At 62.5% G+C, this 64,451-nt stretch overlaps 2 protein-coding genes and 1 long non-coding RNA gene across 10 annotated transcripts in view; 2 read left to right on the top strand and 1 right to left on the bottom strand.

Annotated features, from left to right (window-relative positions):
• Window positions 1-11,706: 11,706 nt before the first annotated feature.
• On the top strand, window positions 11,707-38,941 carry ITGB2 (integrin subunit beta 2). 6 transcript variants are annotated; one of them, XM_038581651.1, is made up of 18 exons: window positions 11,707-11,860; window positions 15,276-15,357; window positions 18,158-18,253; window positions 21,361-21,421; window positions 21,660-21,748; window positions 24,233-24,413; window positions 25,480-25,650; window positions 26,460-26,701; window positions 27,814-27,969; window positions 28,235-28,330; window positions 30,085-30,174; window positions 31,454-31,594; window positions 32,979-33,166; window positions 33,271-33,515; window positions 35,557-35,776; window positions 35,958-36,163; window positions 38,168-38,334; window positions 38,479-38,941. In XM_038581651.1, exons 3-18 carry the CDS (start codon window positions 18,248-18,250, stop codon window positions 38,539-38,541), a joined length of 2,322 nt encoding a protein of 773 aa, XP_038437579.1. In that variant the 5' UTR covers window positions 11,707-11,860; window positions 15,276-15,357; window positions 18,158-18,247; the 3' UTR covers window positions 38,542-38,941. The 6 variants fall into 6 exon arrangements, with proteins under 6 accessions (XP_038437579.1, XP_038437581.1, XP_038437578.1 ...); XM_038581653.1 differs by lacking the exon at window positions 18,158-18,253 and having other exon boundaries at window positions 11,709-11,860; XM_038581650.1 differs by lacking the exon at window positions 11,707-11,860 and having other exon boundaries at window positions 15,193-15,357.
• A 5,095-nt stretch (window positions 38,942-44,036) lies between these two features.
• LOC119867090 lies at window positions 44,037-44,903 on the bottom strand. Its single transcript, XR_005382029.1, has 2 exons — window positions 44,371-44,903; window positions 44,037-44,247 (listed from the first exon to the last, which is right to left on the bottom strand). It is a non-coding gene; the product is annotated as an uncharacterized LOC119867090 (long non-coding RNA).
• A 1,437-nt stretch (window positions 44,904-46,340) lies between these two features.
• The window catches only part of LOC100856547 (PTTG1 interacting protein), a 19,799-nt gene continuing 1,688 nt past the window's right edge, over window positions 46,341-64,451 (top strand). The window contains exons 1-6 of one of the 3 annotated variants that reach the window (XM_038581647.1): window positions 46,341-46,487; window positions 53,871-53,923; window positions 57,296-57,404; window positions 61,655-61,829; window positions 62,442-62,488; window positions 64,442-64,451. The exon at window positions 64,442-64,451 is cut by the window's right edge and continues 1,688 nt beyond it. In XM_038581647.1, the coding sequence (XP_038437575.1) occupies window positions 46,373-46,487; window positions 53,871-53,923; window positions 57,296-57,404; window positions 61,655-61,829; window positions 62,442-62,488; window positions 64,442-64,451 (509 nt within the window). In that variant the 5' untranslated portion in view covers window positions 46,341-46,372. Of the gene's footprint in view, window positions 46,488-52,413; window positions 52,460-52,486; window positions 52,521-53,870; window positions 53,924-57,295; window positions 57,405-61,654; window positions 61,830-62,441; window positions 62,489-64,441 lie in introns of those variants that run through there. The other 2 variants (XM_038581648.1, XM_038581649.1) reach the window with 2 other exon arrangements.

The raw sequence follows: 64,451 nt of genomic DNA, 5'->3' as shown, positions 1-64,451 counted from the left end.
CGGGGTGATGGCATCTGTGATTTACCCGAGGCCACGTAGCAGGCTGATGTATGATGTATGTCCGCTTACACGTTCCAGGCCTTGCTGAGCGCATGACATTCTAGAAAAGGCGAGGCCACACATGTGCCAGGTAGACAGCAGGTGTGCGCCGGGCGTCTTCCCCAGGCCGGGCAGGAGCCGGCTGGTCCCGGGCCAGAACGTGCCAGCAGGGAGCGAGGCCGCTTGTAGGTAAAGAAGGCGCCCCAGAGACCTCAGGCCGGAGCGGACAGGGGGGACGTGCCAGCGGACATCCGGGCTGAAGGCACAGACAAATGTCCCCGGGAGACCCCCCAGCAGCCCGTCTGAGGCTTGACACCCCCGCCCCCTGCTCCGTAAGGGCTGCCGGGGGCCAACGTGGGTCTGGGCCAGCATCTGCCAGACCAGGTGGTCAAAGGAGAGAGCGGCTTGCTGGGGCTACAACCTCCTCCTGCCCGGCGGGAGCCCCACCAGGTGGCCTCCAGGCCTGCTGGACCGCGCCAGCTTCAGGGCCTGCTCTTTGCCTCTTCCGGGCAGCGCAGGTTTGCTCAGTAAAGGGGAAAACAGTGGCAGCCCCGGGGGGCTCAGCGGTTTAGCACCGCCTGCAGCCCAGGGCGTGACCCTGGAGACCCGGGACCGAGTCCCCCGTCGGGCTCCCTGCATGGAGCCTGCTTCTCCCTCTCCCTCTGCCTGTGTCTCTGCCTCTCTCTCTCTCTCTGTGTGTGTCTCTCGTGAATAAATAAATAAAATCCTAAAAAAATAAAAATAATCTGAATGACAAAAATATTTACAAAGGAAAAATCATCCATAACAACCTGTGTTCAGGGCCCCTGGGAGGCTTGGCGGTTATGCATCTGCCTTCGGCCCAGGGCGTGATCCTGGAGACCTGGGATCGAGTCCCACAGTGGGCCCCCTGTGTTGAGCCTGCTTCTCCCTCTGCCTGTGGCTCTGCCCCCGCTCTTTATGAATGAATAAATAAATAAAATCTTAAAAAAAAAGAGGGGGGGGGGGAAACAGCATCCAACAAAAGGGACCAGCTAGGAGGTTTGAAAGTCCTGGGGTCTCTTCTGTCCCTGGTCCCCCTGACTGACCTCCTCCCATCCATGCTTCCATACCCTACCCTGTTATCCTGACATTTCCATCTGCAGCTGGATCTCTCCATCTCCACCTGAAAATGTAGTGAAAACCGCAAAACTGAATTCTTGGTCCTGATCCCAACCTGTTCCACTGCCTTACCCAGGCGGCTGCCCAAGCGGAAACCCGAGGTGTCGTCTTTGCTGGCTCCCCCTCTCCCTGCCAACCCGGCAGCCCCCTAATCTCTGCCCCCCAAACTCCCCCCCCACCCCAGGGGCTCCTGCTCTGGCCCCCTCTCTGGGCTCCGCGCCCTCTAGCTGCACCCGGGGACCCCTGGAGTCCCTCTCTGCTTACCCGCCCCTCAGCTGCCCAGGCCCTGCCCTCCGCGGGAGGTCCCGCCCCAGCTGCTCAGCGCCTCCCAGTGCTCCACCTCCGAGTCTCCACTGATCCCCTCCCTGCAGGACCCGGATTCTTTGCTTTCTCTCTGGCTCATTCCTTCGTCGCCCGAGGGCGCTCACGGCCCGCCGTGGTCACACCCTGGGCCTCTGGGCTGGGAGCAGGGGCCTCCTGCCCTCTGTGCACCTGTGTGCGCCGAGGCCTGGGGTCCCTCGCAGATGGGGAGGGATGGCCTCCAGGTGGTGCCCACTGCCCCACTGCCCCTCCCTGTCCCCCGGGCCCTCCACGAGGGGCTTTGTCATGAAGCACCCAGGGCCACTGACTTTTCCACACTGCGTGTGCCAGCACCTACCCACAGATTCCCGTCGGAGGGCAGTGCCCTGCAGCTCCGGTGCCACCCACAGGTCCTAGGATTTGGACTCCCCGCCCTGTGTGCCCCCAGCCAGTGCCCTAACCCTGCCCTTGCCAAGTGCCAGGTGTCAGGACCTCCTTCCCGGGGTGGCCACGGGTTGGGGGGTGGCCACCAGCTTCCCAGGTGCAGTGCCCAGGCCCGTGCCCCTCAGCCCTGGGAATGTGTCCTCCGCCCATCTAGGCCCCTCTTCCTGCACAAGTCCTGGCCTGAGTCCAGGTTCAGGGTGCCCCGGGGCCTCACTCCAGGAAGGAGGGCCGGTGCGCGAGCCCCCAGGTAGATGGCGAGGCTTGGGGTTGACCCAGACCTGTCTCCCCATCTCTCCACAGGGGGTTGGCACCTTGGGGTTCTGGAGGCTGCAGGCGCAGTAGACTCCAGAGGCCCCAGAAAGGTAGGCCTCAAATGCAGGGTCGGGGTGTGGGGGCAGAGGGGGCGGCATCCTGAAGCGGGACCCCAGCCCATCCTGCCGGGCCCAGGTGCTGGAGGGCGAGGGAGGGGAGGCCGTCCTCCACCTCCAGCGACTCTGGGAAGGCCCTGCCTCGTGGGGGGGTGTGCGCTGAGACCTGCCCCACTGGCTACAAGCTGGGAGACTGAGGCAGGGGTGGAGGCCGGTGCTCCTTAGCCTGTTTTATCAGTGGGGGGCGCCGCGGCCATGCCCAGAGCCTTCCCCGCGACCCAGAGGGCACAGCAGGTGAGCGGCTGGCGGGGATGGGGTCGCCTGTGCTGCGTACACACGTGGGCACCCAGGCTCCTGGGCGCAGTGCCTCCCTGCGGTCCCTCCAGACACGGCCCCGGCGGGTGGGCTGGGCTGAAAGTGCAGAGCTGGCTTCTGCCGCCTACACCCCAAGACCCGGGGCTTTGCTCCAGGGACTTGCGGGGTTACGGCGGGTCTGAGTCCCTGCGGGGCCACCTGTCGTCTGAACATCTCCGCGGGCAGACCCCGCGCGCACACCCCAGACCTTGCGGCGGGTCCCCAATCTGTGTGCTTGGGCGCGGGGCAACCGCAGGTGGCGTGTCCACAGTGTCCGTGCCAGGAACGCGGCAGGAAGCTTGGGGGCTGCCGATCAGTGGCTGCAGAGTTCCCAAATTTGGAAACCTTTGGGGTGAACATAATGTGCCCGACCCACTGCGGGATGCCGGGGCGACTTGAGGAAGCGATGGGGGGGAGCGGGGGAAGTGCTGCAGCAGGTGCCTGGTGGGGCCGCAGGCTGCCCCCCAGGGCGGCCCCACAGCCCAGGCCCCAGACTTCCAGGTTTGCTTCTTGCCTCTCCCTCCAGCCCCCAGCCAGGCAGAGAGCCGCTTCTGACGTTTGATACGCGGTCAGATTAACTTTTAGGTAACATCCTTTCTTTAAAAAATATTTTATTTATTTATTCATGAGACACAGAGAGAGAGAGAGAGGCAGAGACCCAGGCAGAGGGAGAAGCAGGCTCCCTGCAGGGGGCCCGAAGCCCACTGGACCCTGGGCCCCCAGGATCACAGCCCGCCCTAAGGCAGACGCTCCACCCCTGAGCCACCCAGGGGCCCCGGTTAGCATCCTTTTCTGGTTACAAATAATACGTGGCTGTCGTAAACCATTTGGAAAATAGAGAAAACTACTTTAAACCGTTACAATCCCTCGGTTCCCCTTGCGCAGAGGTGCCTGGCAATGGACGGTCAGTTCCTCCCAGCGCCTTCCCCCGACCCCCCCAAACTGGGTCTTGCAGCTTTTTTAACTAGGAATTTTCATGTTGCTCAGGTGTAAGAAGGGTGAGGTCTCCCTGGCGCCCACCCAGCACCGCAGTCCAGGGGCTCAGCCCAGCCCCCCACCTACCCGTGTAACCTCTTCCGACCCCCCCGCAATTCCTCATGTGGATGGGGTCACCCCCAGATCAGGGCACACGTTCCATCCCTCGCTCCACCTTAGCCTCATCCCAGCTTAACCAGCTCCAGGGTGCTTTGCCTGCAGAATGGGATCTTCCCCCCTCTCCCACCCCTGTGCTGTCACACTCACCAGCCCTGGTGGGCTGGGCCCTGGGCACTTCGCCCAGACCCCTGCCCCACCTCCGTCTTTGCAGGCTGTGTTGAGAGCTTCAGGGTTTTCAGCTCAGCGTCCTGAGAGGAGGACCTTTCACCCCCACCTTTCAGGAACTGGGCTACAGCCCTGTAGCCACCTGGGCAGCGGGCTGGCGGGACTGCAGTCCAGGCTTCCCAGAGCCCAGGCTGTGGGCCGCCACTGCTGCCCTGCCCTGCTCCTCTGCTGCCCCGTGCTGGAGAGGTACCGCTATTCCTTGAGAGAGAACGAGGAGGAGACAGAGAAGACCACCTCCTGGCCTGCAAGGCCTTCCCAGGTGAAGGAGGGTGAGATCTTTCTGGATAGGTCCCTCTGCGCCGAGAGGCCAGCTCTCAACTGCGGCCCAGAACCGAGGCCAGGTGGGGGAGTGGGGGCAGGAAGCAGGTGGACAGGGTTGGAGCAGCTCACGGGAGACTGTGAGCTGGCTGGCAAGGGTGATGTGGACTCAGGTGGGCAGACACAGGGACGCCCACCTCTGGGGCCTGGGGGAAACTGGGGAGCCCAGTGAGATGCCTCAGTCTCCTCTGCAGAGGAAAGAGAGTCTTGAAACTGGTGTGAGAGGCCAAGAGAGAAGTTTTTCAAGAGAGAGCAAAGGCCCCTAGGGTCACCTTCAGCCTCAAGTGATCCTGGTTCTGTCCTGGGCTCCGGATGTCCCCCGCTCCACCCCAGCACCGCGTGCCGCCTTGGTGCAGGCTCCGTGGGGCCTGGGCTCCGGCCCCTCCTGAGGATCAGACCCCCCCCCCCCCCCCCCCGGGTGTGTGAAGCCCTCGCTCCAGCCCCACAGCGCCACGGGGACGGGGACGGGATCCAGGGGGCCGCTGGGACCAGTGGGTCCGCATTCCTCGCAGGCACCCTGCCGAGCGCTCGGCCGGGATTTCCAGGTGCGCCGCCCTTCCTCCTCCCCCACGCGGTCCTGCCCCCAGATCTGCTGCTCCGGAGCGGGCTCGCCGCGGGGTGGGGAGCGCAAAGCTCATTTGCCTACGGCTGCTCTGTGGCTGCCGGTGCCCCAGGGGCAGAGCCCAGCAGTTTCCGCAGCAGCAGCCCCGTGACCCGTGACCTGCAAAGCCTGCCCTGGGCGCACTCTCCGTGCCAGGCGCTGTTCTGGTCCCCGTTGGCCCAGAGCCTCACACCCTCCGGTGTAGGCCGGTGCTCAGCGTCCTCACTGGCAGAGGGGGAGGGGCGGGGCAGAAGCCAGGAGGGAGCAGCCGGGTCCTTGTCCTTCCCCTCCACGGAGCCAGAGCCGGAGCCGACAAGACACGTTCGTGTATTGAGTGCCCCCGCCCAGGGCCACAAGAAAGGATGGGCCCTTACCAAGCACGGGCACAGCAGGGAGAGCCCTAGGAGCGGCGTTTGGGTGGACCCTGCATGACGGGGAATGCCCAGGCAGGGCGGGGGCGGAGGGCTTCGGATGGCCCTGCGGACCAGACGACACAGATGGGCTCGGGCATGGGGCAGGCAGGCAGACTTGGCGGAAGCGAGGGCTCCCAGCTGGTGGAGGAAAATGAACGTGGGCTTTCTGTGGAGCTTCCCAGGGATGGCTCCTGGTGGGAAGAGGCGTCAGAAAGCTCCTTACACGTGCCTCCCAAATGTCAACCTGCCCTGAAACCCACCTTCTTCTGGGGATGGGCTGGGGCCGGTGCGCCACCCGCGCCGCCGAAGGCCTCAGATGCCGTGCGTGCCTCCCCTGCGTCCTCCTTCCCTCGTGCTCTCAGCGTTCGGGGAAGCTGGGCCCTCACCGGCACCGCGCTTCCGGGGCGGGAGAGAAGAAAGTGTTGGGCTGAGAACTTCATTCCTGTCCATTCCATGCAAAGAAACAAATGCAGAAAAAGTACATTGTTCCCCCAGGTCCAAAAGTTAAACGGTGGAAGCAGAAAACTGAACGAGAAGAGAGTTCTTTTTATTTTCTTAGAGAGGGAGGAGCGGGGAGGATCAGCGGGAGAGGGAGAGAGACTCTCAAGCAGACCCTACAGTGAGCACGGAGCCTGACGTGGGGCTCGATCTCACGACCCTGAGATCACGACCTGAGCTGAAGTCAAGAGTCGGATGCTTAACCAATTGAGCTACCAGGTGCCCAAAAAGAAATTTCTCTACAAATCTAGGAATAGATACTCCCTTAAAACAAAAAAAAATCTGCAGTAGTTTTGTTGAAAGCTCCACGATCTCTGGGACCTTGTCTCCATCACCTTTTTTTATGGTTTGCAACTTTACATTTATTGAGCACCTGCTGTGTGTGCCAAGCCCTCTGCGGGACCCTTTCATAGGTCTTCATTTGTCCCCACAATGGAAGGACGGCGGGGGGAATCCAGGGCCCAGGGAAGGAAAGGGATCGAGTGTGTAGAGGCTACTACCACCACCAGTGGGCCGATCTGGGGGACCCCAAGCACAAGCTCCTCTCTTAGCTCAGCAGTCATGCCCCCAAACCAGGCCTCTGGAGCAATCATGGAAACTGAGTCCTTTAATCTAGGGTTGGAAGGTACAAAGTTGTGTCAACAAAGGCAGCGCAGACTTTCAGTGGACACGCATCCCTAACGATGTCCACAAGTGGCTCTATTTGGCATTGGTAGAAATGACAAATTGAACAGGAAATGGCAGTTTGTTAAGGAGAGGAAGGGACCTGGAACCTGGGACCTGGGACCTGGGTTAGGGTTGGGTGACTTCCTGACCTACTGGCGCCCCACAGGTCAACCTGGTTTTCTTTTTTTTTTTTTTTTTTCTTTTTCTTTTTTTTCAACCTGGTTTTCATACTGAAAGGAGAAATTAGATTCCAGGGGGCAGGGAAGGCATGATGACCTTCCATTTGTGGTAATGAGGATGTTAGCTTCTCACACCCCCGCCCATCCCTCACATCTCTGTAGAACTATAAACAGTTTCATTTTTAAATTATGTTTTTTTGGTTGTTTTTTTTTTTAAGTAGGCTCCATGTCCACCGTGAAGCCCAACATGGGGCTTGAACTTATGACCGTGAGATCAAGACCTGAGCTGAGATCAGGAGTCAGATGCTCAACCAACTAAGCCACCCAGGTGCCCTGAACAGCTTCATTTCTAATCTGGGCTCAGGGCTGTTGTTATTCTGATCATGTAAATGTGCACGACTGAGCCAAGTGGACATTCTATAATTATCGTTTCTTCCTTGTACAACTTCTGGTTTTCCCCCAGAGTTGATCATTGCTTCACTTTTTCTGGCTCAATCTCCTCTGAATCCAGAGCCAAGTCTTCTGCCCTCTAACAGGGTCTCAGTGTGATCCTGCGCATGGTCAAGCCCGTTGGCTAATCTTTGTGTTCTGATGAGGGCTGGGCGGTCTCTGCTCAGGCTGTCAGTCAGCCCCCGCCCCAGCCTCCTCAGGGTGTCCTTCCTTTAGAGGAGCTGGAGGGAGGAAGCCAGAAAGAGGAAGACTGCTTGACATGTAGGTGGGGATGAGGATACCCAGGCCAGCATCCAGGAGAGTAGGTGGCTAGAAATGGCCCCAACCTCTCCAATATCTTCCCCACTTTCTATGCTCACCTGGCAGCCCTGACACCCATGTGGCCTGGCTGACAGTAGGGCTGTCCATTGCCCTGGCACGGGTGACTTTCTGCCCGTTTGTATGGATCTGTGGGGGATCCGGCGAGACAACTGTTTGGAGCACCTACCAGGGCAGCCACTGTTTTCTGCTCTGTTCCGCCACCTGCCCACCCCCCAGTAGTGCTTGCCTCCTGCCTCTGCAGCTGCCTCTGCCAGCTCCTGCGCTCCCTTCCTCCCCCACAAAGGGAGCCACAGCTGAATCAACATCACAGAAGGAAGTTACTGGTAGGAAAAAAAAATCAAAAAGAAAATAAAAGCAAAGATGGGGGAAGGGTCAGGAAAAGACAAGAGTTGGGGCAGAAGGAAGTTGGCAAAGGAATGCAAGATAGGAGGGTGTGAGCCGGGAATGTGCTGTCACAGCCTTGCTGTTGACCTAAGTGCCATCACATCACGGCATCCTTTCAAGGGCCAAGCTTGTTTTCTGCCTTTTTTTAAAAAAAAGATATATGTACCTATTTGAGAGAGAGCGCACGCATGCAGTGTGTGGACTCAAGTAGGGAGAGGGGCGGGGGGAGAGAGACCCCCAAGCCCACTCCTGGCTGAGCACAGAGCCTGACTTGGGGGTGGATCCCATGACCCTGAGATCACGACCTGAGTGGAAACCAAGCGTCAGACACTCCACTGACTGAGCCGCCCCCGGCGCCCCCGTTCTCTGCCTTTTGAGTGCTGGGTGGTTGTTTCTTCGGTGCCTCCTCTGATGAGTGGGCCCCCAGGTGTCATGCCCTGCTCATCATACCCACACAGCGCCGTGGGCTGCGTGCCCGACTCTCCAACCTTTCCCCAGCATCGGCCAAGATACCGAAACCCTGCCTGGGATTCTCTATGAAAGGAGCCTCATTTTCTCCAACATTAAAATATTTTATCATGGGGCAGCCCGGGGGGCTCAGCGGTTTAGCATCTGCCTTCGGCCCAGGGCCTGATCCTGGAGCCCCGGGCTCGAGTCCCACGTCGGGCTCCCTGCGTGGAGCCTGCTTCTCCCTCTGCCTGTGTCTCTGCCTCTCTCTCTCTCTCTCTCTCTCTCTCTCTCCCCCTCTCTGTCTCTCATGAATAAATAAATAAAATTTAAAAAAAATTATCATCTTCAAAATCTCACAACGGAGTCCTCCGTAATCCTCTCGGCACCGTGTACTGTGGGGATGCGGCTGGGAGGGAAGGGAGGCTGGGCGTGCCCAGGCCAGCATGGGGCAGCCAGGGCATGGAAACAGCCTGCCTCCCGCATCTCTTCCTCCTTTCTGCAGCCTTGGCTGGCCCCAGCCCCCCACCCCCGTGCCCTGAATACTTTGGGGGAGCCCTTCTCATTCCGCCTTGCATCGCCGTGGCATGCCGGTCCCCGAGCTGGCCCTGGCGTTGCAGAGGGCACTAACTGCCGGGCCAGGTGCCAAGGCCTCACTGACCGCCCGAGGACGTGCAGCTGATCTCCTGGACGCTTAGGCAAAAGCGGCCACAAATGGAAGCTATTGGCCACCTTAGAGGGAAAGGTTGTCCCCAGAATTCTGTTCTGTCATCTTTTCTCAAAGCCCAAGCGTCCTCCCTCATGGTCACTGCCCCCGGAGGCGCCGCTGTTCGGGCCGTCCTATCCCCTGCGTCACACCCTCACCTCCGAATGGACAGCCCCTCGGTGCGCACCCCAGGACCCCCGTAGGCCACCTGCTGCCCGAGTCGGCGGCACCGAGCCCTGGCTCCACGGCCTCGGAGGTGGGGTGCGCCGTGGGCTCTCTAGCCGTCTCCCTGTTCGCAGACAGTCTATTTACGTGGTTCTCCGGCGTCACACGGCGCTGGCGGTCGGGGTGTCCTGCGAGGAAGAACGGACGTGCCCTGTGCCCGGTGCCCAGGTAAACGCGTGGGGCCCGTAGCGCCCCTTACCTCACGGCCCCTCCAAACCTGCGCCCTTGCGAAGTGCTATCTCACTTGGTTGGGGTGTCTGCCTTCCTGGTGGCCCCCGTCTCTGCACCGCTGGCTTTCGTGCGGCCCCCGGGCTTCCTCCACTTGGCATAAGGCTTGGGACTCACTCATGGTGCTGACGTTCTAGTACACGCGTGTGACGCCGCGGACTCCGCTCCGGGCGCTGCTGTACTCGGCTTCCTGGAGATGTGATTCGCAGCACTTCAATCCACCCCTTCAACATTTTCTAATTTGCCTGGAGGCCTCCATTTGACCCACGGATTATTCAGAAGTGTGTCTCCCCGGAGCTTTCTCTAGGCCTCTCTGCTGCTTATGTCCTGGTTTTAATTCCACGAGGCTACAGGATGTGTCGGGTGGGACTTCAGTTCTCTCCGACGGCTGCGGGTCTATTTTGTCACCTGAAGACATTTGCCTCGCAACCAGCGGGTTTAGACCATTTACAACTAATGTAATTATTTGAAATGGTTGGATTTAGGTCTGTTGTTTAAAGTTTTGTTTGTTCTCTGTTTTCCATTTTCATTTCCCTCCCCTGTTGTTTTTTGCTTTGATCTTTCAGCTCGCATAAGTGTTTTTAGCGCTGCATTTTAATTTATCAGCTGGGGGCGCCTGGGTGGCTCAGCGGTGGAGCATCTGCCTTTGGCCCAGGTCGTGACCCTGCAGTCCTGGGATCAAGTCCCACATGGGGGTCCCCACAGGGAGTCTGCTTCTCCCTCTGCCTGGGTCTCTGCCTCTCTCTCTGTGTCTCTCATGAATAAATAAATAAATAAATAAATAAATAGATAGATAAATAAATAAATAAATAAATAAATAAATAAATAAATAAAATCTTAATTTATCAGCTGGCTTCCTGACCGAGGGTTTTGCCAGCACCCCTTGTCTCCACCCATCAGGGCATCCCTTCCCAGCCCAACGTCCAGAAAGTGGAGGCTTCTCTTGGCCACGTGCACCATGCTCATCTGGGGTGCTGGCTACCTTGAACTAAGCCTGGGGTCTTGGGGGGGACAGGACATTCCCCCCATATCAACCTTTCATCAGGTTTTGACTTCTCACCCTGATCTTTCAGAAAATTGCTGTATTTCACTCTGTGTGATATGTCTAGTTGGGATCAGTGATAGAGATGGAGTGGGGTGTGCTTGCTTGGCCTCAGCTGGGGCTCGAAGCTGCTGGTGGCTCCTTTTTCCTGCCAAATGGTCTCCATTTTGTTTCATTTCTTACAAGTTCATTAAGGTAGAATTTACATGCCAATACTCACGGATTTTAAGTACAGCATTGAATGATTTTAGCAAATTTACAGAGTTGTGAAATCCTCACCACAGCCCAGCTTTAGCACATTTCCATGACCTCACACAGTCCTCTTGCTCATTTGTAGTCACTCCCTGTTGTTCCTTTTTTAAAATAAAATAGCTCAAGACTACAGGAAAGTGTGAAGACCAGCATCACCAACACCCACATACCCGCCATCCTTGTCCATCCGATCTTAACATTTTGCCTTTTACTTTGCCCAGAATGTTTCGCCCTTAAAAATTTTAAGTTAAAGACCTCTGTGCTCCCCTCCGAGGAGTCCTCTGTCCTCTGTGCCTTCAGAGGTGACCACTGTCCTGAGCTGGGGACTCATGAGCGCGTGGCTGTCTCCTGCATCGCGTGGGCCGCGTGTTATCACACCACACGTCCTTCCTCAAGCCCTGCGCTCAAGAACCTCAGCGTCGACATTGGAAGGTGACTTGCAGATACACACAGCTCCGCAGAAAACACTTAAATTGGTGGTTTTCATTCCAACGTGTGAATGTCCCACAGCGCGTCTCCCGAGTCTGCATTCGGTTTGCTGCCGGTTTCTCAGGACTCCGGGTATTTCCTTAACGTCACCCTTTGGTTAACGGCTCCTTTTCTCATACTGTGTCCATGGATTTGGCCTCCTTAGGACATTTGTACTTTAGAACATGTCGAGATTTCCCTGGTGGCTTAATAGATGATCCGTTTGTGGGTTGGAGAGAAGGGGTCACATTCCTCAGATTCTCTACAGGCCTCACTGGCGTTTCTGTTCGCGTCTGAGAGAAGCACCGTGAAGACCGCGGTCGTGGCCGGGGCCACCTGCTAATGGGGCTGTCATCAGTTTTTGTTCTACGTATTTTTGTAGCCGTTTTGTGCAGCACAGAAAGACCTGCGACAGCTCAGCTTTCCTTGTGGATTATGAATTCTATGACCTCCATCGTTCCTTAAGCATTTAACGCGTTTTTTGCCTTGACTGATACTTTTTTTTTTTTTTTTTTTTTTTTTTTTTTTTTTTTTTTAGGGAGGAAGAGGAGGACGAGGGGCTGAGGAAGAGAGAGAATCTTCCGCAGGCTCCCTGAGATCATGACCTGAGCTGAAATCAGGAGTCGAAGGCGTCACTGACTAAACCGCCCCGTGCTCCTTGAATCAGACCTTTCGATATCATCATTTCTACATAATTGTGAGTATTTTCCAGCACATACTACGTTTGTCTTCTAGTCCTCTATTTTAACAGTTTATCTAATAGGTAGCATTTTTTCTTTTTTTGCCCTTTTTTCTTTTTAATTGTGGTAAACAAACAAACAAACAAAAAACCCACACAACATCAATTTAACTCTGACCTCCCTTCCCATTTTTAAGTGCCCGGTTCAGACGTCACTTCCACATTGTGTGCAGACAATTTCCAAAACTTTCTCATCATGTAAAACTGAAAGTATCCTCCTTAAGCAACTTTACACTTCTCTTTGCAGTGAAAAACAACAAAAAAACAAAACAAGACAAAACAACAACAAAAAAAAACTTTTATACTACGGAAAATCGTACACAGCCACGAAAGTGGAGAGAACAGTTCCGTGCGTCCATACGTCCCCAATATTCGCTTCACCAATCTTCAGCTCCCGGCCACTCTTGTTTTATTTATGCTCTCACCCACTGTTGTCCCAAAATGAGCAAAATGTTTTAAAACTTTGAAAGAGAAAAGAAGAGAGTTTTTACTGGAGCCCCATGAGGCCAACTGCCCGGGCTCCGCAGAGCTCACAGGGAAGACTGTGCTTGGGGAGGGGGTGATCGGCGCAGTTATGTACAGTTTCTCATAGAATCACCGACCACGGCGACCAAGGACATTCCAGAAAGCTACAGACTTTATCTTACGTTCTTGGTGTGGGCGAGGCTGTGTGACTTTAATCTTATGGGAGTCAGGGAGGGCTTTTTGGTTTTCTTACCTTTATACTTGGAATGCTCCTTTCTGGTTGTTTTTTTTAACAAAGCAGACGTACAGTGTGTGCTCCGGGCAGAAGCAGGAGTCCATGCTTTGAGCTCTTGCTGAGTCATTTTGACCTCGGGTAGATGTTAAGATAGAGCTCCCCTGGGAGCCCGCACCCCGTGCATGAGAAGGTGAACATCTCCTTTATTTCACCATTTTTCCTCCATCATCCGACCCCACCATTCCCCATCGTTTGGCAGCACACCCGGCGCATCGTATCACGTCATCTGTAGACATTTCAACACGTCACTCTCAAAGGCGACAACGCTTTCCTATAATCACAAAATCTTTAGCACACCTAAAAAAAGTAACAGTAATTTTTTTTTAAAAAAAGATTTATTTGTTTGAGAGGGAGCAAGAGAGCACAGGGGGTGGAGGGGCAGAGGGAGAGGGAATCCCAAGCAGGCTCTGTGCTGAGCGTGGAACCCAACGAGGGGCTCGACCCTAAGACCCCAACATCACAACTTGAGCTGAAACCAAGAGTCACATGCTTATCCGACTGAGCCTCCCAGGCGCCCCAGCAGTAATTTCTTAATATAGCAGATCCATGCATCGTGATCGGTTGATTTTTCTCCCAAATCCTTTAATCTACGGGTTCCTGGGCCATGTTTTCTCCCTCCCTCTTCTATCTCTTGCAGTTTGGGGTCTTGGCGCTTGCATCCCTGTGGTGTCATTAACACGTCCCTCTGTCCCCTGTTCTTCCTACAACCTGTTAGTTAGATCTAAAGTCTTGGTCTGAGTTGGGTTCAGCAGTAGCAATTGCTGTACTTAATTTATCAGTGTCTAAATTTATACTGTTTCACCCAGACAGCTCCATAAAAGGCATGTGCACAGTACGCGGTATCTGTCTCTGTGGTGTCGGGGCCGGTGACAGTCACTGCTTTATCTCACGAGCCGCCAGTGGGGGTGACTTGGGGACAGTCTCAGTCTACCTTTCTTTGTTATTCTCTGGAATCATTCCATAATGAACAGATTCCCATGAAGAGAGCATTTAATGGGATCTTGTCCTGTCTCTTTATTTTTAAAACTCAATGTGAGAATTGTTTATATGAAGAGGGAGATGGCAACCCACTCCTAGGTGCTGTGATTCCTGAACTTCTGGAATATTCTAGAATATTTGAAATCATTCCTGGGGCACCTGGGTGGTTCAGTCGGTTAAGTGTCTGACTCTTGTGTTCGGCTCAGGTCATGGTCTTGGGGTCATGAGATCGAGCCCTGCGTCAGGCTCAGCACTCAGTGGGGGAGTCTGCTTGGGGTTCTCCCTCCCTCTCCCCTGCCCGTCCCCCAACTCGTGCACCCCCCCCTCTCTTCTCATAAATAAATAAAATCTTTAGAAATATGATCATTCCTGGTATCTTATTGTGTGTTTTTAATTTACAATCCTTTCTTATTCATTCTATTTCTTCTTCCTTTTTTATTTTTATTTTTTACTTCTTCCTTTTTTTAAACAAGATTTGTCAAATTTTCTTTTTTTTAGATGCATATATCCTATTTAAATTCTTAAGAAGACTCTCTGTTCTTACATATAATATCAAATACCTCCTCTTAAAACGTCCATCGACGAGCGTCAGGAACAGCAGTGTGCTCCCCTGGTCTCCTGTTATTTTTGTTTCAGATTCTTCATATTTTTACCTCTATTTTTAAAACCTACAGTTACATAGGCTAGGTCATTTCTGCTTACATCCTTGCTCACCTCTGTGTCACACACCCTCGTGTCCCCGTTGGATGTGTGCGTCTGCCCGTGTGTCTGCCTGCCTCCTGCTGCAGAGCATCCTTCGTGCACAGGGCAGGGAGCTAAGGGTCTGCGTCCTGGTTCATCTGGAGATGCCCGATTTTGTTTCTGTGTGGACCTAACCATCCCCGTCCCCCACCCGAATCCCCCGCACCTCGCGGCACCCGCTCATGCTATCTGCTCTGTCCTGTGAGGGCATAAGGAGGGTCCCGAGGGCATGTGGCCTGCTGCCCCAGCCCCTCTGTGGGACCTGCAGCTTCTCCTGGCACCGGGTGTCTGCTCCTCCTTGTGCACAGGACTTGCTCCCAGGCCTGGTGGGCTGATGGGTGTGGGCATCATGCATCTGCACCTGTCTTGCCTCTTCCGACCTCTGTGCTGGGGCTGCTCCTGCCCTGCTCACCATTCTGCTCCTCAGTCCCTGTCATGCTTTTCATCTCTGTGACCGAAATCCTAATTCCCGGCCCCTGATGGAGGCACCCGCCTCTCCTGTGTGTGCAGTCTGCAGGCCAGGCCCCTGTCCCAAGGTGCAAGTCCGTGGTCCTCTGTGCTGCAGGGCACAGCCACCTCCGCCCATGGGGGTGAATCCTTGCTGTCACCATAGTACCTGGGCCACACTGCTCATCCCTCCCTCGTGCTGTTCTGCTCCTCGCCGAAGGCGTGTGACGAATGGCAAGCCCCTTGTCTGCTTGTGTGACCCTCCCTGGACACCCGAAGGCGGGAGCCGGTGCAGAGTGCAGGGCTGGGGTCTGACGGGACACTTGTGGTGTGCAATCAGCCACATGTAACTACTTCCTCTGAAGCAGCTTTGGAGCAGCTTCTTCAGAACAGGAAGCACCATACCCTCACCAGTAGGGCTCACCGGCCTGTTTCTCAACTGTGCAGCAGCCCAGCCTGGTGAAGAGCGGAGCGGACGCCCCTTCCCTGCCCAGCCCGGACGCCCACCGAGGTCACCGGCATCAGCGGGGTGAGTGCACAGGGGCTCCTCTGTGTCCAGCTTCTTCTCCTGGAGGGGAACCGGTTTCCCTGGGGAGGGGCCCAGCCCTGGAGAGGACCCTGTAGCCTGGTCCCTGGTACCCGCCTGGGGCCGGTCCATGCCAGGCCCCCCTTCCTGAGATCCGGCGGGGGGGTGAGCGCCGTGCCCACCGCGGGCAGAGCCACACGGGGCTCTGGGAACATCCGTCACAGGGGGGCAGGAGGCAGCGTGGCAGGAGGATGGGCCAGACCTTCAGGCCTCAGCCGCTGGGCCTGAGGTCCCTGGTGAGCCCCTGATGTGAGCCAGAGGGCGGCTGGGGGCAGGCGAGACACCCAGAGGAGCTGCAGCAGGTGGAACCGGGGCTGTGCGGGGAGTCTGGGGCCCCAGCCTGCCTCTCTTCCTGCTCGAAGAGGCCTCCAAAGTTGGCAGCGGTGGTCCAGCCTCCCACGGAGTCTGTGCGTGTGAGTGTGCGTTGTGTGTGAGCGTGTGAACATGTGTGCAAATATGTATGGGTGTGTTTACGTGAAGATTTGAGTATGTGGGATGTGTAGGTTTGTGAGTGTGTGAGGTACGTACAGGCATGTGGGGTGTGCGAGTGTGTGTTGTGCATGTGCACATGTGAGTGTTGTGGGGGTTGTGTAGGCGTGCGAGTGCATTCTGCTGGGCGGGGTCCACCTCTTCTCTTGGACTTTCAGAGGGTCGTGAGCTGGGGCTGGGAAGGTGTCACCTGGGAGCTGAGTTTCAGGGGCAGGTGTCTGGTGTGTGACTCAGCGTCCCACCCAGGCTCAGGGGAGCAGGGGGCCCTGGACCCTGGGTCCACCTGGATTCCAGGCCGGCAGCACCTCAGCCTGCAGTCCCCCGGGGTCGTCTCCCCCTGGCGCCCTCTCCTCCCCCCACCCAGGGCTGGGAGCCTACCCTGCACACCCACTGGAGCCCGGAGCACTGTTCCTTTGAGGAAGCCTGGGACCCCGAGGGGGCGGGGAGGGGCGGCCCCCTTGCCCCACGTCCTTAAGGAAGGTTCTGGCGGCAGTGGCCGGGCCCTGGGCTCGGTCCCACATCCTGTGCAGGCGCGAGGCCTGTGTGTGGACGCCTGACGTCCAGGTGACCGGGGACCACTCTGCCAGCTGTCACCGCGCTGGGGAGCTGGCAAGTGCATCCGCGAGCGGGTGGGGAGCTGGCTGCGCAGAGGCCGCAGCGGGGTCCGAGGGGGCATCTCGGGGAGGCTGGGCCTCCGCCCCCTGCCCTCCGGGATTGCTCCCGCTGCCCCGAGCGCAGGGAGGCCCGGCACCAACTCTGGGCGCCGCTGAGCTGTCCCGGGGCCGGGAGCGCTGAGCGCAGCACAGGCCTCGTCTGCAGCCCGCTCCCTGGGGGACTGCGTGCTCCTGGGGGGACGGGGCCTGACCGGTGGTTCAAGCCCCAAGTGACTCCACAATCGCACGTGTAGTTCGGCACCACTTCTGGGGCTCGGGGAGCAGGCAGCCAGCAGACCCGGCCTCCGCAGGACCCCCGGGGGGCAACCCAGATAGGAAGGGGCGCCCCGGGGTCGGTGGGTGGCTCTCACGCTCTCTCCACCGTGTGGGGCCCACGGCGGAGCGGGTGCTCCCATGGGAGACACATTTTCCAGCTGATGCTGGACCGGAGCCCCGATGTCTGGGGCCAGGGGCCCCGGGTACCCCGGACCCCGTGCACCCACTGCCTCCTCCGGGTGCCACCTCCTGGTTTCCCACACCGGGACCCTCGGCCATGAGGCCACCATCACCCTCTTGCGCCGGATGGGCTCCTGAAACGCCGTCTCTGGCGCCCGGAAGGTGTTCTTTTGGACCAATTCTCGGTAGCTTCTTGGTGATATTTTCTCCCTTCCTTTTTATGCTCAGAAGCTCTCCCGACCTGCAGGTGCACATCCTCCCGGTCCTTCCATCACGCTGTTCCCCACACGGAGCGCGCGTGGGCCTCTGGTGGGAAGGGGCCCCTTCCTGGGGAGCCCCCCCACCCGCCCGTCGCCTTCCAAGGCTGATGCACCACCCGCTCAGGGCCTCTGACTCGCCCACGGGCACGCGGCCTGCTCCCCGCCGCCGCCGTCGTGACCTGTCCTCCCAGAGTGGCTGGGCCTTCGACACGGCTCGTCCGCTGCTGCCAGGGAGACAGGTTCTGCTGTGTCAGCTTTAGCTTCCGTTTCATCTTCCGCCTCACGACGCGCCCCGCAGGTGCGTCCCCGCCTCCCGCACCCGGGCCCTGTGCCCGCAGGGTCCCCTCCGTCCTCGTCGCAGGGGAGCACACAGGGCGGCGGGCTTCAGGCCCCGTGAGGCCGCTGAGCACGGGGCCGAGGATGCTGTCTGCAAGTACCCCGTGGACCCCCTGACCTGAGACGTGCCCAGCAGCAGAGCTTTCACATCTTCTAATGAGTACGTGGGAGGACGTGTCGCCGTTTTCCTGTGGCCAGACGCTGCGGCCCTCGGGAGGCCTCTGCTCCTGGACTTCCCACAGTGGTGCGGTGGTGGGGCTGGCGCCCTGAGGACACGCGTGTCGCATGCAGCCTGTGCATGGCAGCCCCCGCCCCCTGAGGCTTGTCCGGCCTCCTGCCAAGCTCCCAGAGCCCCCGTGTGTCCAGGCATCCTGCCCCCACGGGGCTGGGGGGCTGCAGGGGCAAGGACACGTGTCGTGCCTCCTCCGGCCTCCGGGCCCGTCTGCGGCCTCCGAGCTCCTGCTCTGACCGCGGCTTCTGTCCAGGTCTGGGGGCTCGTGTGGGAAGCAGAAGTGACCCCATCTCCACGTTCTCTCTTTTGGTGCAAAGAGGCTGACCGGTGCCTGTTTGAGAGCCGTCGCAGACGTTTGCTTGTTTTCTCCGTCAAACACGTTTGAATCCCCCAAGCTCCTGGGGTGAATGCAGGTGTGTGGGGGGGGTCCCCTGCCTCCCTTTTGTGTTTGTTCCAGGGGTTCTGAAATTCGGTGATTCATCAGTTGCAGGTCACACCCGGTGCGCATCACATCACCCACCGCCCCCACCTCCTCCCACCCGTGAACTTTCCCGGCAGCACCTCCCGCCCCCACCCCGCCCCCGGCACCCGATGCGGGGAGCCCCCGTCAGCCGCGTGGACTGGTTCTCAGACCCAGCGGCCTGGAGGCACAGTGGGTCTCCAGTGGGGCTCTCCAGTGGCCTAGCTCAGGGGTTGCACTTTTGCAAAACCTCCGACTTTTGTTGTAAGGTGGGTCGGGAGCCAACGGTGAAGAAAGAATTCTTGAGGCATCTTTCTTGGTGCAAAAAGGTGGTTTTATGAAAGCCCAGGGACGGGACCGTGGGCGGGAAGAGCTGCTGGGGATTGTGGGAGCGTTGGGAGAGTAGAGAGAAAGGAAATTTCTTTTGTTTTCTTTTTCTTTTTTAAAGATTTTACTTATTTATCCATGAGAGAGAGAGAAAGAGAGAGAGAGAGAGAGGCAGAGACCCAGGCAGAGGGGGAAGCAGGCTCCATGCAGGGAGCTCGATGCAGGACTCGATCCCAGGACCCCGGGGTCACGATCTGAGCCCAAGGCAGATGCTCAACCACTGAGCCCCTCAGGGGCCCCGAGAGAAATCAAATTCCTAAAGGGATTTTCGTAGCTGAAGCCACAGGACCCTGGAGGTCACACTACGCGAAGCTAAGGTGGCTTCTGGCCTCCCGGGAAGCATTCGTGCTACTGCAGTTGTGAGTTCCTGCGGGATCGTCCTGTGGGTCCTCAGGGGTTCCTTTGGTCAGCATCTCTTCATCGGTGACAGGAAGCCTGATGTGACACCCTTGCTATCCTGACTCTGCAGGCCGCCCAAAGTGTTTTCTTGCTAAGGTTTCCTCTTTTTCTTGTCTTTCACCAAATATGGTGTGTGTGGTGTTGGGGGGGGACTAGCTGGGCTCTCCGAGCCTGGCCGTAAAGAGCTGATCCTCCCGAAGGTGGCCTTGGTCCTCTGCACTCACGCTGCGGGTGCTGCTCGGGCCGGGGACAGGGGAGCACCAGGCCCAGGTCTCGGGGCTCCAGGAAGCCACCCCACAGGAGACTCCCAGACCCGCGACTTCCCGCGGTCACACTCAGGTTGCGCCAGGATCCTCCTGGCAGGCAGGGTCATGCAAGGGTGGCTGTGTCGCAAAGTCCTCTTGGCCGGGAGGACCCTGGGTTTCTCAAGCACCCGGGTCCCCGTGAGGGGCCCACCCTTCTCTCCGGGAGACGAGGTAGAAGGGCTGGTAGAGTGGGGTGCCCCACCTCGGTGGCAGGGCGGCGGGAGGGCCTGAGCCGCACCGGCTGGACCCGGGGCCCTCGCCCCTCCCCCTCCTCCTCGCTCAGCTCCGCCTGGGCCCCACGTGCCCTCATGCTCTCGTGCCAGGGTCCTTCCGAGTCCAGTGCCCACGGGGACAGGTTCTGCGGCGCTCCAAGCTGGGCCACCACCGGAGCGGGTAGGCCTACGCACCCCGCTGCACCCAGAGGGACCCAGGCTCGGCGGGCAGCCCCCATGCTGCTGGAGGGGCTGGGCTGCAGGACTCCGCCCAGGGGAGGCCCCCGTGGCAGGGTCTCCCGCAGCCTGTGCATGGCAGCCCCCACCCCCTGAGGCTTGTCCGGCCTCCTGCCAAGCTCCCAGAGCCCCCGTGTGTCCGGGCATCCTGCCCCCGCGGGCCTGGGGGCTCCAGGGGCGAGGAGCGCTTGGGGACAGGGCCGCCACCAACCCCCGCCCAGCCTCCCAGGGTCAGGGCCAGGCCATCTCGGCCTGGGCGGTGTCTCCGTGACCGTGGCTGTCCCCTCTCGTGGGGGCCTTGGCACCCAGGCCCACACCTGGCCGCGGCTTGGGCCTCAGCTCTCACGTGATGGCCCGAGGAGCTTCCGTGCCGGCTGCTGTGACTGTTTGGGGGCCTGATCTGTGGCCGCCGGAGAGCCAGGCGGGGCTGGGGTAGCCGCTCGCCCTGCTGGAGCTCCGGGGGCCCAGGGTGCCTGGGGCAGCGCCCAGGTCGGTGGGCACACCTGAGGCAGTGTGAGCAATGGGCTGCGGAACCTCGGAGGGACCCGGATGCAGTGGGGAAGGCTGGAGCCGGCCTGGCCTGAGCCCCACGTGCCCACGGCGGGCGACAAGGGGCTTTCTCTCATAAACGTGCGGGGCCTGGACTGCTCCCAAACTGCCTCCCCGGCCCATCCGGCCACGGCTCTGACCCAGGAAGCCACGGCACCATGTGGCTTCTGCTTTTGACCCCAAACGGGAAGGCTGGAGGGTTCTGTTTTGACATTTCTGGGTCCTGATTATGATCTTGGTGGGGCCCAGGGAGCAGGGTCACCTCCAAAGAGACGGAGCGTGAGGCCGCGCGGGGCTTCCAGGAGCAGGAGCCCCAGGCTGGTTCTCCCAGGGCCCCCGGGGGCGCAGAGGCAGGCGTTCCGAGGGCGGGGCCGGGGCCCCAGCGGGGGTGGTGCTGCCCGTGCCTCCCGAGGGCCGTGGGTCAGAGGGCGCCCTGTCCGCCCTGAGGAACCAGAGCAAGGCCCTGAACGCCAGGCCTCAGCCTCCCCAGCGCCCAGCCTCCAGGAGTGACCGTGCCCGGTCCACGCCCTGCCTCAGGTGCCGGGTGTCTAAAGACAGCAGGTGTGTCCAGACGACGTGACGGTGGCCTGGAGCTGTGGCCTGGGCGAGGCCGACATGGGCTGTGCGCGCTGACTCGCTCCTGCAGGGGAGTCTGAGAGGCTGGCTCAGGCCTGGCACCCGGGAGGCGCTCCGGTCCTCGCGCCCGGTTCACTGGGGACCCAGGCGTGGGACGGCCGCAGCCCTGACCCAGAGCGTGCGCACCCTGCGTGTGCTGGGCGCATGCTGGGCGTGTGCTGGGCAGGGGCCCCGGGGTCCCCGGCAGGGCCCTAACCCCTCGGGCCTCCTCTCCTGCGGCAAGGCCGTGGGGGGCGTGGCCTGCACCCACGCAGCGCGGCCGGGCTCCCAGCTTCGCACCTGCCGGCGGCCAGCCCGGGGTCCAAGGCGGTCGCTGAGCCCCCCTCCCTCCCCAGGACATGCTGCGCCACAGCTCCCTGCTGCTCACCCTGGAGGGTCTGCTCTTTCTCTGGGCCGGTGAGTCCCACGCGGGCAGCTCCGCACGACACAGCCCACCACGTCCCGGGAGGGGAGAGCAGACCTGCCCCCTGTCCTGTCCCCCAGGGCAGCTCCGCCCCGACCCGGGCCTCCTGGGGACCCTCCTTCTCCACCACCCCGTGTGTGGGGCTTCCCTGCCCCATATCCATCAGCGGCGCCGCGTGGGGTCGGCCCGCGTCAGGCCACCTCTCACGGAGCTGCCTCCTCCTGCCGCCAGCGTCCTGCCAGGAGTGCACCAAGTACAAAGTGAGCACGTGCCGGGACTGTGTGGAGTCGGGGCCCGGCTGCGCCTGGTGCCAGAAGCTGGTAAGAGCCCCCCCCCAGGGACCTCGCGCCCGTCCTGCCCGTCCCGCGTTCCCGTCCCCGTTCCTGTCCCCACGCCCTCCCTCTGCCTCTGGAGCTGGGCACCAGGGGGACCACCACTCTGTTTCCGGGGAGGCACGCGCAGCCTGGGGGCTGAGAGACAGACAGACAGACAGACTCGGCCCCACCCCAGGGCAGCCTGGGGTCACCCGGCCGTGTGCCCCCTGCCCAGGCAGGAGCCCTGAGCGGGGACCACAGGACGTGAGGAGGTTGTCAGGAAGTGAGAGCACAGGGACGAGGTGCGGGAGGCTCCGCATGGGACCTTTGTGCTTCTCACGCGGCGGCCGCAACCCTCCTGTCCCGGGCCCATCCACCTCCTGGAGAGAAGCCCCAGGCCCCGCCCGCGGCCCCCTCCCCCTGCGCCCCTGTCCCGACCATGCCCTCCCGCCCTGGGGGTCCCTGAGGTTCTGACGCTGCAGGACGGGCCGGAGACGCATGCGCGCACTGAGGGTAGACTGCAGACCTGAAGCCCCTTTGTCCCTCGTTACTTCAAGCATCCGTCGCTAGCCCAGGCCCCCCAACCCCGACACCCACCACACGCTCCTCCCGGTCCTGGACCGTGGCCACGGCACCTGCTCACGTCTGCACGCCCTACGCAAACGTTCCCAGCTGTGCCCATGATGCTCTCGATCGCGCTTGCCCCGGGCTGTGCGATGACCCAGGATCACACCCGGCAGCAGGTGTCCTGGCCCTTCAGTCCCCCGGAACCGGGAGCCCCTCAGCTCTGGGTCACGCACCACCCCCCGCGCCCGGCACTTCCGAGGGGCTCAGAGCAGCGGCCGCTAGGAGGCCCGGCGCTCGCTCTCCCTGGGTCCAGGGCGTGTGTTTGGGCAGGTGCCCCGCACGGGGCTCAGGGCGTGCCTCTGTCCCCACACTGGTGATGCTGGTGAGAGCCCCCCAGCCGAGGGGCGTCGCCTCCACCGCGATGTCACCATTAGCTCTTTGCGGTTAATACGTGACTTGTGGGGTGATGCACGTGGCCAGGAGGCCTGCTTCCTATGAAGCTTACACCCCCTGACGTTAGCGCCCGGGGGCGGGGGGGGCACCCCAACCAGTCCGGCGAGGGCTGCACCGTGGGGGCGTCCAGCGCGCGCACTCCCCTGTGGCTCCTGGTGTAAGGAGGACTTCATCCACCTCCCCCGTCTCTGTCCCATCAGAGCGTCCAGCAGGCGCACCTCCGCGTCCATTTTCTGAGCACTTTTTTTCTTTTCTTTTTTTTTTACATTTTTTAAATTTAAATTTAATTTGCCAACATATAAGACCCAGTGCTCATCCCATCGAGTAGTGACATGGCCCAGGCCCAGAATCGTCCTCGTCCTCGCCCCCGCCGGGGAATCTGGCGGTTCTCCGCAGGCTCCTGCCTCCCTTTCAGGAGAAGCCGGGCTCCGGCCCCCGCAACACGTTTCCTCCTTTTCTCGGTCCCGCCCGACGCGGCAGGGGCTTCGGAGCGGCCGGCCCACGCCCCGGCCACAAGCGCCTACAGGGAAGTGGGGTGCCGGGTGTGGTCTCCCCCCTTTGACACGGTGTGGCCGCAGCCCCGGGGGTGAAACGTCCCCGGCAGGTTGGAGTTCCCCATTCCCCGCGACAGAGCTCGTTAGATTCCTTGGAAATAGGGCGAGGCTCATTAGCTTCCACGCAGACTGTAGCGTAGGCCTTTGTTCCCGGGGGGCTCGCTTTGTTCCTCGGGTCCTGCGAGCAGTGACAGAGGTCCCGGGGGAGACGGGCGGCTCGGGAAGTGCCCACCCTCCGGGCGCCGCGGTGGGCCGCACCTAACCAGCCTCCGGCATGGCCACCCCTGAGACATGACCTGCCCCTTCCTGGGCCCCCCTGAGAAAGGGGGCAGAGACGTGTCCGGGTCCCTGAGCGTGTTCTTCCTTGGCCTGGCGTCAGGACCCACGGAACGGGGCCCCTGCTCCCACCCCATCCTCTCAGAGCCCAGGGGCCTCTATGAGGACGCTGCCCTGATCCAGGACCCCGCCCGCCTCTCCCAACAGCCTGGGGCTTGGCCCAGAGGCCGGCCTGTGTGCTGGAGCCCCCGGGGCGGCACCTGCCTCCTCTCGGGAGGGCGCTTCTGCTACTAAAGGCCCAGCCACCCCGGCCACTCCTGGCCAGGTGCCCCGGCAGGGCCTGGAGCTGCTGAGCGACCCCAGGGACAGCCGGGGCCTGAACACCTTGGTCCTTCCATCATCTGGGGTGACCCACAGCCTCAGGGAGAGGCCGTCAGAGGGCGGGTGTCCTCCTCACACCCAGCTGCCTGGCCTCCCACCCTCACCCCTCCCCACCCAGACACCTGTCCCCAATCCCAGGTGCGACAGAGGAGGGGCCGCCTCCTCAAGTGACCCCGAGGGCCGCTCTCGTGCAGCACCCACAGTGCGGCCCCCACCCTGCCTCTGCCCTCCTCCTGAGCCCTGACCCCCCGCCCCCCAGAACTTCACTGGGCTAGGGGAGCCCGACTCCGTTCGCTGTGACACCCGAGAGCAGCTGCTGCTGAAAGGATGTGCGGCTGACGACATCATGGACCCTCAGAGCCTGGCCGAGATCCAGGAGGACAAGAAGGGCGGCCGGCAGCAGCTGTCCCCGCAGAAAGTGACGCTCTACCTGAGACCAGGTAGGCTTGGCCTCGGCGGGGGTCAGGGGGCACTGGCGTGTTGGTGGCTCTGGGCGCCAGGGCTGGGTGATGGTCCAGGCGTCCGGTGGCCAGGTCGGGCAGCAAGGCAGGCGAGCCCCGGAGACTAGAGACTGTTGGACACTCGGCCAAGGGAGTGTGGCCCCTGCCCTCCGCCTGCGGGAGGACCCCCAACGCCCACCATCGGCGGCTCTGTGCCTCGGCTCTGTGTCCTTTCCAAAGGGGAGGAGGGGGATCCCTGGGTGGCGCAGCGGTTTGGCGCCTGCCTTTGGCCCAGGGTGCGATCCTGGAGACCCGGGATCGAGTCCCACGTCGGGCTCCCGGTGCATGGAGCCTGCTTCTCCCTCTGCCTGTGTCTCTGCCTCTCTCTCTCACTGTGTGCCTCTCATAAATAAATAAATAAAATTAAAAAAAAAAGGGGGGGGGGGAGGAGGAACTCTTCTATCCCCGTCTCACACCGTCAGGGGCTCTTGGCAGAGTAAAAGCCCTGATGAGTCCTGTAGCCAGGGAGCCTGAGCGACGTCGGAGTCATTGTTGCTCAGACTGACTTGACGGCAGAGCCCCGTCAGTGCTCCAGGAGGAGTCCTTGGGGGAGGCGGGCCTGGTGGGAGGAGCAGGACCACGGGGCGGACTGGCCAGGGTGGGGCTGGGTGAGCACTGCCCCCCTGGTGCACCCGGCAGGCGGCACAGACGGAGACGACCAGGCCCCCTCCCTCCATCGTTCACCCTCCCGTCACGTGTTTGCTGAGCACCTGCTACGCTGAGGCTGGGACAGGGGCCTGCGTCCGGCTGGGGGGTGCCCGGTGCCGGGGATGGAGCAGGGCTGGTCCGGGCAGCCAGGTGCCCGTGCACGGCAACAGTGCTCCGTGAACGAGGACTCGGTGGCATGAGTAGGTCCGGAAGGTTCTCCTAGAAGTTCAAGTCTAGCCGGGAGCCCGGTGTCATGTCCACAGGCCTCGGAGGAGGGGGCGGTGATGAGACCTCGGGGCCCGCGGAGGGCAGGTCGGGGCCTCGGAGACGCCTTCACGCTCGCCCCGTCTGCCCGCAGGTCAGGCGGCTGCCTTCAATGTGACCTTCCGGCGGGCCAAGGGCTACCCCATCGACCTGTACTACCTGATGGATCTGTCCTACTCCATGCTGGACGACCTCATCAACGTCAAGAAGCTGGGGGGCGACCTGCTGCGGGCGCTCAACGAAATCACCGAGTCCGGCCGCATCGGTGAGGTGACCCTTGGGTCCCAGGCGGGCCTGCCGCTCATGCCCCTCCCAGAGCCACACAGGGCAGGGCAGTGGGGTGGGGGGGGCTGCCTGGGTCACCCCCCGGCCATACCTGGCCACCCCCAGCCACTGCCCACTCCTGGGTCACCCCCGGCCACCACTGGGTCATCCCCCAGCCACCCCTGGGCCACCTCCAGCCACCCCTGGCCCATACCTGGCCACCCCCGGCCACCCCTGGGCCACCTCCAGCCACCCCCCATCCACCCCCAACCCCCCTAACCCCTCAGGCCGCCCCAGCCTCCCCAGCCACCACCCCCGACACTGCCATGCAGCCCTCCGCTTCCTCCCTGCTCCGTCCTTCTCCTTCCGTCGTGTCTCAAACACAAAGCCGTACGTTGCTCTTTATTAAAAATTAGAGAACTGCCCCCACCCCCCGCAGTGTGTGACCTGCACGGTGTCCGCCCGAAGCGCAGCAAACCTGCACGGCCCGAGTGCCGGCGGGGCCCTGGCGCTGACACCCACGGGCGCATTCCACACCCCCCTGCCCCGCACATCCCGGCACCCGTGCGTGGGGCCAAGGGGACACCTGCCTTTCCTCCCTGTGTCTGCCCGGCCGCTGTCTCTGTGTGCAGGGCCTCACGCCCAGGCCCACGCTGCATGTGCACATATGCGTGCTCACACACACGTGTGCCGTCACACTCATGCACGTGGGCGTGTGCAGACCCCACACCCGCCCCGGTGGGCGGCAGGGAAACCGAGGCTTGCCGCCGTGTGCCCCCCGCCCCCGCGCTCATCCCGCCCCCCCCTCAGGCTTCGGGTCTTTCGTGGACAAGACGGTGCTCCCCTTCGTCAACACGCACCCCGAGAAGCTGAAGAACCCGTGCCCCAACAAGGAGAAGGAGTGCCAGGCGCCGTTCGCCTTCAGACACGTGCTGAAGCTCACGAACAACTCCAACAAGTTCCAGACGGAGGTCGGGAAGCAGCTGATCTCGGGGAACCTGGACGCGCCCGAGGGCGGGCTGGATGCCATGATGCAGGTCGCCGCGTGCCCGGTGAGGCCCCCCCGCCGCCCTGGGGCCCTGAGCTGGCCCGCTCCGCCCCGCCCCCTGTCCCCCGTGACCTGCGCCTCGGGGCCCCCGTGGGGTCTGCCACTCAGCCCCTCCCCCCCGCCGCCGCTGGGCCCCCAGGGCAGGGGGCGTCCCCGTGCCCACCCCCTGCCCCCTCGCTGGCCTGGCAGTGCTGGCAGGTCCCCTCCACCCGCTGCGTTGATGGCCTGTCAGGCTACGGACGACAGCCTGGGTTTGTTTTTTTTTTTAAACGATTTTATTTATTTACTCGTGAGAGACAGAGAGAGAGAGAGAGAGGCAGAGACCCAGGCAGAGGGAGAAGCAGGCTCCATGCTAGGAGCCCGATGTGGGACTCGATCCCGGGACCCTGGGGTCACGCCCGGGGCCAAAGGCGGTGCTAAACTGCTGAGCCCCCCGGGCTGCCCAGGTTTTTTGTTTTTTAAGATTTATTTATTAATTGGAGAGAGAGAGGGAGAGAGCTCAGAGGTAGAGAGAGAATCTCAAGCAGAACATGGTCCCTGTGGGGGGCTCCATCCCATGACCCCGAGATCGCGACCTGAGCTGACACCAAGAGTCGGATGCTCAACCGACTGAGCCCCACAGGTGCCCCCCCTTTTTATATTATTATTTATTTTCATTTTTTATGGCACCGTGTTTTAAACCTTCAGAGACCAGGTTCCAATACCCCCAGCGTGTGCGGGTCCCCGGGCACATCGTACCGCCTCTCTGTCCACGGCATGCGTGTCGCTAGCGTCCCCTGGTCACCCGCGTCCCCTTGAGAGCCCCTCAGTTTCTCTCATCTTTTGTGCCTTCCGGGTTTCTACATGGCAGTGGCCATGCCTGTGAGTCTGCTCCTTCGGTTCCCGGGGACATTTCCTTAGGATCAGTCCCTGGCCCGAATGGCCACAGAGGGTCTATGCTTCATCTCAAGCCCCCAGCATCTGGCCCGTGTGCACGGGCGGCCTCGAGCAGCCACGGCGTGGACCCCGCGTCCCGGCCAGGGGTCCTGGAGGAGCCAGGGGCACGGGGACGGCCCGGGCCTTGGGGAGGCCCCCCAGGCCCTGCCCGCCGAGGCCCCTAACCTGGCGTCTTCTCAGGAGCAAATCGGCTGGCGCAACGTCACTCGGCTGCTGGTGTTCGCCACGGACGACGGCTTCCACTTTGCGGGCGACGGGAAGCTGGGTGCCATCCTGACCCCCAATGACGGCCGCTGCCACCTGGAGGACAACATGTACAAGAGGAGCAATGAATTTGTGCGTGGCGCCCCGCGTCCTGGGAGGGAGCAGACCGTGCGGGCCCCCGGAGGGGTGGCTGGGGCTCTGCCCCAGGGGAGCAGGGAGGTGGCGGCCCAGGGGTCGGGGCCCTCCGTCCAGGGGCCCGCAGTGTCCTCGGGCCTGGAGGGGTCAGCGGCCGGCACAGGAGCTCGTCTCCGCCTGCGGCCCACCGCCGCGGCCCTGGTGGAGCAGCCCTGGGCTCCGTCCCTGACCCCGGCCGTCTGACCGGGCCTCTCCCCCGCAGGACTACCCGTCGGTGGGCCAGCTGGCACACAAACTGGCCGAAAGCAACATCCAGCCCATCTTCGCGGTGACCAAGAGAATGGTGACGACCTATGAGGTGGGTGGAGCCGGGGTGCCGGCGGCTGGGTGGGCCGCGGGCAGGTCGGTGGCCGCGTGCCCGCGGCGTGGACGTGGGCCAAGCCCCAGAGGCGGGCACGGGCCCGGGGGCGCCCCTGCGGTGGGGGCTCTGACGGGAAGGAGGAGGGGTGTCCCCGCGGGAGAGCCGTGGCTAGCCTCTGTGTTCCCCCGAGCGGGACGACGCGGCCAAGCCCCGCACACCCCACTCTAGGCCTGCGGGCCCGCGCGTGGGGACCCAGGCGCTCCATGGGCGTCAGGTGCCCGCGGCCAAGCGCCCGAGGCGCCCCGCCTGCCCGCAGGAGCCTGCGCCCTCGCTGACCGCGCTTCCTTCTCGGCTTCGGGAACCGAGTGTGCCCTGACTTCACGGAATCGCTGTTCCTGTTCCTTCCCCCAGGGCGCGGGGATCCTCCCGGCTGTGCTTCCTGCCCCGTGGGGCACTGCCTCGTGAGCGGGGCTGGGGTGGAGCGGGGCGGCCTCTCCGGCCCGGAAGGCTGCAGGGGCACCTGCTGGCCGCCCCCAGTCCTGCTTTCTGCCGTGGGGGGCCTGCTGCCGCTTGGGGGGGTGCAGTGGGGGGTGCTCTGCAGGTGCCAACGCCCTGGGCAGCTCCTGCTCGCTGTTTTCCAGACTCCAAAAGAGACCTGGGACCCTGCAGGAGGCACAGGGGAGGGGCCCCGGCGGGGGAGGGGGCTAGCTTGCCGAACCAGGGGCTAGTGGCTCCGTGCAGGGCTGATGACCCAGTGCCACCACCTGCTCTGGCTGCGAGCATGGGCGGGTCAGGGTTGGCAGCCGTGCTCTGGGGGGCAGCAGGTCCCCGGGACAGTGCACTGCTGCAGGGGAAGCTGAAGCAGGAGCCTTGAACCCTAAACCCGCACTAGCGGGACCTTCCCTCGGCGGATCCCTGCCCTTCCTGAGCCTCCTTCCTGGGGCTCCTGTGTGAGGGGCATCGAGGTGACCCAGAGCCTGCAAGGAGAGCATTTGCGGGACCATTCTTGGGGTCCCCACATGGTGGGGAGAGCAGGTCGGAGGGGCAGGGCGGAGAAGAGCCCAGCTTCCCAGAGCCATGGTGGGATCCTTCGCCCGGGGTGGAGCGGAGAGGGCGGTGGAGGCCACGGGGGTTGGCAGCTGGGCTGTGATGGTCCCTGGGGGCCCGTGGAGGTACCTGGACTCCATCTGGGGAGTCACAGGGGGGCGCTTTGGGGCAGAGAAGTGACCCAGCCATCAGTCCTGTGAAAGACCGAGTGATGGGAACGCGGGGGCACCAAGGTGTCCTGGAGGCTGGCCGCAGGCTGCCCACGCACGGGGCCGCGGGACCAGCCGCCCACCAGCCAGTTGTCCCCTGCCTGCCTGACGCAGCCGTCCTGAACATTAAGTCACACCAGCACGTTAAAATGCTCCAAACTCTTCCCTCCCCGACGTCGTCGGCCCATCTTGTGGCTCTGGGCCCTTGGCTGGACCTGATGTAGCCACATGCTGGAGGCGCTGGTGGCCAGGCATGTCGCCCCCCAGCTCACGGCCAGGGGTGCCCGCGGCTTGGGGTCACCTGAGGAGGAGCGTGTGCGGCAGGGAAGTCCTGAGTCGCTGACCACACGCCGGCCCTGAGATACCTGCCGCGGGGCGGCCTGGGCCGGTTCCCGAGCAAGAAGGAAACCCCCTGGGCTGTTAGGGAAGCGGCGACGCTGTGGCTTCGGTGGCCCGGGTGCCAGCTGAGTCGGGTCTGGTCTCCTCGCCCAACAGAAGCTCACCGAGGTCATCCCCAAGTCAGCGGTCGGGGAGCTGTCGGACGATTCCAGCAACGTGGTCCAGCTCATCAAGAACGCCTACAACGTGAGTGCTGGCCCAGGCCGGGGCCCCCTGCAGGCCAACAGGGGCTGGTCTGCGGAGAGGGGCCCCGCTCTCTGGTGTGCCTCCTGCACCCCTGCACACCGGGGCCTGGCTCTCCCCGCAGGACAGCCACTCCCCTGGGGTGGCAGGGCCCGGCCACACCCGACCCTCGCCTCTGCCACCCGCGGAGCAGGAGCACCAGCCTCCCGCGCACCGCGGAGAGCGCCCGAGACGGGCCGGTGCCCTCGGATTCACCTAGAGCCCCGTGGAGGGCGTCCTGTGCGCCCCAGACCCCCGAGGCAGGCCCTCCTGGGTGTCTGTCGTCACGGCCACGACACCGGCACGCCCGTTCGCCTCTGACTTGGTCTCTTGGTCCAAATAGAGACTCGGTCTCTTGGTCTCTTGGTCCAAATAGAGACTCAGTCTCTTGGTCTCTTGGTGACTTGGTCACACCCCTTCTGTCTTGGTCTCTGCCTTGGTCTCTCCCTCTCTCTCTGTCTCTGTCTCTCTCTCTGTTTATCTCTCCCTCTCTATCTCTCCCTCCATCTCTTCCTCTGTCTCTGTCTGTCTCTTCCTCTCTGTCTCTCTGTCTCTGTCTCTCCCTCTCTGTCTCTTTGTCTCTATCTCTCCCTCTCTCTGCCTCTGTCTCTCTCCCTATCTCTCCCTCCCTTTCTCCCTGTCTCTGTCTCTCCCTCTGTCTCTCTGTCTCTGTCTCTCCCTCTCTTGCTCTGCCTCTGGCTCTCTCCCTCTCTATCTCTCTATCTCTCCCTCCCTCCCTCCCTCTGTCTCTGTCTCTCTGTCTTTCTCTCTCTGTCTCTCTGTCTCTGTCTCTTCCTCTCTCTCTCTGTCTCTGTCTCTCCCTCTGTCTCTCTCTGTCTCTGTCTCTCCCTCCATCTCTCTGTCTGTCTCTGTCTGTCTCTGTCTCTCCCTCTTTATCTCTCCCTCCATCTCTCCCTCTCTCTCTGTCTCTCTCTGTCTCTCCCTCTGTCTCTGTCTCCCCCTCTCTGTCTCTGTCCCTCTCTCGTCCCCGCACGCAGTTTCTCCAGCCCCTGGCCCACTCCAGGCACTGGGCGTGTGGTGGCAGGTGGGATGGTCGGGCTCCCGTCGGTCCCCTCGCTGGCCTGTCCCGGGGGCCGTGCCGCCGCCCGCAGGGGACACAGGACCTGCCGCCTCCCCAGCTCTGCGTGGCGGGTGGCCGGGGGAGGGAGGCCGGCACCCGGGGGCGGCCGGAGGGGCGGGGACGGCGGGAGGAAGGCCCTGACCCGAGCCGCTCTGCCCGCAGAAACTGTCCTCCAGGGTCTTCCTGGACCACAGCCTGGCCCCCAGCACCCTCAAGGTCACCTATGACTCCTTCTGCAGTAACGGGGTGTCGCAGGTGGACCAGCCCAGAGGGGACTGCGACGGCGTCCAGATCAACGTCCCGGTGAGACCCTGTCCCGACCTTCCGGAAGGTTCTCTCCCGGGGACGAGCCGGGGCCCATCCAGGCCCCGGGCTTCCACTCCGTCCAAGGCGGCCAACCTCTGTGAGGTTGTGGGTCAGGCGTCAGGAGCCAAGCAGGTGCCGGGCTGGCTCCCCCAGTGTAGACGAGCGCCGAGGGGGAGGCGGCGCCCCCTGGAGGCGGTGCTGGGGCCGCGTCCCCACAAGGAAGGGAGTCCTTCCCAGCCCTCCGCACAACTGCTTTGGTCTCGTTTCCTGATTTTTGTGTTTGGGGTTTTTTGCTTCTTTTTTAAGAAGTGTTTTATTTTATTTATCTATTTTTAAGTAGGCCCCACCCCCAGGGTGGGGCTGGAACTCATGACCCTGAGATCAAGAGTCGGATGCTCTGCGGACGGAGCCAGCCAGGCACCCGTTTTGTTCTTTTGACAAACATGAAAGCATGGCCCACGCGGATGATGAGACATAGGCGCGGAGTTATTCCCATCGTATTTTGATTTTATTATAACCATAAAAATTAAATTTTTCCCTTTCACGGCTGTGAACTAATATTCAACAAAATACTAGTTCTTTGCGTGGCAGTTTTAAATACGACCTTGGAATTCCTTCAAATATGTCCCTTGCTAAATGTTGCGTGTAAATTCTTACTGAAACAGCTCTCCCTCGCACTGGGCGACCCACACGGGAGTTTATTCAGTCTCACGACTGGCTGGTTGTGTCCTCCACGTTTTTTTTTTTTAGGATTTTATTTATTTATTCATGAGAGACACAGAGAGAGAGAAAGAGAGACACAGGCAGAGGGAGAAGCAGGTTCCATGCAGGGAGCCGATCCTGGGTCTCCAGGATCACACCCTGGGCTGAAGGCGGTGCAAAACCACTGAGCCACCCAGGGGTCCCTGCGTCCTCCACGTTTTTCCCAATATTTCTGTCCTACTCGAATGTCCTCTGTAGCAATTTGTTGAAATCTCTGTGTTTCTGGCATCTTCACGAACCACATGCAAGGAGCAGCCCCTAAATCTCCTTTCTGACATATGGTTGTTAAAAATATTCCTGACGTGGCCCCCCGCCCCCCCAGCCTAAGGCTGAGCCAGAGATGATGGGTGTGGGGAGCAGTGGGCTCGGGCCTGCCACCCCCACCTCCTGTGCCCCAAACTGGGGGTCCAGACGTCCTCCTCTCTGTTCCCACATCAGGTCCCGGATTAATGCCCAGGCTCTGGTGTCCTCCCCATCCCCGTGCTTCTGTCCACGCCCCCCCCCGGGGCCCAGGGCAAGCTCCTGGACAAACCCCCAGGTCCAGGCCGCAGGGCCAGGAGGGGGGAGCAGGGTGCCCCGCTGCCCAGCCTCGCCTGAGCCCGGCTCTTCTCCACGACAGATCACCTTCCAGGTGAAGGTCACGGCCACGGAGTGCATCCAGGAGCAGTCGTTTATAATCCGGGCACTGGGCTTCACGGACACGGTGACCGTGCACGTCATCCCCCAGTGCGAGTGCCAGTGCCGGGACGTGGGCCAGGACCACGGCCTCTGCAGTGGCAAGGGCTCCCTGGAGTGTGGCATCTGCAGGTGAGGTGGTGCGGGCAGGTGCGCCGCGCGGCCAGGGGAGCCGGACAGAGGGGCAGCCAGCCCACGTCACCGTGGGAACCTGAGCCTGGCTGCTCCCGCCGCAGGTGTGAGGCTGGCTACATCGGGAAGAACTGCGAGTGCCTGACGCACGGCCGCAGCAGCCAGGAGCTGGAGGGCAGCTGTCGGAGGGACAACAGCTCTCTCATCTGCTCGGGGCTGGGGGACTGCCTCTGCGGGCAGTGCGTGTGCCACAGGAGCGACGTTCCCAACAAGAACATCTTCGGGCGCTACTGCGAGTGTGACAATGTCAACTGCGAGCGCTATGACGGGCAGGTGTGCGGGGGTAAAGGTGAGCGTGGTGTGGCCAGAGGGACGGGTGAGTGAGGATGGGCAGATGGACAGGCAGACAGGGGGACAGGGAGATAGGGGTCAGGTGGATAGGGGGACAGGTGGACAGGGAGACGGGGGGGTCAGGCAGACAGGGGGACAGGTGGACAGGTGCACAGGCAGATGGGGGGTAGGGGGTCAGGTGGACAGGGGGATAGGGGGACAGGGAGACAGGGGGGTCAGGCAGGCAGGGGGACAGGTGGACAGGTGCACAGGCGGATGGGGGATAGGGGGTCAGGTGGACAGGGGGATGGGGGACAGGGAGACGGGGGGATCAGGCAGACAGGGGGACAGGTGGACAGGTGCACAGGCAGATGGGGGGTAGGGGATCAGGCGGACAGGGGGATGGGGAGGTCAGGCAGACAGGGGGACAGGTGGACAGGTGCACAGGCGGAAGGGGGGTAGGGGGTCAGGCGGACAGGTGGACAGGGGGACAGGGAGACGGGGAGGTCAGGCAGACAGGGGGACAGGTGGACAGGTGCACAGGCAGATGGGGGGTAGGGGGTCAGGTGGACAGGGGGACAGGGAGACGGGGAGGTCAGGCAGACAGGGGGACAGGTGGACAGGTGCACAGGCGGAAGGGGGGTAGGGGGTCAGGCGGACAGGTGGACAGGGGGACAGGGAGACGGGGAGGTCAGGCAGACAGGGGGACAGGTGGACAGGTGCACAGGCAGAAGGGGGGTAGGGGGTCAGGCGGACAGGTGGACAGGGGGACAGGGAGACGGGGAGGTCAGGCAGACAGGGGGACAGGTGGACAGGTGCACAGGCAGATGGGGGGTAGGGGGTCAGGTGGACAGGGGGACAGGGAGACGGGGAGGTCAGGCAGATGGGGGACAGTGGACAGGTGCACAGGCAAATGGGGGGTAAGAGGTCAGGTGGACAGGGGGATGGGGGACAGGGAGACAGGGGGTCAGGCAGGCAGGGGGACAGGTGGACAGGTGCACAGGCAGATGGGGGGTAGGGGGTCAGGTGGACAGGGGAATGGGGGAAAGGGAGACGGGGGGGTCAGGCAGACAGGGGGACAGGTGCACAGGTGCACAGGCAGATGGGGGGTAGGGGGTCAGGTGGACGGGGGACAGGGAGACGGGGAGGTCAGGCAGACAGGGGGACAGGTGGACAGGTACACAGGCAGATGGGGGGTAGGGGGTCAGGTGGACAGGGGGATAGGGGGACAGGGAGACAGGGGGTAAGGCAGGCAGGGGGACAGGTGGACAGGTGCACAGGCGGATGGGGCGTAGGGGGTCAGGTGGGCAGGGAGATAGGGGGAAAGGGAGACGGGGGGGGTCAGGCAGGCAGGGGGACAGGTGGACAGGTGCACAGGCAGATGGGGGGTAGGGGGTCAGGTGGACAGGGGGATGGGAGAAAGGGAGACGGGGGGGTCAAGCAGACAGGTGGACAGGTGCACAGGCGGATGGCGGGTAGGGGGTCAGGTGGACAGGGGGATGGGGGACAGGGAGACAGGGGGTCAGGCAGGCAAGGGGACAGGTGGACAGGTGCACAGGCGGATGGGGGGTAGGGGGTCAGGTGGACAGGGGGATAGGGGGACAGGGAGACAGGGGGGTCAGGCAGGCAGGGGGACAGGTGGACAGGTGCACAGGCAGATGGGGGGTAGGGGGTCAGGTGGACAGGGGGATAGGGGGACAGGAGACAGGGGGGTCAGGCAGACAGGAGGACAGGTGGACAGGTGCACAGGCGGATGGGGGGTAGGGGGTCAGGTGGACAGGGGGATAGGGGGGTCAAGCAGGCAGGGGGACAGGTGGACAGGTGCACAGGCGGAAGGGGGTAGGGGATCAGGCGGACAGGGGGACAGGGAGACGAGGACACGCGGACAGGGAGACAGGGGTCATGTGGACAGGCAGACGGGGTTGGGGGACAAGTGGACAGTGGGACAGGGAGACGGGGACAGCAGATAGGGAGACGGGTCAGGCGGACAGGCGGACGGGGGAGAGCGGCAGCACTGGGCGCGAGCGGAGGGCGGGGCTGAGCGTGCCCGTCGCCCGCAGTTCGGGGCTCCTGCAACTGCGGCAAGTGCCAGTGCGAGCAGAACTACGAGGGCTCGGCGTGCCAGTGCGTGAAGTCCACCCAGGGCTGCCTGAGCACGGAGGGCATCGAGTGCAACGGGCGCGGCCGCTGTCGCTGTAACGTGTGCGAGTGCGACGGGGGCTACCAGCCGCCGCTGTGCGGGGACTGCCTGGGCTGCCCGTCGCCCTGTGGCCGGTACATGTGAGTGCCTGCGCCCGCCCGCCCCCGCGCCTCCTCCAGGAGCACCTCCCCCTGCCCCCCCATGGCCCTCGCCACGGAGCCCCGGCCCCCCACGGACACCCCCCCCACCCCGCCTGGCAGGCCTGTCCCCGCCTGTCCCCGTGTGTCCCCATGTGCTCACCCCGCACCGGCCCCTCCGCAGCACCTGTGCCCAGTGCCTGAAGTTCAAGCAGGGCCCCTCGGGGAGGAACTGCAGCGTGGAGTGTGGGAACGTGGGCCTGCTGAGCAAACCCCCGGAGAAGGGGCGCAGGTGCAAGGAGCGGGATCTGGAGGGCTGCTGGATCACCTACACGCTGCGGCAGCGGGCCGGCTGGGACAGCTATGAAATCCACGTGGACGACAGCCGGGGTGAGCCCGGGGACGCAGGCGTGGAGAGCGATGCGCGACGTGGCGGGGGCGTGGGGTGGCACGGGCACAGCCTGCCCTTGGATGGAACCCCGGGTCGGGACCAGGAGGAGCAGGGGAGACCCACAGGCCCCGGCAGGTGCTGTGTGGAGTCAGTCGGTGTTGAGGAGAATGCTGGGTCGGTGACAGTGACACACCTGGGGACTGGGGCTTCGGGGGCTTCGGGGGCACGGATGCATGGTGGCATGGGTTTCGGGGCTCTGGACAAGCAGCACCCAGGGGCACGCAGGGCACACAGACTCTCAGCACTCCCCTTTCCCGCTCAGAGAGCTGAGGGCCTGGCAGCCCAGGAGGCCCAGCCCCCGGGGGAAGGCGCCAGGTGCAGGCAAGCCGTCCCCTGGCCCTGCAGCCCTGGGACCTGCTCCCAGCTCCCCTCCCCACAGGGGGAACCCGGGAAGCCAGGGGTCTCAGGCCCTGTGTGGCCTGGAGCTCACAGCCTGTGTCTGGGGCTGCAGATCGTGGCCTGGCAGGGGGCAGGGGTTTGGGGGGAGGCGGCCTTCGTGGGGCTCCTTCGATGGCAGATTAGGATTATGTCTGAGTTTGTGCAGCCTTGGCCATGTCGCTCAACCTCTGTAGGGCACAAAGTTCCTCCAGAAAGGCCAGGATGATGGAATGTCCAGGGGCAGGGAGTCAGGGACAGGGTGTCCAGGAGTGGGGTGTCCAGGGGCAGGGGGTTAGGGTCACGGGGTCCAGGGGCAGGTGTCCAGGGGCAGGGCATCAGGGGCAGGGGTTCAGGGGCAGGGTGTCCGAGGGCAGGGGGCAGGGTGTCTAGGTGCAGGGGGGCAGGTGTAGGAGGGCAGGGGCAGGGAGATAGGGACAAGAGGCAGATGCAGGAGGGCAGGGGCAAGGGGGCAGGGGCAGGAGGCAGGGGCGGGGGTGGCAGGGACAGGGAGTTAGGGGCAGGGTGTCCAGGGGCAGGGGGGCAGGGGTGGGGGCTCAGGGGCAGGGAGTCCAGGGGCAGGGGGTCAGGGGCAGAGGGCAGGGGCAGGGGGTCCAAGGCTAGGGGTGCAGGGGAGCAGGGGTGCAGGGGGACAGGGTGTCTAGGTGCAGGGGGACAGGTGCAGGAGGGCAGGTGCAGGGGGCAGGTGCAGGAGGGCAGCGGCAGGGGGCAGGGGCAGGAGGCAGGGGTGGGGAGGCAGGGACAGGGGACAGTAGGGGAGGGGCAGGGGCAGAGGGGCAGGGGCAGGGGGGCAGGTGCAGGAGGGCAGGGGCAGGGGGAAGGGGCAGGAGGCAGGGTTGGGGAGGCAGGGAGAGGGGACAGTGGGGGAGGGGCAGGGGCAGAGGGGCAGGGGCAGAGGGGCAGGGACAGGGGGCAGGGGCAGGGGGGCAGGGGCAGGGGGCAGGTGCGGGGAAGCAGGGACGGGGGCAGGGGCAAGGAGGCAGGGGCAGGTGTCCAGGGGCAGGTGAGTGAGGGCCCTGTCCCCCGGTCAGGGGCTGAGGGGTGGCACATCGCTGCCCACTGCCCTGAAGGAGGAGGAGGAGGCGGGGGTGTGAGGACCCCACACGGGCATCACTGGTGGGTCGTCATCCCCAAACTGGGCCCGAGGTGATGTTGGGGCGTCGGGCACCCCGTCCTGCCGAGGGTTACCTCCGTGCCCGGGAGCTCTGGTGAGCGGGCCGCTGCCGTCCCAGCCGTGGCAGCCGTGTCGGGAGGCTCGGGGCTGGTCCTGGCTGTGCCGCGGCTCCCGGCATCTGGGGCGCCCGTTGCTCTCCGCGTGAACCAGGGGCCTCTACGCCTCACCGGGTCCCGGGGCGCCCGGCCCTCCCTGGCTGGGCTGGGGGCTCCCCCACGGCCCCGTTGCCCGGATGGTGAGCACGGAGGTGGGACAGCCCTGTGCACCTGGGCGCTGGGCCGTGACCTGGGGCAGAGCACACCTGGGGCCAGGTGAGCGGGGGTGGGGTGGGGGGCAGCCTGACACTCCTGTGTGCGCTTCCTCCTCGCCCCAGAGTGTGTGGGGGGCCCCCAAATCGCCCCCATCGTGGGCGGCACCGTGTCGGGAGTCGTGCTCATCGGCATCCTCCTGCTGGCCATCTGGAAGGCTCTGACCCACCTGAGTGACCTCCGCGAGTTCAAGCGATTCGAGAAGGAGAAGCTCAGGTCCCAGTGGAACAACGTGAGTGGCTGTCCCCGGGGTGGGGGGCGGGGGGGACCGTCTGGCCGTTTGCCCCCGTCGTTCATCCTCGGGCCCCCGGGAAGGCCACCCCTGCTCCTGGCTGCTTCTCCCCCCGCTGACGAGCCGCACTGCCTTTCCCACCAGGACAACCCCCTTTTCAAGAGCGCCACCACCACAGTCATGAACCCCAGGTTTGCTGAGAGTTAGGGCGCTCGGCGGAGACGGCGCTGGCTGAGCCCGTCGGGTGGAAGCCCCCGAACCACGTCTCCCCGTCAGGCTCCTCCAGGGACGTGGCCACCGCGCTCCTCGATGTCACCCACCAACGGATTAATACACGTGCTCAAGTAATAGATCCGGTCAGGGGGCGACACGGGCCCGTCAGAGGGACGGCCTCCCGCTGCGGGCGTGTCCCACCTCGTGGGCGAGACCTGGAGGGGCTGCTTGGGTCTTACGAGGGTAGGCGCGTTTTTCTATAAAACTTAGAGTGGCAATCTCATTGAAGTGGCACAAATTTATTTATATTTGAACTTATCGGGGTATTAAATCACATCCCATTGGTTATATTGTCTCCCCCATGACGTGTATCAAATAAATTAATAAAACTTCAGCGGCGGCTGTGTCTGCTCCCTCCAGGGTCCCTGCGGACCGCGGGCCGGGGCGCGAGCGCCTCCTCTTGCGTTTGTCCTTCCTGCCCTGTTGGCCCGACGTCCACAGTGCTTCCTGCCCCCGTCCCTGCCCCACGTCCTAAGCAGCTTTCAGAAGTCACGCGAGGCAGCGTCCCTGAAGGGGCCGTCTGCGGAGCGCGGGGACGGGCATCAGGATTCTAAAGTTAGTTTGTCGCCGGTGAGCTGGGTGACAGCCCGCCCTCGGCGTTCCGGTCCACGTCGGTGTCCGGCGGTGACGACCAGGACACATGAGTGCCCGCAGCGGGCCCGGGGCCGTGGGCTTGGTGTGGGCCGGGGCCGCGGGGAGCCCAGCAGGCTGTGGAGGGCCCGCGGTCCCCCGGGGCAGGGCCACGTTCCTGTCCTGTGCAGCCTCACCAGTGCTCGGGCCGCCTCTCAGCTCCGGATCTCCGGGTCCAGGAGCGGCAGGGCGGGTGCAGGGGGGGCGAAGACGCAGGGCAGCCGACGTGTGGATCTGCAGTCACTACAGAAACGTGCTTTCAGATGATGTGCACGCAGATGCTATTTCCCTTTTTTTTTTTTTTTTTTTTTAGATTTTATTTATTCATGAAAGACACACAGAGAGAGGCAGAGACACAGGCAGAGGGAGAAGCAGGCTCCCTGCAGGGAGCCTGACATGGGACTCGATCCCGGGACCCCGGGGTCACACCCTGGGCTGCAGGTGGCACTAAACCACTGAACCACCCGGGCTGCCCTGCTATTTCCTTTAAAAAAAAAAGTTTTCTACGTATAAAATTCTTTATTAAGATCCCAGCTTAACTCAGCGGGCCGCCTGGCTGGCTCCGCGGGTTAAGCATCCAACTCTGGGCTTCGGCTCAGGTCATGACCTCGGGGTTGTGGGATCCAGCCCCAGGTCGGGCTCCACGCTCATCAGAGTCTGCTTCACATTCTTTCTCCCTCCCTCTCCTCCCCTCCTGCGGGCACGCTACCCCCCCCCCCAAAATAAATAAACAAAATATTTAAACAAACGAAGCAACCCAGCTGCTCATTCCAAAAGCACTGACGGGGCGGTGCCGCAGCTGGTCCCGGCGGAGCCAGGCGGAGCAGACACGCAGAAGTCCCCACGCAGCCGGGACCCGACTACAAGCATGTGCCGGGCTCGGGAAGTGTGTGACGCAGGACGTAGAGCAAAGGTTCCAGACAGAAACCCGAGGACCGGCTGCTGCTGCTCCGAGTCCTCGCCGCTGGCTGTTCCTTCTGCGGGAGGAAGTGCCTGGCCCGCCCCGGGGCGTGGGCATCGGCCTCCCCTGCCCGTTTGTGCCCAGAGGCCTCCCTGTGACCTCATCCTACCCGAGGCAGCCTTTGTTGATGATTTTATCAATTTGAGAGAGAGACAGAGAGAGAGATGGGGCGCACGTGAGCAGGGGAGGGGCAGGGGGAGAGGGAGACGCCCCGCTGAGCAGGGAGCTGGATGTGGGACTCGATCCCAGGACCCGGAGATCACCACCTGAGCAGAAGGCAGACGCGTCACCGACGGACCCCCGGGAGCCCCAGGCTGTATTTTCTCCACCCAGGATGTTGACCCCAACTGAGCAAACTGGAATAGCTTCCAGACACCGCAGGGCCGCAGGTCACCCCACGACTCCTGCCGCACCAATGTTGGTGACGCTGCCCTGTCAGCTGTGACCCCCCCAGGAACGCCCCCGTGTGAGGTGAGCCCGTCTCGCACGTGGCCTGTGAGCCCCAGGTCCCCACTCTGGACCCCAAGGCCCTGCAGACACCCGGTCACGTCCCAGGGAAGGCTGGCATCTTTCCACCGACGGGCTCTCCTGCCCCAGGGCGCCTTCCCTACACGGCCGTCTACACACGCTTGGGGGGGCGGGTAACTGTTTCCTTCTCGTGCACAGGGCTGGGGTTCTCCCCCAAGGCCCTGTCCCCGCTCAGCCCTGTCCCCGCTCCGCCTCGAGCCTCCAGCCGGGGCCGCCGCGCTCTCTAAAGGGGGGCCGGGGGGTGTCACAGTGACCTGGGCGTGCGTCCACAGCCAGGCCCAGCGACCGGCGACGCGAGCAAACCTCTGTAAAGGCTCGTACACGAGGGGAGCCCGTTCAGATTTCCAAGTCGGCGTGACTGTCCGCCACCCTCGCGGGACCGGAGCCTGACTGCGGCCCGCCCCCCTGGGGCCCCTGCTCCGGGCCCCCAGCCGAGGGGATCGCGTGCTCCTGCTCCCACATTCCTTCACCGCACGACTGTGACTCCCGCCATCCGCGCGGCTGTCACCTCAGTCCTTTCACAGGATGTAAGGAGCATGTGGCCCCGTGAACACTGTCCAAGCTCCAGAGCCCTTCCTTCCCTGTGTCCCGTGAAGAGCGAGCTTGGGCTCAGAGAAGACTCTTTTCTCTCTTATGGCGATCCTACAGGTTTCTTCATTTTTCTGTAAACACCAATTCCACCGGTTTGCCCGGGGTGTCCCGGCCTTAACAAGGAAGGTCCTCTGTCCCGGGAATGCGAGCCGCCTGGGCCAAGGCGGGTGGCCGGCCACCAAGCGATTGCCTCGGTTCTCTGAGGACGCGACCGTGCGTCCCGCAAATTCAACCCAATCTGGAGGTGGCTGCAGGTCCCACAGCTTAGGGGCTCGGTCCCACGGCGGCTCCTCCTTCAGATGCCAGTTGCCATGCCAGGCTGTCGCCTGTGCTTCTGATAACGAGCTGCCGATCCGAGATTCAGCTGACGCGCGGGAGCGGCCCGCGGACTCGGGAGAGCAGCCTCCTGGTAGCTGCCCGCTGATTACAAAGGATCCGAAGGAACAGAGATGAGGAGGGCGAGGTTGGGGAAGGGGTGCGGAGCTTCGTGCCAGGGGCCCGCTCGCCCCCAGGGGCCGTTTGGAGTCTTGGGACCTGGGCTGACGGCCAAGAAAGGATTCTTGAGATGTCTTTGGTGCAAACGGTGGTTTCAATAAAGCACAGGGACAGACCCTGTGGGCAGGAAGCCTGGGTCCCTGGGATTGGGAGGAGCGATTTATGCCTGAGGCCCTTGGGGGAAGTAAAGACAAAGGGAAGTTCCCAGAAGGACTTTCATATGCTCAAGACTCAGGACAGCCCGAGGCCTGGCTCGGGGTGTCTTCCCCTCCGGTGAGGCATTGAGGCATTTGGACAGTTGGGAGCCCCCGGGAGGAACCTGGACCCGGCTCACCTCAAGTGCTTGTCAACCAGGAGGGGGGAGGGAGGCAGGTTACAAGGACATTTTACTTTCCCTGCATTTCCTGGCCCTCTGTGCCCCACATCACCCACACCTCTATGTCTCCCCACCCCCCAGGAGCTCCCTGAACCCGTCGCTTTGGGCTTTCAGGGACGCCCCATCACACAGACTGATGAACTCACTGGTGATTGACGCGACCTCCAGCTCCTCTCCTCTCACAGGGTTGGTTTCCCCGGCCACCAGCACCCAAGCCGAGGTGCTTTCCAAACGTCACCCCTCGAACAGAAACTCAGAGGCACTCGAAGGGGGGCTGCTGTAAATAACAAAGGATACCTGGATCACTCTTACTTGGACTCAGGAAAGTCCAAGGGTTTTAGGAGCTTTGAGCCAGAATCAGGAAGACCAAGCATCTATGGCTTATTATATCGTATATCCCGCCTGGAATGTTGGTGAGTGAGGTCCGGAGCCGACGGCCAAGAAAGAATTTTTGGGACGTCTTCAGTGGAAAAGGGATTTTTTTTAAGACATTTTATTTATTTATTCATGAGAGACACAGAGAGAGAGAGAGAGAGAGAAAGGCAGAGACACAGGCAGAGGGAGAAGCAGGCTCCCTGCAGGGAGCCCGATGCGGGACTCGATCCCAGGACCCGGGGTTCAACCCCTGAGCTGAAGGTAGACACTCCACCGCTGAGCCCCCCAGGTTCCCAAGCATCTGACTCTTGATGGTGAGATTGAGCCCCACGTTGGGCTCTGCGCTGAGCCTGGAGCCAGCTTGGTTCTCTCCCCCTCCCCCGGAAAGAAACAAATATGAACCAGAGTCAGTCCAGGTCCATTTCCTGTTTTTGTGACACAGTCCCACTAATTTTTAAGTGATTCTCAAGAAACCTTCCCACCACGTCCCCGTGGGATGGAGGGGGGCTGAGACTCTGGTGAAGCCCTGGCTCCAAGTCTGGCCCTGCATCTCACTGGCTGTGTGACCCTGAAAACGTTTTCTGTCTTGTCAAAGTACGGGAGCAGGGGCCACTAGAGCCCCTCCCGGCCGTTCCTGAGGACTCCCCCATCTCGCATCTCAGGCCAGAGCAAATCCCTGGGCCTCAGAGGCCCCTCAGGGCAGGGACCAGGACCAGCTCCGAACCCATGCAGCTAACAGCCCCTTGCAGCTCCCACGGAGCCATCCCACACATCCGGGCAGGGTCCGTAGCAGCCCTTGACCCAACCTTGGCCTCTGTCCCCCCTCCCTCTCTCCCTCCCTCCCCCACTGAGGCCCTCTGGTTCCCCCTGGCTCCTCTGGGGGCTCCTACAGATCCCTCCGAGGCTGTCCAAGATCCAGGCCCTCAAGCGTTCCCAGACCTCAGCTGAGCTGCAGATGAGCTCTCCCGGCGGCAGCAATCAGACTGGTGCTACCCGCCCGGGAGCAGCTTTGCTCCTTTTCCGTGTGGCCTTTCTGGAAGCAATGCCTGAACCTACGAAGAGGAATGTACTCCGGGTGGCGGACAAAATACGATGGCACCGCGGACCACAAATAAAAACAAGCCTGGTAGAAAAGCCTGGTGGTGACTGGTGCAGACTCGGGTAAGGGGCCCCCGGGAGCTGCAGAACCAGGGGGCTCTGGCTTCCAGCCGACGGCCAGCCTGGTGTTTGGGGACAGCCCTACTTCCCCTCATTGCATGCCGTTGTCACCGTGTCAGTCTAAGTCCTTAACTATCTTTCTTAGAAAAACCATACGCTTTAACTGCAGACTGCCGAGAGGACGCGTCCTGCTTCCCTGAATGATCATTGCACGTGTGCTTCTCAGAACACTCGAGCGTCTCCTGGGAACGTGAAGCTGTTGGACAACTGAATGATGCCCCTACCTCCCCACCCTTAAAACAGGACACACTCTAGTTACTGAGTATTTTTGGAATTTCTGTGTTGTCGGATTGTTGCAGAACTCAGGTTGTTTTAAAATGCCATTGCTGGGGTGCTCGGGGGGCTCAACTGATGAAGCGTCTGCCCTCGGCTCAGGTCGCGGTCCCAGGGTCCTGGGATCCAGCCCAGTGTGGGGCTCCGTGCTCAGCGGGGGCTGTGGGTCTCTCTTCCCCTCTGCCCACGGTGTCTGCTCTTACAAAAAAAAAAAAAAAAAAAAAAGCCATGCATGGCCGATGGCACTGTTTCCAATGTCACAGCGTCCACTGCATCCTGGCTCATGTTTACAGTTGCCCAACGCCCTCCGGCTCACCAAATTGTTGCCGCGAGTGTGTGTTGTCAGGTGAAAACAGGTTGGTTTCTGGGGCCACGCTTGTCAACCCAGCAGGTGTTTATTCGTTTCCAAAGGCAGGAGCTGCTGGAGTTGGGCCCCTGGCCCTCATGTCCCCTTCCTTCCTCTGGCCCTGAGGCCTGGGGCAGTTATCTACCCCCGGGGTGAGGGGCGGGGCAGAGATGGGGTCGTGCTGCCTGGAGCCCCCGCACACGGGGACCAACGGAGACAACAGTCCTGGCACACCGGCGGGGTAAGGGCAACAGAAACTTTAAAGGTTGTGGGGCCCTCGAGGGAGGGGAGGGGCGGGGTGTCACAGCCCATCCACCCGATCCCCATCCCCGATCCCTGATCCCCATCCCCGATCCCCGATCCCCGCACGAAACCCGAGCAGGCAACCGGGCTGTCGGTCACGGTCACGGGTCAGGCCGCAGACCCACTGCGTTCCCCGGGTCCTTCCCTTCCCGCCGGGGCGGGCGTGGGGCAGTGGGGTCGCGCCAGCGGGGCCGTGGGGGCCCCCGAAGCCCCGGGAGGGCGCCCCCGCCCCGCCCCCCCAGGGCTCCCCGGCCCCAGCCCCCGCCCCCCCAGGGCTCCCCGGCCCCAGCCCCCGCGCCCCCAGGGCTCCCCGGCCCCAGCCCCCGCCCCACCAGGGCTCCCGAGCCCCAGCCCCACCCCCCCAGGGCTCCCCAGCCCAGCCCCCGCCCCCCCAGGGCTCCCCGGCCCAGCCCCGCCCCACCAGGGCTCCCGAGCCCCAGCCCCGCCCCCGCCCCCCCAGGGCTCCCCGGCCCCAGCCCCCGCGCCCCCAGGGCTCCCCGGCCCCAGCCCCCGCCCCACCAGGGCTCCCGAGCCCCAGCCCCGCCCCCCAGGGCTCCCCAGCCCCAGCCCCCGCCCCCCAGGGCTCCCCGGCCCCCAGCCCCCGCCCCACCAGGGCTCCCGAGCCCCAGCCCCCGCCCCCGCCCCCCCAGGGCTCCCCGGCCCCAGCCCCCGCCCCCCCAGGGCTCCCCGGCCCCAGCCCCCGCCCCACCAAGGGCTCCCGAGCCCCAGCCCGCCCCCCCCAGGGCTCCCCCCAGCCCCCGCCCCCCCAGGGCTCCCCGGCCCCAGCCCCCGCCCCCACCCAGGGCTCCCGAGCCCCAGCCCCGCCCCCCCAGGGCTCCCCGGCCCCCAGCCCCCGCCCCCCAGGGCTCCCCAGCCCCAGCCCCCGCCCCCCCAGGGCTCCCCGGCGCCCCCAGGGCTCCCGGCCCCAGCCCCCGCCCCACCAGGGCTCCCGAGCCCCAGCCCCGCCCCCCCCAGGGCTCCCCGGCCCCAGCCCCCGCCCCCCCAGGGCTCCCCGGCCCCAGCCCCCGCCCCCCCAGGGCTCCCCGGCCCCAGCCCCCGCCCCCCGGGCTCCCTCCACGGGCCAGGCAGCCCCGGATCCGGGGAGGCAGGTGCATCCGACGGCGGCCGGGGGAGAGCGCGGGGAGCCAGGGGCGTCCCGGGGCGCGCAGCGCTCCTCCCCAGCCTCCCGACGCGCTCGGAGCCGCGGACCCCGGGGCGCCCCTGCGAGCCCTCGGGGCGAGCCCCCCGCCCGGCCTCTCCGCCTCCGGTGACCGCTGCACTGCGAGCCGTTCTCCGGCGGCGGCACCGCCACCCGGTCCCGGGGCCACCCCGCCCGACCCGCTCGGCGCCCTGGGGTCGGGGTCCCCCGCCGCCCCAGGACACGCCCCCCGCCGCCGCGCAGGCGCACCGAGCCGCCGTGAGCGCCGCCCGCAGCCCGCCCCCTGCACCCGCGCACGCGCACTGTGCCGCGCCCGCGCCGCGCCGGGAGGCGGGGGGGGGGGTGGGCAGCGGCCGGGGGGCGGGGCGAACCGGGAGCCGCGGCTGCGCAGTCGGCCTGCCGCTCGCCCCGCCCACTTCCGGCGCGCGGCTCTTCCGGGGGCGGGGAGGCCGCGGAGCTCGGCGGAGGGGACCGCGTCCGGCTGACGTCCGCCCCGAGGGCTCGGCCGCCATGGCGTTCGGCGGCGCCCGCGGGCTGGGGCCGCGCTGGGAGCTGCCCCGCGGCGCCGTCGCCTTGTTCCTGCTGCTGCTGTCGGCGGCCGCGACTCCGGAGCCGCCCGGCGCGGGTGAGGGACCCGGGGAGGTTAGAGACGGCGCGGGGGGGAGGGGCGGGGCGCGGTCTCGGACGGGGAGGGGTCGCGGGGTCGCGGGGGCCCGGGCGGGGCGCGATGGGGTCGCGGGGTCCGGGGCGGGGGGGGGCGGGGCGGGGCGCGGTCTCGGACCGGGAGGGGTCGCGGGGTCCGGGGCGGGGGGGCGGGGCGGGGCGCGGTCTCGGACCGGGAGGGGTCGCGGGGTCGCGGGGGCCCGGGCGGGGCGCGATGGGGTCGCGGGGTCCGGGGCGGGGGGGCGGGGCGGGGCGCGGTCTCGGACCGGGAGGGGTCGCGGGGTCGCGGGGGCCCGGGCGGGGCGCGATGGGGTCGCGGGGTCCGGGGCGGGGGGGGCGGGGCGGGGCGCGGTCTCGGACGGGGAGGGGTCGCGGGGTCGCGGGGGCCCGGGCGGGGCGTGATGGGGTCGCGGGGTCCGGGGCGGGGGGGGCGGGGCGGGGCGCGGTCTCGGACAGGGAGGGGTCGCGGGGTCGCGGGGGCCCGGGCGGGGCGCGATGGGGTCGTGGGGTCCGGGGCGGGGTCGCGGCGTTCGGGGCGGGGCCGGGGCTCTGGGCCTCGGTCTTGCCGGGGCCGCCCCTGCGCCCGGGGGCCGCCGCCCCGCCCCCGACTCCGACCCCGCCCCGGGCTGGGGCTGTGGCCGGCGGGGGCCGCCCGAGGGTCCCTTGGGAAGGGGCTGCCGGGCCCCTGTCTCGGTGGAGCTGGCGGCGGTGTGCGGGCCTGCGGGGTCGTCCCGGCTGAGCCCTCGGCGTAGCCTCCCGGAGCCTCTCCGGGGAGCCCGCGGTGCTCGGTTCCGAGCTGGAAGCGGAGCCCGCTGCCTGCTGGAGCCCCAGAGCCGGCGGGTGGCGGGCGCCTGTGCACCGCAGGAGCGGACCTGGGTCAGGGCAAGCCTCGGTGGAGGCAGGAAAGCTGGGGCCGGGGGCCTGCGCTCTGAAGGAAGTGGATTCCGCGGCTGCCCTGAGCGCGCCCCAGGCCTGTGCGCCCCGGTTCCTCCCACCTGTTCTCACCCCGCCCGGTGCTGCCCGGGCCTGGGCCCGGAGGTCAGCAGGCGGAGTCCCTGCCGGCCTGGCCAAGAGAGTGCCCACACGGGAGGTGGGTGACCTGGCCCAGACTGACGTTTCAGAAAGTTCCAGAGACGGAGTGCTGCTGGAGCGCGGCCTCCCGTGGCCAGTGGAGGGGGACCGGGGGTCCTCAGCCTCTGGGCCCGGGGGAATCAGAGAAGCTGGGCAGTGTCGGTTGGCCTGTTGCAGGACGGTCGTGCTGGCCGGCGTGTCTGCAGCCCGGCGAGATCTCCGGTTGTGGTCGTAGCGCCACATGCAGGCCTCCTGACCTCCGCCCGGGGCTTTGCGAGGAGGACCCCCTCGGGGCCAGGGTTTTCCTCTCCTCCCGGCAGCCTAGGCCTTGTCGCTCCGTTGAGCACAGCAGAGCACCTTTCTTCGGTGACTTACAGAGTGTTTGCTCAGGGGACTGTCGTGCCAGTCCACTTCACATGTACGCGTGACCTTGCCCAGGCAGCTACCTGGACGTTTTTATGTGCAGCAGCGGGATGGCAGTGCGTAGGGAACTTTTGGTCTAGACTGAGCCATAAGCGTGAACGTGGATGGGGATCGTTTACCCGAGTAGGTGGATGAGCTGCGGGAAGTCTTTCTCCGTGGTCAGCGGGCGTGTGTACGTGACTGCAGTGCGCGTGTCGGGGCGCCGGCAGTGACCTGTGTGACCGCTCTGTTATACTGCCCTCGCTCCGTCAGGTGACCAGGGGTGGCCCTGGTGACTTCGGGTCCTCCGTAGGGGCTTAGACCAGAGCTGCAGCTCCATATGCCACAGCGCCTTCAGCCACACGGCGTTCGCTCGCAGTCAGCTCAGGGGGCAGCTGCCCATCACCGGCCTCGGCTCCTAGGGATCACCTGTCTGGGATACACCCCAGGTCCTCGGTGGGTGGCGGGGTGCTCTTGTTTCCCCTGTCAGCAGCACCTCCTCATAGGGGAGTGGTGTGCTGGGTGGGTGCTTGCCAGCCGGTCCCCTGTTCCGCTTCCTTGGGGTCAGGGGGACTGTGAGAGCCCCGAGACCCCCCTTCCACAGAGCCCAGGCTGCCGTGAGGTGTTTGCTGCTTGTGCTGGAGGAGCGGGACTGCCGTTCACAGCCTTGCCAGGGCATTAGGGTTCTTCAGAGAAACTACCGGCGGTGTCTGTGGCTGTAGAGAGAGACAGATCATGAAGGGCTGGCGTGCGTGATGGTGGGGGCTGGGAAGCCCCACGACCTGCGTCTGCTGGTGGAGCCGTGGGAACCAGGTGCACCAGTGCCCAAGGCAGGAGAAGACAGTGGCCCGGCTTCAGCAGAGTCAGTTCTCTGCTCCTCTGCCTTTTTTGTTCTGTTGGGTCCCCTGTGGATTGGGTGATGCCCACTCGCATGGTGAGGACAGTCTTCCCGACTCTGTCCACCGGGGCGAACGCTGAGCTCCTGAAACACCTGCAAGTGTCCGTCACGGTGGAGGGGAGATGACCCCGAGCACCAGCGGCCCGGGGGATGCAGGAGAGCTCCGTTGTGGCCTCTGCAGGTGGGCGGGGTGGGGAGCCCACCCTCACTGCTCCTTAGGACGGGTGCTGGACTTGGAGGGGGCTTGCCATTCCTGTGCTGCCCATCTGCTGCTGAGACCAGGGCTTTCTAATCCGGTCGTAAGGGTGTGGCAGCCAGCGCGTACACGGTACCCGTTATTTGTATGCACGGACAGCCCCCGCCTACACGGGTCTACCTAGGATGTTCTAATGTCGTGGTGGCACAGAAGTGATGTGCACACAGTAGGAGCAGCGCTTGGCACTTCGGATGTGGGTCTTTGCCAGGCCAGCCCTGTGCGGTCACGGTTGTCGCATTGGTCACGGCCGTCCCGTTGGTCACGGCCGTCCCGTTGGTCACGGCGGGCATTCGGTCATCACATGAGCTGCTTGACTCTCACGGGGTAGGCCCTGCCTGAGGACTTCGCCCGCCCGCCGCCCCCTGCGTGTGCTCAGCACGTCGACGGTCGGCCAGGTGTATTTTTGCTAGAACGTCTTCCACTTACAGTGGGTTTCTTGGGATGTAAGCCATCCTCGGTTGGGGAAGAGCCGTGCCACCCTCAAGCTCTCTTGTTTCCTACTGAGCTAGGAAGACATGTAGGGCTTTTTGTCTGCATGAACTTTTTACCCTTATTTCTCGTGGGAGCTTGTGATGTGGATGCTTCCTGTGTGTCTGTCACCCAGTGGAGCAGATGCAGTGTCCAAGGAGGGGCTTGGTCTGCCGGCCCCGGCCCCTGGCCTGTGGTGTGACGCACATGTGGGAATGTCCTCACTCGTTTTTTTATTTTTATGAACCATCTCTTCGCGACGAGGGTGTGTGTTCTCTGTACTTAACAGGCTCTCCTGCAGCTCCAGTGCGATGTGGGGCCGTGGGCCAGTGTATCTCGACACAGTGAACTTCCGTTTTCTTGCTTTGGTCTTTTTGTTTAATTTGCAAAGTGAATGATGTGTGACGTTTTCTGATTGTTGGGGAGTGGACTCTGGTGGAGGATCTTCAGGCCCAGGTCTCGCAGAGCCGGGGCGTTGGGTCTTAGCGCTCGACTTAGGAAACGAGGGCAGCGCCTGCTTCTCGCTGGCTGTCGGCGCCTGGTTTTCCACGTCCCGTGACCAGAGAGGTGGGCCTCTGAAGCCTTAGCACGCGGTGAACGTGTTTGCCCTGCCAGCCGTGCAGGACGGTCAGGTGATCCGAGGGGGATAGTGAGCGGCCTCTCCCCGGCGCCCGCGTCCTGGAGCGCTGGACACAGAGCCCTCTGCCCGCTGCCCGGCCAGGGCGGGGAGGAGCAGGGTGGTCGCCACCGACCCCTGCTCGCTGGTCCAGAGGCCATGGGGTGGGGTCGGATCGTGTGTCCAGGAGCTGAGTTCATACAAAGCCAACTGTCAAACATGAAAAGTCCCCATGACAGAGTTCTTCTAGCCTCCCCTGCCCCCTGTGGCTGCTCAGTCAAGATTGATGAGAAGTAGGACTTTTCTTTTTATAATTTTATTTTTTATTTTTTTTTGAAGATTTATTTTTATTTATTTATGATAGAGAGAGGCAGAGACACAGGCAGAGGGAGAAGCAGGCTCCATGCTAGGAGCCCGACGTGGGACTCGATCCCGGGACTCCAGGATCAGACCCTGGGCCAAAGGCAGGCGCGAAACCGCTGAGCCACCCAGGGATCCCCAGAAGTAGGACTTTTCTTGTAGAATCTTTCCAGAAGGACTTAAGAGTGGGTGTGTCAGCAGTTGTGCACATTTTCACAGCGGCTTCCTGCCTAACTCTTTGTTTAGAAAAACGTCAAAGCTGCAGAAAAGTTGAAGGAATAAACAGTTTAGTTGACTTCCAAACGCCTTTGTGTTCTCAGCGTTTCCGGGTTTGCTTTGTGGCGCCCCGTGTGCTCGCTGCCCTTTTAACCAGCCCCGCGGGCAGCTGGCCGGCCCTTCCTCGCAGCCAGGAGGCCCTCCCGAGGCCTGGGGGCGCGAGGGGCACGGTCGGGACAGCCGGGACAGCTGGGACAGCTGGGACAGCCGGCATCGCCATGATCCCTGAACTCCGTGACGGGGCCCGGGGCTTACAGACACGGTCCACCAGTTGCCCCAGGGCCGTCCTGTCCCTTTCCCCTCCTGGACACGCGGGGCTTCTGGCCAGGAGGTCTCCCAAGCTCCCGTCGCCTCCTCGGCTCTCAGAGGACGGCGTTGTAGAAGGCCCTCCGTGGGTCCAGCCTGCTGGCCTCTACTTGGACTCCCGTTTGGCCAGGATTCAATCCCCTGTGGCTGGGTCCTTCGCCCTGCACCCCCAGGGGGCACTTGCTGTCATTTCATTCCCTCGTCCTGTCCTTATTGTGGCGATACTTCGGTCACTTCTAAGGTACCATCTTGTCTTCATAAGTAATTCAACCGCGGGGCGCCTGGAGGCCGCAAGGGCCTGTCACCTCACGGGTACACACTGTGGCCTCAGCGTCCAGATTTATCAAGATGACTGCAAATGGCAGGTTTTCTACCCGCTGCTTCGCCGTGGCTGGTCGGCCTTCCCTGTCCATGGGAAATCCTGGACCGTTCGAGACGTTAGCGGCCATTGTTGTCAGCCACCTTGATTTGTCATTGTCCCTGTTTGGCAAGGAGGACCCCTGCCCCTTCAAGCTGGCTTCTGGATCCTTCAGTCATTGACCCCCTACATCTGTGCCACCATGGCGCAGCAGTCTGTCCCAGGCCGGTCCTGTCCTTCCTCTGTCCCAGTTCTGCGATCAGGTGTTCCTCCCTGAGCCCTGGCTCCTCCGCGGGGACGGTGTCCGCACACTAAGGTCCCTGTGCTCCGGGTGTCGTCCTCTGGGCCCTTTGGTGGATGCCAGGACCTGGGCTGGTGAGGTACCGGCAGAAATCAAGGTGGTGGCGGGTCATCCACTTTGTTTACCCTCCTGGAGCTAAGGTAGGGCTGTTGCTGCAGGAGGAGTCCTTGAGGGAGCGGCACCTGCCAGAGGCTCTGGGAGGAGTGCTGTTGGGGTGCTGGGGAGCAAGCTGGGGCCAGCGGGCCCGGCTCACCCTGAGTCAGGCAGGGCTGTATAGGGTGTGCGGAGAGGCAGATGTGCTGTGGGTCACTGTCCTGGTCCTGCTCGGCGGCCGCGGTGGGCGCCCTCGCACCTGGGGGTGAGGCGCCCCTGCCCTCAACACGGGGGAGGAGGCCGAACTGAGCAGTAGGCACGCACACTCGGGATTTTCACACTGCACGGAGTTTTGCGGTCCCTCCGCGGCGCGTGGGATCTTCCCCTTTCCCTGCGCTGAGCTCTGTGAGGTCTGCTGCCTGGGACCTCCCAGCACCTGTCGTGGGCCGGAGGTTAACGTTCGTCCTCCTTTCTCTCATGCAGGAAGTTTTGAGTGCGATGAAGTGCAGGAGTCTTAAGTGTGCCGGCGGTGAGTCACACCTGTGCGCCCTGGCCCCCGTCAGGCTCCTGGATGCATCTGTCTCTGGAAGGTTCGGGTGCCTGGCCTTTTCCTGATGTAGGGGATGCCCTGCTCCAGAGCCGCCTGTCCAGGGAGCCCACAGGATGGCCTTTCGTGTCAGATATCTGTGGGCCTGCGTGACATTTCTAAGATAATCCATGTTTCGTGTGTACGGGGTACGTCTGCTGGCTGAGTACCGTTCCGCTGTGCAGCTCCACTGGTTTGCCCATCCTCCTGTGCCTGGGCATCTGGGTTCTTTCCAGTTGTTTGCTGTTACTATAAAGTTGCTGGTGGCGCCTCGGCTCCGTCGGTGAAGCGTCTCCTTTCAGCTTAGGTCGTGGTCCCGGGGTGCTGGGATCGAGCTCCCCCATTCTGCAGGAAGCCTGCTTCTCCCTCTGCCTCCCCCCACGCTGCTCACTTGTGTGCTCTCTCTCTCTCTCTCGCACTCTCAAATACATAAAATCTTAAAAAAAAAAAAAAAAAGTTGCTGTAAACATTTCTACGCAAGCCTCCCTGGAGGCTTACGTTCTGATTTTCTTGAGTAACATAGTCGAGTGGGGTTGCTGACTCACGGGGGAGCAGGGGTTGGTTTTATGAGCAAACGCCAGATCTTTTCGCTGTTGGAACTGTCCTGCTCTCCCACCAACGCTTTGTGGGAGTTCCCCACTGCTCCCTCTTCACCAGCACTTGGTGGTGTCAGCCTTTTTAACTTTAGTCATCCTGGTGGGAGTACAGTGGCATCTCGTGATGACGTGAGGTTGCCATTCCTGGTGACTCACGAGCTTGCACACAGAGCTCTTTTTAGTCTGTTTTAGCAGTGGGGTGTGGTACTGGCAGCTTGATAGGGGACGGGAATGCTGTAGTCATACACTAGTTCTTTACTTCTGACTAACTTGAGTTCCAGAGCTCTTAGCTGCGCGGAGTTTGAGCTCCTTGTGCTGTGAGGAGGGGCCAGAGCCGCGGGGTGCCCCGTGGGGTTGGCATCAGCTGATTCAGGGAGCCTTCCCCGCACGTCGGTGGGACTGAGGCCTGACCTTTGTCTCTTGGGCCTGACACTGCTGTGTGTGCTGACGAGCCAGTGGGCCTAGGCCGGGTGGGGTCCATTGGACACAGCCAGGTGCTCGTCTCCTCTTCGCTGAAGGTCCTCCCTCCGTGTGCCAGGGCCTGTTTTCACGCACGGACCTTTGCACCTTTGCAGGGTGCCTGTCTGTCCTCCCTGGGGCCCTGCTGGCAGCAAGGCTCAGTAGCTCTTGCTGATGTCCCTTGAACACTGGGTGCTGGCTGTGGGTCTCCGAGGCTGGGAGCGGCGCCCGGGCCCCCTACCCCCGAGTGCACGTGCACATTGCCTGACTCTCACCGGTGTGTGTGTTCTTCCCCACAGCTTGCTCTCAGAACACAAACAGAACCTGTGAGGAGTGCCTGAGAAACGTCTCTGTAAGTAGCACACCCCCTTCCTCAGCCCCGGGGTCTCGTGTGTGAAGGGCTCTGCATCTGGGGGTCCGTGGAGGTGTCTCGTGTGATGCGTACGGAACATCATTTTAGTGTTTCTTGGGCGTATTAAACCGTCTTAGGAAAACTGCACGTCCCACCTGTGCATCACCGACGTGCTTTCTTTACCTCCTGAAACAGGTATTGAGGGTTATGAAACATGCGTTAGGCCCCCTGGCTGGGAGCGTGTGTGAGCTGCGTGGGAAGCATCAGGCAGCACCGAGGCTGGTGGGCTTGGGGTCGGGTGAGGGGTTGTGGAGGGCGAGGGGGACAGGAGGAGCGCTGGGCTGGGGACTCATTGAGCATCTGGTGTGCAACTGTTAGCTCTTGACCAGGGCTTTTCATGGTGGTGTCATTGGAATGCAGAGCCCTGGTGGGGACAGGGGCTGTACTCTGTTTTGCCGATGGGCCCCGGGGACGTGGCAGGGGGTGTCCTGAGTGCGCAGAGGCCTCATCTGCTGCCAAGAGGAGTGAGGGCTGTCCATGAACCTTGAACCAAAGTCTTCAGACTGCGTGTCCCGAGTTCTCCAGGCTTGGGGTAGATGCTTCCCCCTTGGCTCTCCGCCTGGGAACAGGGAAGGGTGAGGGCGAGGAGACACACGCAGCCATCAGATCACACAGGGCCTGGTCTAGACTAGCTCCCCAGAGTTACAGGGGACACTTGGAGCCAGGACGCTCATGGGTTGTCCCTGCTCTGGAGCAGGCCTGGTGCGCGTGGCGATCACCTCCAGGTGGGTCGACTGGGTTCTGACACGCAGGCACGTCTGCAGCTGATCATCAGGGCAAGTAGGAACACTGGCAAAAGACACCCACCGTGTAAAGCCCACTAGGGTCTTGGGGCAACTGTACCGCTTTGTTAGGATCCTTCTGCCCTCCTGGCCGGCACCAGCTTCCTGAGCAGTGGCACTCAGGAGCCCCGGGCTTCGGTTCTCTGGCTCCTTTCAGCGCAGCCCTGTGTGCTCAGCGTTAGAGCCCTGAGGGCCATGTGGGGAGGGGGGCTGGGAGAGATGGGCGGCCTTCGCCTGGGGGCCTGGGGCAAAGCTGTCTCCCCTCCCTCCAGTCGGGTTTTACGAGGGTATCTTAGCGCATTGCCCTGTTTCCCTTCCCCAGCGGTGAGTTTCACTCTGGGACGGGTCAGGAGAGACCTCATCAGACAATTTCTGCTCTAAGATAGTCACATTTTCAAAAGAGTTTGCTGGCTGCAGGGCGGCGTCATGGTTTGAGGCCTGTGGGGTCGTGGGGCCCAGGGGACCCCCGCCTTGGCTGGTTATAAACCGAGGGAGGTAGTTACTGCAGCCTCAGCCCTCGCTGTTGATGCTGTTGATGACCCTAGGCTTGTTCAGTGGCCTCGGCCCCTCGAGGGGTGTTTTCTTGGCTCGGCTGCCAGGGGGCAGGGTGTGGCTACGGGGAGTCATCCTGGCCTGGCCTGAGAGCATTGAGAGCAGCCCAGTGTTTACCTCACCGCCTCCCCCCCCCCCCCCCCCCCCCCCCCCCCCCCCGCTTCCCTGCGGGGGCGCTTTTGCCGGCGTCCAGTCCAACCCTTCCCTCTGTGGGAGGAGATTGTGTGGCGCACGGCCGAGGGACGGCCCCCATCACTGGGGGCTCCCAGCAGACGGGCCTTCCACCTGACCTGTGGAGTCCAAGACACAGCCCCCCTCAAGCCAGGGCTGTCGCAGACCCGCCCACATGGATCCTTGGGCGCACGCCGGTTTCTGGAAGGACGGGCCGGGGCCCAGGGGCCAGAAGGGAGGCGGAGGGTGCGCTGGTCCCCCTTAGGTGCTACCTGAGTCGCTCACCATGTGTGTGTCATTTCGTTAATCTAAAGAGCAAATAGAACCCTGTGACGGGATCCCTGGGTGGCGCAGCGGTTTAGCGCCTGCCTTTGGCCCGGGGCGCGATCCTGGAGACCCGGGATCGAATCCCACATCGGGCACTGGGTGCATGGAGCCTGCTTCTCCTTCTGCCTGTGTCTCTGCCTCTCTCTCTCTCTCACTGTGCCTATCATAAATAAATAAAAAATAAAAAAAAATAAAAAAAAAATAAAAACCTGTGATGCCACCACAGCAGAGAACTTGGCCTCCCAGGGAGCTCCTGTGGCTTTTGGTAAAATGGCTATAAAAATGAGAAACAGACATTTGAGATTTGCATTACTTGAAAATGGAGGATTTACCGAAAATGGTTCAGCCAGGACCAAGCCGCTGCTGTGCAGGATGCTCTCAGACGGCCAGGAACAAGAGGGTTACCATGTTCCCTGCGTGCTCGGAGTGTCTTGCATACGGGCGCCCCGGGTGAGCCTGCAGGATGGCGACGTTCAAGATTCAAAGTGCCGAGCAAAGGCCCGACCGGCTGGCCCATGAGGTCTAGATACAGCTCGCCTCAGGTTGCGGAGTGTGGCTCCGGCCTGGGCCGCCCGGCGTCGGCCAAGCACTGGGGTGGTGCTGTCTCTGCGCCTGCATTGCCCCTCCTGGTTTTAGGGACCCCAGACAGCATCTGTGAGGTGCACTCCAGCTCTGAGCTTCTGGTCGGCTGCCTCTGAGCCTTAGATGTGCTTTGTTTTTCCTTAAAGATTTTATTTATTCACTTGAGAGAGTGTGGGAACACAAGCAGGAGGGAGGGGCAGAGGGAGGGGACGCAGACTCCCTAGAGCGGAGCACTGGACGCTGGCAGGTCCCAAGGCCCCGGGATCTTGACCTGAACCTACAGCGGACACTTCACCCACCCAGGCGCCCCCAGTGCGGGGTATGTACGATGGCAGAGCCCCCGCGCGGCTGGAGAGGCCGCAGTGTTTTCCAAGGTTGCAGAAGTCCGCTGACCAGTACTTCCTGCGCTCCCCCCGTGGGCCCGGCTCCGGCCCGCCTGCCAAGGATCCTTCGGTGAAGCACACAAGTGCCTACCCTCCTGCAGACAAACGGGGAGGGGCACCCCAGCTGAGCGAGTCTGGGTGCTTCTGAGGGGAGGGGACCGGGGAGGCAGGGCGCTGGTGGGGAGGCGGCTCAGGGTGGGCCTCGTGGGGGAGCTGAGACAAGAATGTTCTGGGCAGGAGGAGTAGCTGTGCAGAGACTCCGGGCAGGGAGCCACCTGGCAGCTCTCGGGACCTGCAGGAAGGCCAAGAGGCCGGGCAGGGTGCCTGGTGCAGGAGGGTTGGAGAAACCTCGGCCCTGGTGGGCCAGGCCAGGTAGAGCTGATGGGGGCTGGGGGCCGAGGCCTGCCAGTCACCTGGGGGAGCAGAGGTGTGTTGGGGGTGCGTGTCCTGGACAATCTGATTCTTCAGGGCATACGTTGCATTTCTGATGTTTGTCAAACTTTTCTCTCTTTCAGTGTCTTTGGTGCCACACAAATAAGGCGTGCTTGGACTACCCGGTGAGCAGGATCCTGCCACCCAGCTCCCTCTGTAAGCTGAGCTCCGCCCGCTGGGGCGTTTGCTGGGGTGAGTCTTCGTTTTCATGGAGTTCTTGCAAAAGCAATGCTGTCTTGGAAAATCTGCTTGTGCTCAGTGGACACAAGCTGTCAGAACGCGTGTTTGCTGCAGGAAGTCAGGAAGCCAGTGAGAGCGCGTGCTTTCTGGGGGGGCAGCTGGAGGTCCCCGGGTGCAAGCCCGTCCACCTCGGCCCTGCCCTGGGTTTCCACGGCCCACGACGGCGGCGGAGGGCACGGGGGGGGTTCGTTCGGGGACTGTTTGCTGGGCGGGTCGGCACATGGTGTGGGCGGCATCTGTGCGCTGGGACTGCCGCTCAGTGTGGTTGGGCCCGCCTCTCGTCATGTGTCCCCCTCTGCGTGTGGTTGGTGTCGTGGGCAGGCTCTCTGGTGGGTTAACCCTTGTGAGACCCCACAGAGAGCGCCCTGACCGGGGAGCCTGGGGCATCCTGAGCTTCAGCTTCTGATAAGCGTATACGTTAATTCTTCCTCTTCGTGTGGACGGTAGTGTTTAGCAGAGACACGTGTACGTACCCAGTTCAGGGAGTTGAGTGAAGCCTTCCACGGGCAGGCAGGTCATCTCCCCTCAGACTCGCAGCCTGACCACGGAGGACCCTGTGGGCCGTCCCTGGACTGACCTCTGCTCCCCGTGGTGAGTGCTGCCTGCGGCCCTTCCCCGTGGGGGAGTCACGCGCTGGTCTCTCCGAGTCCTTTGGTCGTGTGGCTGAGACTCCTGTGGCCCCTGTCGCAGCCGCTCAGTGCCCTGCTCAGTGCCCTGCAGCTGTTCATGTGTTGTGCTGCTGGTGGACGCCCGGGCGTGCCAGTGCTGCCGCAGCTGTGCTCGTGTGCACCGCTGCCCACACTCCGTCCCGCGGTCGTGCACTGAGGAGCACGGGCCCTGAGTCCCTGCACAGAGCGGCTGTGCCAGTTACGCTCCTCCCAGTGGGCCAGGGGGTGGTGGTGCTCCCCTTGTCCCACGTCCCTGCCAACACTTGGGACAATCAGTCGTCTTCATTTTAGTTCATTGAGTGTGTAAAGTGGTATCTCATTGTGGTTTGAATTGGCATTTCTCTGGCTGATGATGCTAAACACCCTTCAAGTGGGGGCATTTTTGATAATTCTCCTGTGAAATGAAGTCCCTGCCTTTGGGCCATGAGGCTGGCTGAACACCTGACGTGGGCCAGTGAGACCCGCAGCCTGGGGGCCGGGGGTAGTGGGGCGGTGGGAGGCATGCTGCCCCCGCTTCCCGGAGAAGGCGCGGGTGGTGTCCTGAGCTGCGGGGCTGCGGGTGTGCACCCGGAGGGCTGGGCGGACATGTCGGGCCGGGGACCTTCTCCATGGGAGCCCCCCAGACGTCAGGGCGGCACGTGACTCTAATCCCAGACCTCACACGCGCAGGGCGCTCTTTGATCTCACAGAACTTCAGAATCTTCTTACCCAGTTTTGGGCAAAACTGTTCTGAGGTTTTCACTGTAATGACCTGCAATCATGCTCATTTGGAGAAACTTGAGGTTTTCAGGAGGTCGTCCTATCGTGCATAGGCAGGTGTCCCTGCCCCACTCAGGTCACCCTGACATAGCTCTTCCATGGGAGGCTCACGGGGAGGGCGGCCCACAGCGACTTCCCGTCGTGATCGGGATTTCTTTATTTTATAGCTTGTTTTAGCTGCTAGTCAGAGAGCTGTTTTGTGGGAGGGCGGGGGGGGGGAGCCTATTTCCAAGCCAGCTGTCTTGCTGATGTGATTGGTTTTTAAAGTTGACTATTGGGTGCCCGGGTGGCTCCGTTGGTTGAGTGTCTGCCTTCGGTTCAGGTCGTAACCCTGGGGTCCTGGGTTCAAGTCCCACATCGGGCTTCCTGCAGGGAGCCTGCTTCTCCCTTTCTCTCTGCTGATCTCCCTTCTTGTATGCATGCTTTCTTTGTCAGATAAGTAAAGTCTTTTTCTTGTTTTTTAAGATTTATTTAATTATTCGTGAGAGACACAGAAGCAGAAGCAGGTTCCCTGCGGGGAACTCAATGTGGGACTGGATCCCTGGACCCTGAGACCATGACCTGAACCAAAGGCAGATGCTTGACCACTGAGCCACCTCAGCGCCCCATAAATAAAATATTAAAAAAAAAAATAGGGCAGCCCGGTGGCTCAGCGGTTTAGCGCCGCCTTTGGCCCAGGGCCTGATCCTGGAGACCCGGGATTGCGTCCCACGTTGGGCTCCCTGCATGGAGCCTGCTTCTCCCTCTGCCTGTGTCTCTGCCTCTCTCTCTCTCTCAAAATAGGGACGCCTGGGTGTCAGTGGTCAGGCATCTGCCTTTGGCTTAGGGTGTGATCCTGGGATCCAGGATTGAGTCCATATTGGGCTCTTTGCGGGGAGCCTGCTTCTCCTTCTACCTGTGTCTCTGTGTCTCTCAAGAGTAAATAAAATCTTTTAGAAAGAAAGAAAGGGAAGGGAAAGGGAAAGGGGAAGGGGAAAGGAAAGGGAAGGGAAAAGAAAGGGGAAGGGAAGGAAAGGAAGTGATTGTTTTAAAGTTCTGTAGTCAGGGTTGCCTGGGGGGCTCAGTGGTTGAGCGGCTGCCTTTGGCTCAGGGCGTGACCCCGGGGTCCTGGGCTCGAGTCCCACATCGGGCTCCCTGCATGGAGCCTGCTTCTCCCTCTGCCTGGGTCTCTGCCTCTCTCTCTCACATGAGTAAATAAAATCTTTCTTTTTTTTTTAATTATTATTATTATTTTTTTTTTATGATAGTCACAGAGAGAGAGAGAGAGAGGCAGAGACCCAGGCAGAGGGAGAAGCAGGCTCCATGCACTGGGAGCCCGATGTGGGATTCGATCCCGGGTCTCCAGGATCGCGCCCTGGGCCAAAGGCAGGCGCCAAACCGCTGCGCCACCCAGGGATCCTTAAAAAAAAAAATAAAGTTCTGTAGTCAAAGTGTGCTGTTTCTGCTCGTGAAGGAAGGTCTTCCTGGTTGTGTTACGGCCATTACTGCTTGCTGTGCGGGCTCTTCCAGAATAGGTGGAAGGAGGAAAGAGCACGTGATGACAGCTCGGAAGTCGTTTCACCAGACGTAGCCGTATCTGATTGGCGGAGTAGGCGAATACACTTGAGCGTGTGAGGCTCGTGGCCGGCCCGTGTGGAGTGTCCCCCTCAGCAGTGGTGTCCCTGTCCCCAGCCGGGAGGCCCCCCCCAGCCACAACGCGGAGACCCGGGAGACGGAGCAGACTCCGATCCCGCCGCCCGGGGCAGATCTCGCTGTCGAAGCCTCCGCGGTGGTTGTATTAACGGGATGAACAGACACGTTGGCAAACGCAGTATCAGAGCTGTTTGGTTGGCTCTGGTTCGTGTTAAATAGGAAAATATCCACAGTTGGGCTTATAAATCCTTCAGGGAAGTTGGAGAGAATTGTAAAACTTGTTTCAACTACTTGATTTGTCCTAGGAGTTGGGTTTTGACAGAAAATCTTAAAATCCTTTGCAGCCTGGCCAGCTGCATTGTGGCTGCGCAGTCGTCGTCTGCCTGCTGGGGTCAGCAGTGGTCCCGGGGGGGGGGGGGGGGGGGAGGAATGCAGGTGACCCTGGGACACCATAGGTTCAGGGGTGCTGACTCCCTGCACACTCAAAAATCCGCTTGTGACTTTTGGTTCCCTGGAAATTGCCGTGGATGGAGGGCCCACTGGCGACGGCATCGGAACAGCCCGTGTTCGTGTGCCCGCGTGTGCTGGGTGCCGTGCTCCTGCGGCCAAGCGGGCCCGAGAAAGGGAAGCGTTAGTAAGAGAGTCCTCAGGACGAGGCGGTGCACTGTGTACCACCCTGTATTTGTGGGAACAGACTGCACGTGTTAGTAGACACGCGAGGCTCAGACCATGTTTGGGGGCCAGCGGTGTAGGGCTGTGGCCTGGCTTGAGGATCGGAAGCGCCGTACCAGGCCGTGCCTCTGTTTCCGGGGGTCCCACAGAGAGTCTAAGGATGTGTTTGGTCAGTGTACATGTCCCGGGGGGGGATTTTCCTTCCTGTCCTCAGGCCTGCAGACTCCTCTCAGCGGCAGGAGGTGAGGACAGCTGCCCTGGCGCTGGGGCCCTGGTGCTTGATTGAAAAATTCCAAGTGTGTCTCTGTCTCACTGTCTCTGTCTCTCACACACACACAGACACACACACGTGCTGAGAGCAGACCTGGGGGGCTGGTTCTGTGGTTCTGGGGCTGCTCTCCACCCCCAGGGGGTGCTGCTTTGGGGTCCTTGCTCCCAGTCCTGACTCCCCGACGCCCGGTGCACTTGCAGTGAACTTCGAGGCGCTGATCATCACCCTGTCGGTGGTGGGGGGAGCCGTGCTCCTGGCCGTGGCCGTGTGCTGCTGCTGCTGCTGCTGCCGGAGGAAGAAGAGCCGGAAGCCCGATAAAAGTGAGGAGAAGGCGGCGCGGGAGCGCGAGGAGCGCAGGATCCGGCAGGAGGAGCGGTGAGGTCCCGTTCCTGGGGGTGGGAGGTCCCCGGGCATCCGGCCACCGAGCCAGGGGCAGTGACTGGGGCACAAGCTGTCTCCAGCTTTGGGCGGACTGTCATGTGCCGAGCTTGGGGGCAGGAGTGAGTGCCACGCAGGGGTTGGTTGCTGCCTGGGGCGGGCCTCCTTGGCCAGCACACTGAGACACTGTCCCCTCCTGCTTACGGAGCACTCTGGGGAGCACGTCTGTTGCCACAGGCCAGGCCTTGGTGGCAAGGTGCAGCGGAGGGTCACTGGGCCCACCTGACGGGGGTGGGCTGTGGTTCAGAGAGGTCCCTGCAGAGCCATTGCCCCCAAATAAAACCTAACGTGCACTGACCTTCCTCAGAACCTGGTGTGAGATTCTCGTTGATCGGTATGTTTTCTTCATATGAAAAATATTTTAAGAAATCACAATACTGGACATTTGAATAGGTAGGAGGACGCCGCAGCGGCTGCAGAAGAGCTGGCCGTCCCCTGCCGGCTGAGTGGCCGCGCCTGTCCCCAGCCTCTCTGCTGAAGGAAGCCAAGGGTGCGTCTCTCAACATCATGTCACATTCAGATGCTAAATGAGATCTCTTTGCTTTTTAGGAGAGCAGAGATGAAGTCGAGACATGACGAAATCAGAAAGAAATACGGTAAGCGTCGGGGGGTGTCCACTCCGTGTGGTTGGGGTGATGCCGCCCCATGAGATGTGAGCGCAGGCCCTGGGCCCTGCTGCCCTCCCGCGCTCCCTCCCACGCTCCGGCTCTCCTCCGGCTCTCCTCCGCGGGGACCGGAATGAACTGAGCCGCGAGTGTCGTGAAAGATGAAGCCTTGGTGTATTTTTCTGTCATCCAGGCCTCCTGAGTACCGCGTGCTCACGGGGTGGACCTCGGCCCCAGCCTGTCCCTGCTGGGGTGTGCAGGCTGCGCCCCTTTTGAAGGACTTCGCACAGCTCCCCATCCTGTCCATGTGTTACGTTGTGTTTTGTTGGGGGAGATTGGGGGGTGCGTGACAGAGTATTCAGTCTACTGTGTTGAGCTGGGGGTGGGGGTTGGGAGAAGTGGCCTCACTGGGCCTTCACTGAGGACCGCCGCGGTGCCTCCAGCCTGGGGCCGGTGCTTCCCTGACCTCTGACCTGAGGAGCGCATGCTGCGTGCTGGTTGGACCGGGCGTCTGGGCTGAAGGCTACGTGATGAGGAAAATTGCAAAGTCCTTTCCAACAAGGTGGTCACTTAGCAGTTCTCTGAAGAGGGGACACTGCGTTCTAGTGGTGTTTACGACCCTGACCACTAACACTGTGAGTCCCGAAGGCTCAGTTCCCTGGCGGGGCTGCTGGCTGGCTGCTGCCCGCACCCATGCAGGCCGCCTCGGTCAGGTCCTCGTGCCGAGGAGCGATGTCCGGCAGCCTAGAGAGCCGCCTCTTGTGTGCTGCCCCCCTGGTGCTGCTGCTCCCCTGGCCAGCCTGGCCTGTCCCTCTTGCTGCCCTCGGCGCTCAGCCTGGTGTCACGTGGTATTCCCAGGGCAGGTGGTGACACACTCCATGTGAGTGAAATTCCCCACCCAGCTGTCTTGGTGCCGTGCCCCCCGAGGATCCGCGCCCCTCAGTGGGGGCACCCTGGTTTTCCACAAGATTGAAAAGGGTGGCAGGAGTGTGTGGGCACCTGAGCAACATTAACGTAAATACAAGACGAGCCGTGTGCACGTGCACACTCACCAAAGTGCATTTACTGCCAAGCACAAGTAGCCTGACAGTCATCCCCCTTGCCGGCGTGTGCGGGGCCTGGGGGTCAGGCTGCGGCTCCCGGGGCAGGGCTGCTGTCCCTAACTGCACCGGGCCACGTCTTCCTCCCGTTCTGATGATGGTTCGTTTGGGCCCTAACTGCGCTGAGAAAGCCAATTGGTGCCTGTTTACATAGAGACCCGAGAGCGGACTGGGCTTTGGAAAGGCGCAGCGGGTGGAAGGACTTGCAGGGCCCGTGCGGGCAGGGGAGGGGCACACGCCGGCTAACACACGGGATGCCAGCGCGCGTGGAGCCTTCTCTGGGTTTCAGCAGGCGTTTGATTTCCGAAGCACAGAACTTTCTCCCCCTTGGACTAGAACTAGGACTAGGAGCTGTTCTGCTTTGTCTTTTTCCAACATGACTGCGTGTCTGGCATTTGGCATCTGCGCGCCCTTTACCAGCATCACCGCGGGCTTCCTCCCCTCAGACGGAGCAGCACCCCGCTCCCCCAGACGCTGCGGCAAGTCGATCTGTTGCAGTGGCTGCAGGAGGGCTTGGGGTGTGGTCCAGGTTTCTAGAGAGGGGAGGGAGTGTGTGTTTCTGCAGAGACGACTTGTCTTTGGGTGTTTAGCAGCGAGGATTTCACGACCACGTCCATCGTATTAGTTGCATCTGAACCCTGGACGGTGAGATCGACGGTCACCTCGTTCTGAGTCAACAGTATAAGGATTCGTGATGTGACGTGACTTTGAAAACGGTGACGCGTGGTGCTCGAACCTGCTCAGGACAGCCGTTTCTCTTCACGGGGAACTTAGCTGTCCCGCGTTTGTGCATCATCTTTGTCGTCGTCTGAGCGCACTTATGACCAGGACTCTCTCGTTGCAGGTTTGTTTAA

The sequence above is a fragment of the Canis lupus genome, chromosome 31 (genome assembly GCF_011100685.1).
Source record: "Canis lupus familiaris isolate Mischka breed German Shepherd chromosome 31, alternate assembly UU_Cfam_GSD_1.0, whole genome shotgun sequence".
NCBI lineage: Eukaryota > Metazoa > Chordata > Mammalia > Carnivora > Canidae > Canis > Canis lupus.
The sequence above is the reverse complement of the archived record's forward strand: the minus strand, read 5'-3'. Positions and strand labels throughout refer to the sequence as shown.

Bases quoted from the DNA above. Each gene is read 5' to 3' on its own strand.
- ITGB2 (XM_038581651.1), top strand. The intron at 21,422-21,659 runs GTGAGTCCCACG...TCCTGCCGCCAG, and splicing joins TCTGCTCTTTCTCTGGGCCG to CGTCCTGCCAGGAGTGCACC. The intron at 26,702-27,813 runs GTGAGGCCCCCC...GCGTCTTCTCAG, and splicing joins TGCAGGTCGCCGCGTGCCCG to GAGCAAATCGGCTGGCGCAA.